Source organism: Anolis carolinensis, chromosome 6 (genome assembly GCF_035594765.1).
Source record: "Anolis carolinensis isolate JA03-04 chromosome 6, rAnoCar3.1.pri, whole genome shotgun sequence".
Taxonomy (NCBI): domain Eukaryota; kingdom Metazoa; phylum Chordata; class Lepidosauria; order Squamata; family Dactyloidae; genus Anolis; species Anolis carolinensis.
The window spans coordinates 13907191-13964032 of record NC_085846.1 but is presented as its reverse complement, the minus strand read 5'-3'; the positions used below and the strand labels follow the sequence as shown (position 1 = coordinate 13964032).

Below are 56842 nucleotides of genomic sequence, written 5' to 3'. Positions count from 1 at the left end.
TAGGATTGCATCTCTGAATTGCTGTGTTTATATGTGTAATACAGTATATTGTACTATAATGTCTTACAAACCATCAGTTATTGACAGGGTCAGCATCTGTAGGGCTCCAAGGTTGAAAAAGTTGCTTTTTCAGAGACAAATCTGAGAATCCTTCAGTCAATAAAGCCAGTAGCCACCTATTACAAAGCAGACCAGATAATTTTTTCATTATTCCATGGAATTATTCCCCCATAACTCTATATCGGGTCTAAATGGTACCCAGCACTGAAGAAGAACATCTTCAAAGGGATTTGTTATCCTGGTATCCACATTTCAGAAGCCCTTTCATACGACACAAATACAGCACCATATTCCGCTCCAGACAATTTCCTATTGAATTCTGAGGTTTGCACTTGGGGATATATTTAGATTTCTCACCCAGAGAACTCTAATGCCTCACCAAGCTACAAACCCCAAGATTCCAAAGAATATGGCCATTAAAGTGGATTTATGCAGCTATAACAGTGCAATGAGAAGGGGCTTAAAACATGAAGGCCAGCCCTGTTTGCTACATTAACTTTTGGTTTGACACCCCTTGAAGTGCCATGGCTGAATGCAATGGAATCCTAGAAGTAATAGTTTCACAAGGTCTGTAGCCTACCTTGCCAAAGGGAGCTAGGGCCCCACCAAACTACAACTCCCAGGTAGATAAAGTTGAGCCAAGGTAGATAAAGTGGTGTCAAACTGCATTCTTTCTACTGCATAGATGCACACTTTAAGACATATATTATGGCATTAGATTGCATCAGACAATAAAATGAAAACTTATGAAATATATGTACAGCAGATAGATATCATACACATATATATGTGTGTGTGTGTGTGTGTGTGTGTGTGTGTGTGTATATATATATATGTATATATCCCCTCCATATACACACACACACACACACACATATACATGCATGCATACAGCGGGTTTAACCATAGAGCTGCTGAACTTGCTGACCAAAAGGTCGGCGGTTCAAATCTGGGGAGCAGGGTGAGCTCCCACTGTTAGCCCCAGCTTCTGCCAACCTAGCAGTTCAAAAACATGCAAATGTGAGTAGATAAATAGTTACTGCTCCGGCGGGAAGGTAACGGCATTCCATGCAGCCATGCCAGCCACATGACCTTGGAGGTGTCTACAGACAACACCGGCTCTTCAGCTTAGAAATGGGAGATGAGCACCAACCCCCAGAGTCAGACGTGACTAGACTTTACCTTTACTACCCACACACACAAACTTTTTATACATATATTTTACCATATATATATATATATATATATATATATATACACACACACACACACACACACACACACACACACACACATATATATATATATATATATATATATATATATCCCCTTATCATGTGATGCAATCTAATTCTATAATGGGTCTATTAGAGTGCATCTGTACTGTATGATTAATGCAGTTTGATATTACTTTATTTATATATATATCACTGATAAAGTAGTATCAGACTGTGTATGTATATAGATATACATATATATACAAACACATACATATACATGCATACTTTCATGTATGTGTAGCTGAAGAGAAATATTACAAAGCTATAAGCAGGACGATTCTGATCTAATGATATCTTGAAAAATAGATAAATAAGTATAAGATTCTTCTTTTTTGTTGTAATCAAACACTTCCAATGAGTCTCCTGTGAAACTTAAAGGTTACAACTGTCCCAAACGAGTCCTCCAGGTTTTCTGGACTTCAATTCCCAGAAGCCTCAGCTGCATCGGCCAATGAATTGGGATTCTGGGAGCTGAAGTCCAAAGACCAAAAAGACTAGAGTTTGGGAAATAGTGGGTTAAAAAATCCAAAAACGGCAGGCTAGTAGTCCTAGAGAGGCTGCAGAAGGGCTCCAGGGAGGTCCCCAACATGCTGCTGCACATTCCCTTTTCCGCCTAGGAAAACTGAATGTGCTTTTTGAGGATTTAATGTCCTTCTCCTCCAGCAAAAGAAGTGAAGCTGCAAAGGGTGAGTCCTGGTGGGATGGGAGGAAGATGATGGGGGTTCAAAACATCAAGGAGGGGGAGTTCTTCCTAATGTTTAGCTGTTCCTAAACATTTGAATCTATTACTCTGTGTCCTAGGATGTATCTACATTGCAGAATTAATGCAGTTCGATACCGCTTTCACTGCCATGGCTCAAAGCTGCGGAATCTTGGGGGTTGTAGTTTGGTGAGGCTGCAGCACTCTTTGGCTGAGGAAACTAAAGCTCTTGTAAAACTCCCAGGATTCCATAGAGCCATGGCAGTTAAAGTTGTATCAAACTGCATTGATTCCACAATGTAGATGCGCCCATAGCCCAGTATTCAAATAAGTACACCATAAAGGTTCTCTGTCATAGTAATAGATAACAACAACTGAGCTTATAGAATAGATCAGGCATGGGCAAACTTGGGTCCTCCAGGTGTTTTGGACTTGTGGGTGTTGAGGTCCAAAACACCTGGAGGGTCCAAGTTTGCCCATGCCTGTTATAGATACTCCAGCTGTCATTTTTAAAATGGTACATGTATAGAGCTAGTTGTTTTAAGTGTTGCATGTAGATAGGTTACAAAGCTCTTCTCTTTTCATAGCATCCTTCCACAAGCTGGGTTGCAAAAATGGCAGGTGTCCAGAGCAGAGGACTGCAGGCTACAAACACTTTGTGTCTGGATCAAGAGACAAAAGAAAAGTGTAAATAATAATAATAATAATAATAATAATAATAATAATAATAATAATAATAGAGTTGCTGTGAGTTTTCTGTGCTGTATGGCCATGTTCCAGAAGCATTTTCTCCTGATGATTTATGGCAGGCACCCTCAGAGGTTGTGAAGTCTGTTGGGAAGTCTGAGGTTTATATATCTGTGGAAAGTCCAGGGTGGGGGAAAGAACTCTTGTCTGCTTAAGGTAAGTGTAAATGTTGCAGATGAAGGGAGGGGCATATTCAGAGGCAAAGTTACATAGGCAAAAATTTACTATTTTCTGGCTTATGGTCCCTTCAATATAAACCTCATTTGCCTAGTTTCCAACAGATCTCACAACCTCTGAGGATGCCTGCCATAGATGTGGGAGAAACGTCAGGAGAGAATGCTTCTGGAACATGGCTGTACAGCCGTACAACCTCACTTGCCTTGCTTAAGCAGACGAGGGGACAAAAGGAAAGGGCCTGAGGCTGTTAGGAATTGTGGAAGTTGAAGTCCAAAACACCTGGAGGGCCCAATTTTGCCCATGCCTGCTCTATACGATAGAATAGTAAACATTAAAATATTTAAATACTGTGTTTCTTCGATTCTAAGACGCACTTTAATACCCATGTAAACATCTCTAAAACAGGGTTGTGTCTTACATGATTGAAGAAATATGACGAATTGAAATAAACTTAGAATTGACTTTTTTAACCACAGGCCCTGAGAAGGTTTCCTTCAGTAAAAGAGCGGTGGTGAACAAGATGGCAGCCCCTTCAAGCGAAATGGCAGACCCTGGCCTTCTGTTGCAGGCTCAAGTGAAAATGGAGTCTCAGTGCCAAGGGGATGGCGCTGCTGTTGAAGAGAATGGAAAATCCCCCTTCATAATCCAGCCAGGAACCGCAGAGGAGCTCTCCAAAGTCAAGCAGGAGCTGCCCGAGGAGCCACTCCAGTGCTGGAATGGTCAGTGGCCGAGGGTGTTGGAGTTGCTGCCGCCTCCCGTGGCCGCCATGGAGTGGGATGGCCTCCAGTTGCCTCCTGTGGCTCAAGGGACCAACACCGAGGCCTACTTGGCCGCCTTCGAGCGGATGGCGGACGCCTCGCAGCGGCCGAGAGAAGAGTGGGTCGCAAGGCTGATGCCCGTCCTCGGCGGTCAAGCCCGGCAGGCCTGTTTCAGCCCGGAGGCCAAGGACAAGGGGGACCATGGGAAGGTCAAGGTGGCCGTTCTGCACCTGGACGGCTCCCTCGCTGCCGAGACGCACCGCCAAGGCTTCCGGCACTTCTCCTACCAGGCGGCCGAGGGGCCGAGGGGGGCGTGCCGGCAGCTGCAGAAGCTTTGCCGGCGGTGGTTGCGGCCGGAGAACCAGACCAAGGAGCAGATCCTGGACCTCCTCATCCTGGAGCAGTTCCTTTTCATCCTCCCGCAGGACATGCAAGACTGGATCCGGGAACATGGCCCCGAGACCTGCGACCAGGCTGTGGCCCTGGCAGAGGAGTTCCTGCAGCGGCAGCAGGAGGTGGAGAGGTGGGCCCAGCAGGTAGGGAACCTCTCTATCACAGGTTTTATCCATATGGATATGGATATTGATATGGGACCGTGGGTTAAACCACTAGCTTTAGGAAATCTGCTGACCGGAGGGTTGGCAGTTTGAAGCTGCGAGTCAGGGTGAGCTCCTGGCTGTCAGACCTAGAAGAGAAAAGATCTATGTTAATTGCTGTAATAGCATGTTTTATGCATATGTCTTTGTTTGATGTTTTTATAGTTTTAATAGTTTTAATCTACAGTTGTATGTATTTTATTTAGATATGTAATATATTTTTATATAAATGTAAGGCATTGAATTTTGCCATTTATTATGTTGTAAACCGCTTTGAGTCCCCCCAGGGGTGAGAAAAGCGGTATAGAAATCCAGTTAATAATAATAATAGCTTATGCCAACCTAGAGTTCTAAAACATGCAATGTGAGTAGATCAATAGGTACCACCTCAGAAGGAAATGTAAAAAGGCGCCCCATGGAGACATGCCAGCCATATGATCGGAGACATCTATGGACAACAGGCTCCTTCGGCATGGAAAAATGGAACAAGAGCACCTCCCCATGGCCAGGGTTGAGCATCACCTCCAGATGCTGGATATGAAGGGGAGGCCTTACTTTTGTTTATGTTAATCGTTGCTGTTCACTGTTCTAAAGGCATTGAATGTTTGCCTTATATGTATACTCTACAATCTGCTCTGAGTCCCTCAGGGGAGATAAAGCAGAATATAAATACAGTGTATTATTATTATTTATATTTATATATTTTTATGTGTGTGTATGATTTTTTTAAAATGTAATTTAAATCCAAACATAATGAAAGAATCCAATACAAAAATAACCCCATATGTGGTTCTTCCATAGAAGCAATTACAGAGGCAGCCAATAAAGTAAAAAAAAAAAAGGCTGTACAGACACTAAAATAGAAAACAAAATAAAAGAATTCAATACAAAAATAACCCTGTGTGTGGTCCTGGCAGAGGAGTTCTTGCTGAGACAGGCAGTAAAGTTTTTTTAAAGTCTACAGACACTAAAATAGAAAGCAAAATAAAAGAATCCAATACAAAAATAACCTCAAATGTGGCCCTAGCAGAGGAGATCTTGCAGAGGCAGCAAGAGATGGAGCGATGGACACAATAGGTAAGGAACGTCTCTGTTCTGGTCTTGCTCTTTTAAAAATAATAATTAAATTTTCAAAAATGTAACTTAAATTCAACAAATTAAAAAAGTAATACAGATGTTAACACAGAAAACAAAACAAAAATAATTTGATACAAAAATAACCCCATATTATTCGCACCCCATTAAATCCCGCCCACCCCCGCCAACTAAAACTAACAAATAAACTCTATTCTTCCCTCTTTTGCAAAAAAAGAATTTTTAAATGCATTAAAAACACAATTGACTGGTGTTTTTGCAAAGCATATGGAGAGCCATTTCAGATATACAGATAAGAAATATGACTTCTTATACAATGTTTGGGAAAGTTTCTTTGGGGGACCCTAGCTTCCAGAATCCCCTAACCATGATGGTTGTGCTTTCTGAGATTGGCAGTTCTTGAAACAATAACTATTCCGAGCTCTGAAATGATAGCAGTTCTTCTACTATGGTTCAACTATCTTGACCATATCTCAACATTTTGTTGTTTCAGGTAATTGTGCCAATTGAGATGGTGATCGTCAATTCCCCTGTAGATCAGGCTCTGTCTGAGGCAGCACAGCAACATCCACGCAGGGAGGCCAAACAAGTTGAAAATGAAGATATCAGTTTGCAAGGTAATTGCAAGGTGTCTATTAAGGGATGTTAGTTTTGTTTAGGTAAGACAAAACAAAAGCACTAAGAGAAATTAACATCTGTGCACATAATCAAAATAGCCCAACATCTTAATTGTTTAATATACTGAATTTATGAACTGATTTAAGAAGGGTCAGAGCTCTCCTGTTCTTGCATGGAGACCACAATACTAGGGATCCTGAAAATAATTTTTCCTGAAATCCTAAAGTTCATTTCAAATATCTCCAAATCCCCTGACCCTCATTTAATAATACTGTCAGCATGATTTTGCCTTAGATGCACATAGAAAGCACACCAAACATGCAGAACACATTCTTCACTCCAGAACTGCCCTATTCCTCTGTTATGGGAGTTGCTTTCAAAATTGCAAGTGGAAGTGATGCAATACCACTTCCAGTTGCCATTTTGAGAGGGATTCAGAAAAAGGGTTTTTCTCCCATGGAGGGGGATTGTTGGATGAATGAATTGCCCTTGCATCATTGCCCACCTCTGCATGCAACACCAGATGCCCTGAACACTTTTTTCCCCTTTTCTCCCAACAAAAGAGAACTTTGTGACCAGAAATGGGGCTAAAGATCTGCTCCAGGGAGAAGCTCAACTGGAAGAGCAAGGAAGACGACTTCATGGAGGATTTGGAGAAGCTGCTTTCCCAAGGGGCGATCCAAAAAGATCGCACGTGCGTGAGCATAGATTGGGAAAACAGCCAAAGGGTTACCTGTCTGTGAGAGTGATCCAGGACAGAGGCCTTGGCGGGGCACTGTCTAACTCGGAAACAAAGCGGCATCTTTGCAAAGAGTGTGGGAAGGGATTCCGGAAGAAGTGGGACTTGATCCGGCACGAAAGGATCCACACGGGCGAGAAGCCGTACCAGTGCCCAGAATGTGGAAACAGCTTCAACCGAAATGCAACCCTCACAAAGCACCTCCTCATTCACTCTGGGGAGAAGCCCCACCAATGCACCTACTGCGGAAAGAGGTTCACACGGCGCTCACATGTCACCAACCATCAGAGGCGTCATTCATGGTAGGAACACTTATTTCCCTCTTATTTATATATCATTTCTTTCCTTGCTAGCTTGGTTTATATTCCACCTCCCCCACTCCCCAAAGGGACTCAAAACAGTTTATGATAAAATAATACACATAATAAATAGGAGAGAACACAGTCTTAAATTACTACAGTAGAGTCTCACTTATCCAACATAAACGGGCCTGCAGAACGTTGGATAAGCGAATATGTTGGATAATAAGGAGAGATCAAGGAAATGTCTATTAAACATCAAATTAGGTTATGATTTTACAAATTAAGTACCAAAACATCATGTTATACAACAAATTTGACAGAAAAAGTAGTTCAATACGTAGTAATGCTATGTAGTAATTACTGTATTTACGAAGTTAGCACCAAAATATCACGATGTATCGAAAACATTGACTACAAAAATGCATTGGATAATCCAGAACATTGGATAAGCGAATGTTGGATAAGTGAGACTCTACTGTATATTCATGCCACACTCTACATTTGGAAATAATTTCCAAGTAAGTAAACATTCTTAAGTTGCTGATTTTAAAAAAAAGATCAAAGCAGTATTTAGACTCAGGCTTTCTGTCTAAAAAGGACTCAGCATCAAAAGAAAAGCAAAGGAGAAAGGAAAAGGAAATGAAGAAACTGAACTGTCATTATTATTATTATTATTATTATTATTATTATTATTATTATTATTATTATTATTAACTTTATTTATGCCCTGCCTTTCTCCCTGAGAGGACTCAAGGCAACTAACAGCTACACAGTTTGATCAAAGCAAAGCAAAGCAAATACAAAAATTAAAAAACAATTAAACAGTACTGTGTGTCAAGTTAAAACTACAGTTAAAATACAATAAATACAATTAAAATGCATTTTAAAACACCCAATTTTCCCCAAAATCCCACCTACAACCACCCCAGCAATGTGTCCCTTATCCTTTTCCAAATGTCTGCTTGCAGAAAACAAGTCTTGATTTGCTTGCGGAAGGCCAACAAGAATGGGGCCATCCTGGTCAAGCTGGAAATATACATTGTTATTGTTATAAATGTATCAGCCCAGTGGAATGGCTGCTGCAGTACAGTTTGTGTGTGAGAAAACGCTTGATAGCTTCCTTGGAGGGCTATTGGTAGCTATGCTTTCCCTCTCACCTAGAGCTTCTTGTTGATTCTGCCCAATTTTGGTTTTAATGTAACACTATGCAGCAAGGCTGGAGAATGCGTTGTTAGATAAATGTGTGCAAAATGGAAAGGAGGCGGGAAGAGATATATTTTAAATTCATTTTGGCTCTCAATCAACAGAAAATTACATCCCAAAGTTCAGTCTGTGAAAGAAGGGAATGAACACGCTGTGAATGCAGGAGGACTTTTGGATTTGCAGAAATCCACTAACTCAGCTCTTGCTAGAATAGCAAAACTTTACTGCTCCTTATTTCGAACTAAGCTTGAAGCTTTATGAGCCATTCCTGGTGTATCTTAAGAAGAGGCGGGAAAAGACTATTTCTTGATCAAGAACCCTGTGCATGTCATCTTAGAAGTAATTTGTACTACGTATATTCAGACTTACTCTCTGGTAAGTCTGCACAACATGCAGTCTTAGGTCTCAGATTCCAATCCTCTGCACACTTCCATAGGATTAATCCTGTTGAACAAAGCAGATCTTGTTTCTGAGCTCAGCAGACATAGGTTGGTTAACTTTTGAGTTCCAAGAAACCAGTTGATTAGCTCCCCATAAAATAAACAGTTCTTCCAACTTGGAGAAAATAAGCCCTGGCTTGCTTTTCTACTTTTTGCCTTTTTCTAATGTATTTTTAAACTTTGTTGCAGCCAAGGAAGATCTTGACAAAGTGCCAATGGCTGCCAATGGATGGAGAGCATGAAAGTCTTGTAGTCGCCTGTTTGTGCTGCAAGGTTTGGAGTAGAAGCTAAGCTGCTGCAGAGTATGATGGCAGCCATGAGAATATGCATTGCTCGTCTGATTGATTCTGGTGAAACATGCCAGAAGACAAGCAACTTTCAGGGAGACCCACCCTGATCAAGTTAGAGATCTCTGCCTGCTTCTATCATTTGGTGAAAGTCAAGGAAACTGACGGAGTATCAGAAACAGGAATGTCACCCAGCTTTGCCTGATGCAGAATGATGGCGAGGAATTCAGCCTCCAAACTGTTAAGTACATTATTATTGACTCTCTTGCTGAAGGAGTTGGCATTTCATAGTGGCCTCTGGCTTGGACTCAGAGCCTACATTAGAGATGCTGCTGGAAGGCAGAACTTGGATAACTGCTATTTTTGATGAGGTAACTGACTTTTTTACCAAGCCAGAATTGCTTTGCTGTATTATTGCCAAAAGCTGACTTCCCATGAAGATGTTTCAAGCATGTAAAAGCAAAATATGATCCAGCAGAAATGTATTTACTAGGAAAAAAACCCACACTTCATTCCATTGTTTGACAGCAATCAATAGACTTTGTTCTGCACCCAACCAAAGGATGTGACCCACTTGAAAAGAGGTGTAGCCTGAATCCAAGTTAAAATAAATGCCAGGTCTTGGTCTGGAGAGAAAATTGATATCTGACCTAAAGAAATACTGGCCTGGTGTGCTTGTATTCCTTTAATATCTATGTATACAAAAATCAACAGGTTTCACAGCATTGACACAAAATTGTCACCTATTCATCTCTGCATATCAAGCTGTTGTTAAAGGCAAAAGTACACAGTAACTGAAGATTTGACAAATCAAGCTGCAAGGAAATCAGACTGAATTTTTTAAAAACAGACACACCTGGCTCCTCTTCAGGGTCTACTGTTGCTAAGGAGGACTTTATAGGGTCCAAGGGAAGTTCCTTTGCAGCGGTCACACAGGACTGCAGTATGATTTTGCTGTTTTAATTAAATGAGGCCAAACTGACATGACTGTTAATCACCTCATTCCTTTTAAAAAAAAAACCAATGCAATGTAATAATATATTTTGCTGTTTTCCTAGACTTTGTGTGAGAAGTTTGACTGAAGAATTCATGCTTATCAAACATTCACAAGTCCAAACATTGGTTTTAGTAAAACCTGTCAATGGTTGTTGTTTCTTAAGCAGGATGCTTATTGCATTTGTATGCACCTGAGGGTTCTTAGCCATGGCGGTTCATTCTGTGGATGTAACCAATCATGGAAGTGTTCTGATGATATTTGACTTCTAACCCCAGAAGCTCTAACGAACTGATGGTGAGGAATGATGGGAAACTTAAAACGACATGATTCCCATCCCTGGTGCAGATGGTTGTGTATTTAAATTAAGGCAAAAGGGAAGATTCGGCTTTTTTATATAGCAGAATCTTCCTCTTGTTTTAAAAGAACATTATAAAGTTCTGAGCCTTTTCAAATCTAAGGGCTTTTACATTTTGTTCCCACAGTGAAGTGTGAGTGTTAAATTATACCAAAAAAGTTAAACATTGTATTTGTAAACTCCCTTTCCGACACGGTCTTAAAATGGCAACACAAAGTGATGTTATGTCATTTCCTGTCACCACATTGAAAGAAAAATATGTATTCAGGCTTGCTGGGGGAAGTGCTACCCATGGGGGTGCCTCCACAGAGGGAACTGGCTCCTATACAGTTGCATACTCATTTCACATCTCTATTCCTACTTCATAATGTCAGTGATCTGATACACTGGAATGCCAGTTCAATGCACTTGCTGCCAAAAAATTAAGGCATATGAGCTGGAGAAAATGTTCAATAATCTAGTTCAATTGAAGGGAACCTGGCACCTTCTAAATATCTTATACTACAGCTGCAGAAGCCACGATGAGCATGATCAAGTCAGAAAATATGGGATTTGCAGTCCAAATGTCTTGGGCAACCCAATGTTACATTTCCTTGATCCAGTCAATGCTTACTCTTTGTTCTTCTTAGAGGCTATGAATCCTGTCCCACACATACCATACTAGTTTCATAGATATGCCCAATTCTTGGTCCATTATTTCATTATTGCACTTCATAAAATTAAGTAGTTCATTTGATGCATGATTCTGGGGCTGGAATTTTGAAAGTCCCAGATCCAGCTGGGAAAAGGGAAGTAGAAGAATACTCCACATGCAGAAGAGTCAAAGGAGCTGTTCCACACTAAATCCTGGTGTTCCTGGTTATTCTGGAGAAGACGAACCTTGATCACCTCTTTAAAAGGCACTTCACAGTTGCAGTTCATTAGCCCAGTGTTCCTGCATAATAAAAGAAAGAAAAGGTGGTTACATGGTAGAAAATCAGTAAAACCTATGCCATGTATGTGTAGGCTTTACAATAAAATGTAACATTGTAGATGTAAGAATTAGCATTGTGCCACAGTTTGAATAGAAGACTAGCATTCTGAAAGATTGGGCTTTCAATCCTTCCTCAGTTGTGTATGCTTACTGTGTGACCTGATGCTAGTCACGTTTCCTCAGCCTGAGAGGAAGGCAATGACAAACGACTTCTGAATAAATATTTCCAAGAAAACCTTGACATAAAGTTGCCATAAGTCAGAATCAGTTTGAAGGCAGCTAACAATATACCTTAAGGGAAGTGAGATAACAAATAAAGGGAAAGGAGTTTACTAATTTTAAGGAAACAAATCATTATTAGTGTCCATGGGGAAAGAGAAGCATAAAGACAAAATATCTCTGCAGTGTAAAAAGAGCATAAATCCCCTGTTGAAACATAACCAATTGGTTTTCCAGTACCAAGAATAACAGAGATTTTTACTTGAGAGGATGTGGGATCAGCCTCTAGGTCACCATAACAGCCTTTATGATGACGGATCAGATCTCCCCAAAGCACAAGATTCTTGCAACTAAGGAAAAAGAGGAAGAAAAGGGGGAATCAGTGCCAATATTTAAATTTGATCCATGTTATGCCACCATTTAATTCTGCCATAGTCCAGAACAACCTACTTACCCTGGGCACGGGCCTTCTATGGGCAGGATGTGATCTGGTTCTTTCTCTAGGAAAAAATTAGCCAGGCACATGATATGTGCAACCATGGTGCACCCTGGGTGAAAACAATGCAGGAGAATGTCATCATCTCCTTCCTGCAAAAGAAAAATTCATAAGTAGAGGCTTCAACTTTCAGCACAACTCCCCTCACACCATCCCCAAAAGAATATATATATGAGACCAAAAATATCATCATACTTTGGCTTTTAAGTTTTTATGCCAGTTCCTATGGCACAAGAATGAATTGTTCACCTTTTAGAATGGGAAGAAATATACAAATTCTGAGAAACCAGCAATCGATGGTACCAGGGAACCCTCTGGTGACGCCTAAAATCCTGAGCACCTTCACTCTCCCACAAACCCAGTGTCCCACTACGATGTACCCTGACTGTTACCTGGAACCTTTTCAGACAGACGCTACAACGTTTCAGAGTCACTCCCTGTCCCTCTGAAGGTGCTGCCTTTGCTCCCTTGGTCTCCTTGACAGCTCTCACTGGCCCAAAGGCCACTGGCATGTGCAGAGGAGGCTCCAAGTCTGGAGGGAAGTCTCGAGCATATTCCTGCTTGAGCCAACGGATGGTGAGGGGCAGGCGGCACCAGGGCGCAGTGCGGAGCATGTGGGCCAAGACACGCAGGTGGAAGTCAAACTGACGCTCCCGGGATGTGCGGCGGGTAACATGGTTGAGGCGGCGGGAGGAATGTGGGTGCTGCCAGGCCCACTCGAACTGTGGGAAGAAATTTAAAAAATGACTCAAATCAAAAGAGTTTACTGAAAAATCTTCAGCACAACAAACATTCTCTAGAAGTCAAAACGACTAAGCTGAGGCTATTGTACTTTGGAATTATTGTGAGATGGCATGATCCCCTGGGAAAAAAGTAATACTTTTAAAAATAAAAGGCAATGGAAAAGAGGAAGATCACAATATGGGAAGAGATGCAAGAAAGACACAGCTCAGAGTTTGTACAATCTGGGCAGGGCTGTTAGTAACCTGCCTTGCTAGTTTCTCATTCAGAGACAAAACTAACTTTCACAACTCACTGGCTTTAAAATAATAATACATGGAAAGTGAAACGCAATGGGAGATGCAACAGAATTAAGCAGGGCTGTTAATAATTTATCCTGTTGAGCTCTCATTTAGAGGTGATTTGATGGCAATTAACAACAGCAACATACAGAAGAAAGGCAGTTGTGAGTACAAACAAAAGCACCATACCCGGAGGGCTGCTACATCTGAAGGAAAACCATGGACAATCAACACCATGTCCCTGCAAGAAAAGAAGAAGCATGTTTAGTCTCCCAATATGCATGGCTCCAATATCACAATTCCCAACAGATCCTAAAAGTCCTTTCAGAACAACAGGGATAAAAACAAAAATAGATAGAAATGGAAAATATGAAAGGCCAAAGTACAGTAACAGAAGCTTTGCTTTATTCTGCAGCATCTCCAGATAGGGCTCCAAACCCTGCCCATCAATGTTGACAACACTGAACTAGATGGACCAATGGTCTGATTCATCATTCAGGCAGCTTTCCGTTATTTTCATAAATTACCAAGGCCCACGGCCGCTTGTCTTCCAGGCTCCACCTCGGCGTTTCCCGGCATTGTGCTGAATGATACGCCGTTCAGGATTGACTGTGAAGCCAATGTAGATGCGTCCATGGTACCGTGGATTGGTGCAGTAGAGCAGATAGACCCCAAAGAAACTGCACACCTCTACCACCATGGCTGCATCCAGATGCTGAAGACATCCGAGAGTTCTATGGGTGAGAAAAGAGTATTATAACCCTAATTTAGTGTCACCACTACATATACAGTATGGCAACTTATATATCATTAAGGAAAACATTTCAATTTTTTATATGTATGTGTATATACATATACACATACACAAACATACACGTTAAGAGAATTTAACATTCCAATAATACAGAATTGTCACAAAATTAAAAGAGAAACTTTCAGTGAGATTTGTAACTCTGAACTTCAACAATGTGAATAGTACATTATTGCACAGAGACTAAATTTTGAACACATTACATAAAACTGCAATTAAATCTGTAACTTTGATTAAAGGTGATTAAATGACTATTCTAACATTTATTCCTCAATCTAAATATATTTACTTAGTCTTCAAAAAATTACCATGGCTATGACTAGCTGTAAAAAAGTATATACATTTTTGAGACATCCTGCATATATGTTAGTGTATATATTGAAAGGGATTTAAATTGTATATATCTATATAGCTATACATCTTGTATGTATATATGTATCAATGATCGTGTGTGTGCGCGCACACATGCACACACACACAGACTATAACCCTGGAAACCAGGGTTCGAATCCCAACTCAGCCATGGAAACTTATCGTGGCGCAATGGGTTAAATCCTTGTGCCGACTGAACTGCTGACCTAAAGGTTGGCAGTTCGAATCCGCGAGATGGGGTGAGCGCCCATCTGTCAGCTCTAGCTTCCCAAATGGGGACATGAGAGAAGCCTCCCAGTAGGATGGTAACTTATCCGGGCGTCCCCTGGGCAACATCTCTGTAGACGGCCGATCCTCTCACACCAGAAGCAATATTCGCTTCTAACACAATTTTAAAAAGTGTGACTTTTGGCATGTCACACTCTCTCAGCCTCAGAAGGCAATAGCAAACTGCTTCTGAGCAAATCTGGCTAAGAAAACCCTGTGACAAGGTCGCCTGAGATAAGAAATGACATGAAGGTGTCACCTGAAGGTGCAGCAAAAATCAGGTGTTTCTTGATCTCAAGAAAGAAGAATTTTATTTATGAAAATAAGTAAAAAAAATTGCAGTTATATTTACCTTGATAGGAAAACAGTACAAAGACAATATTTGGGGCATTACTGTATTGGTGTCCAGCTTAAATTAGTCAAAAACTCTTAAGATGAGATTACATTGTTGCATATACCAAATACTTACACCCTCTGTGTGCCCAGTTTTAATTAATCAACACTTTTTTTGCATGGGCTCATCATTAACTACAAGGTCACTATGGTGGGGAATGGGCAGTCCTTGGTTCCCAGGGTCATCTGTGTCCAGTGGGGTCAGTGGCCATTTGCTCTCAAAGGCAAACAACAACAACAACAACAACAACAAATAGACTTCTTTCTGTCTCAATAAAGTTCTTCTTAAAACACACAGAGGAGTCTAGTCTTTAAGAAACACGGAGTGCATCTACACTGTACAGTTAATGCAGTTTGGCACCACTTTAACTGCCATGGTCCAATGCTATGGGATTATGGAAGTTGTACTTTGGTGAGGCACTAACCCTCTTTGGCAGACAGAGCTTTGTAAAACCACAACTCTCAGGAATGCCATGAGCCATGGCAGTTGGTGTCAAACTGCATTAATTCTACAGTGTAGATGCACAACTTTGTGGCGATTCAAGAGATTCAAGCCCCTGCACTCCCTCCATTGGAACCACTGCTCCGGTGGGATTCCTGCCAACCTAGCATTTCGAAAACATGTAAATGTGAGTAGATCAATAGGTACCGCTCCGGCGGGAAGGTAACGGCGCTCCATGCAGTCATGCCGGCCACATGACCTTGGAGGTGTCTACGGACAACGCCGGCTCTTCGGCTTAGCAATGGAGATGAGCACCAACCTCCAGAGTCGGACACGACTGGACTTAACGTCAGGGGAAAACCTTTACCTTTACCTCTATACAATCCAAAGCAAAGGGGACTTGATACCTTTTGGTCACCAGAAGTCCTCCTCTCCTCTCCTTCCCATCTCTGCCGGAAATCAAAACTCCCCACTTATATTTTTTGAAAGACTACAGTTGGGTTTATTGAACTTCAACTCCCAAAATTCCTGACAGTTGGCCTGGGCGGCTGAGGATTCTGGGAGGTGAAGTCCTGGAGGGTCAAAGATTGGGAACCACTGATTGGCTGTTCCAACCCGAAGCGGATGTAGCCTCAAACTAACCTGATTGGCTGAAGGGAGACAGAGGGGACTAACCAGGGGCGGAAGTGACGCACACCATAGGCGGAAATGGATAGTTCTTGGCAGTCTCTTTTTCATTTTGAGTGGATCTTCGTTGAGGATGGAGCCCTCTGTTGTTCTCAGCGCGGAGTCTCTGCGGGAGCGGCTCCTTCAGGGCCTAGAGGCCGAGCATGTGGTCAGTGGATTTTAATTTTAAAAAATTTCCCTTGAAATACATGGGAAAACCTGGGCTCCAGGTGTTTTGGACTCCCATCATTCCTCACAGCCTCAGGCCCTTTCCTTTCCCCCCTCAGCCGCTTAAGCGGCTGAGGGGGAAAAGGAAAGGGCCTAAGGCTGTGAGGAATGGTGGGAGTTGGGAGTCCAAAACACCAGGAGGACCCTACTTTGCCCATACCTGATCTACACTGTAGAATTAATGCAGTTTGACACCACTTTAGCTGCCATGGCTCAATGCTATGGAATCCTGGGAGCTGTAGTTTGTTGAATCACCAGACCTTTTGGCAGAGAAGGCTAAAGACCTTGTAAAAATACAACTCCTAGGATTCCAAGCATTCTGCCAGCCATGCTAGTTAAAGTGGTGGCAAACTGCACTAACTCTAATTCTAATAATAATAATATACTTTATTTATATTCCGCTGTATCTCCCCAGAGGGACTCAGAGCGTATTACTTAAACATACATGGCAAACATTAGTTGTCGTTACGCAATTAACAACAAAGACAGACAGTACATACGCAGAGGCAAGGCTTCCCACTTTTTTTTTCATCTCCAGCATCTGGAGGCTGTGCTCGACTCGGCCATGGGGAGGTGCTGTTGTTCCATTTTCCACACCAAGGAGCCTGTTGTCCATGTATGCCTTCCTGATCGAACTGCCGGCATGTTTTTCAGGGGTGCATTTTTCCTCCCCGTTGAAGCAGTATCTATCTACTCACATTGCTGTTTTGGAACTGCTGGGTAAACAGAAGCTAGGGCTGATGGCAGGAGCTGCATCTTGAACTGACGACCTTCTGGTCGGCAAGATTTTCAGTTGCTGGTGGTTTAAACCGCTGTGCTAGCTGCGGCTCCTTAAAGATGGCAGGAGGGCCTCTCAGCAGCTGTTGGTAGACTGGCTCCCTCCCACTCTACAATGAGGATACACTCTTAGGCTGCTGTCTCTAGACATAGCTTACTCTTAGGAGAATATACATAGAATTGCAACCTCAAAATCTTGGCATTCATTGGCTCATGAGGGTGGAGTACTTTTTCCAAGCTTCCTACAACAATGCAATTATAAATACCGTCTTGAGGCAACCTTGAAGGAAAGGTTTTAAAAAAACATGTTCTTGAAACATTAGGATCCCAAGACACAAATGTCACTGAAGAGATAATAATAATAATAATTTTATTTTTATACCCCGCCACCATCACCCCAGAGGGACCTGGGGCGGCTCACAGATATAAAACAAGCATACAGTGGTATCAAATACAAAAAAAACACACACATAAAATTACAAGGCAGAAAATAAAATCAGTGGACAAAGTGCACTGAGTAAAACTTGTAAACATGAAGGAAGTTAAGGTGCTATAGGTAAAGGTTTTCCCCTGACGTTAAGTCCAGTCGTGACCGACTCTGGGGGTTGGTGCTCATCTCCATTTCTAAGCCGAAGAGCCGGCGTTGTCTGTAGACACCTCCAAGGTCATGTGGCCGGCATGACTGCATGGAGCGCAGTTACCTTTCCGCCGGAGCAGTACCTATTGATCTACTCACATTTGCATGTTTTCGAACTGCTAGGTTGGCAGGAGCTGGGGCTAACAGCGGGCGCTCATTCCGCTCCCTGGATTTGAACCTGGGACCATAAGATGCGAAAATTGCCATACATGCTAGGTGTCCTCTACAATTAGGTCAAACCAGAACATTCTTCCTCTGCCTGCAGCTTTTCTTAAGTGTGATTATTTAGAGAGAAATTCCATTGTATTCCATATGATTTCCTCCCTCCCTCAAGGATAATCTGTAATGAAGCAGGTACATATATGTGAAGATTCTCACTTGGATCATGATGCTGTTGATCCAGTTTCTCAGGTTTTGTTCTTGAATTTGCTAAGCAATATATACTGTAAATGGTTTTCCTCACTCCTTCTCCCTTCTTTCAACTGCACAAGGAGGTGGAAGATACAACCCCTGGACGCTGTGCCACAAGTTTCAAAGTCCTGGTAGTGTCTCCATGTTTTCGAGGGAAGGCACTGCTACAGCGACACCGGTAAGTGGGACAAAGAGAGAATTTGTTGGTTTGCCTTACTGGTTTGAACAGTCTTGGAAGAATTTTCCAGTGATGACAGAATCTAAACGAGGGTTAAAAGACTCCAAAATTAGGGCTTGTCTCTCTCTCTCTGTTGATGTACCTTCAGTTTTTGTTCTTTGGCTCATCTGTTGTTCTTTGCCATCACTATCTCTTACATTTACCTACATTTTTATTTTGTATTTTATCCAAGGAGCTCAGAGCAACGCATACATATTCTTCCAGTTTTGGAGAGCAAAACTGCTGTTCATGGTGGTAGTATCTCACTTCTAGTATCAGTGGCAGTCTGCTTCTGAATACTCTTTGATATGGAAGGGGAGCAGAGCTTGGAAATTATTTTGTCTGTCACTACCAGAATTCTATTTGTTCCATTAAAATTGTACACACATATACCTTAAACTCATCAGTGCCACTATTATAATCTCTTTCCTTGGATCAACCTGTATTTTCTGCTTTTCTAGGCCTCCACCAAGAGGGCTAGAAATTAAACCACATGTAAACATTGGGATTTTTTTAAAGGCCAGAATCCTGTATCAATTACTTAGTTAAGTGTAGCTTATGTGTTATTTTGGGTTAAGCATATAACCAAGTATACTTAACTTAATTAAGTATACCTAAATACCTGTCCTGATCCCATTTCCCTCTCCCTCCACCGTCATTGAATTATTATTGTGGCAATGCTGTAATGTCAAAATCGTAGATTTCACCTCTCTTCTGTACCAGTGATAATTGGATTTTGAGAAAATTGGCTTGTGGAAACAAGGATTGGTGATAAAGTTTCAGTGGAGATATCTTTTCCCCATGATAACTCAGGAGTGAATTTCCCTTCTGAGGGGAAGATTTCTTTCACTCCTTGTTGTCTCACTCCTGTTCTTAACTATTGTTAGTCAGATGTTTGTAACTCAGGGACTTCCTGTAATCTTGACTGGTGCTACTGAAAAACAACAAATTTTAAAAAAACTTTCAGATGTTCTAAATAGATTGGAGTATCATTTATCATACTAATGTTACGTGTTAAGTATTCAACACTAAAACCATGTCAAATTAATGTTACATTATGTACAAGTTCTCCCCCCCCCCAATATTCAATGCCAATGAGATCGGCATTGCATACACAATTTGTTTTTCTTTTGGCATTCAAACATATTCAAAACCTTATATGGAAATTCTGTTTATTGGCATACTTGCAAACGTTTTAACATGTGACAAGTCAGTATCACTCCCTTACACTTTTTTAAGAGGGGGGAAAAAGAAGGCACTGAAAAGTAACATATTATAGCTTAAATAACTCCATATATTTTATATATTTCCAATGAAAGACAGTTGATTTCAACTTCTCTCCCCTGGAGGAGCACTACTTCCACCATCCTGTATTTCTAACATCTTTTAGACGGCCCTCGGCAAAACCAGGATTTGCTTCCAAATACATGAACCAATTATTATTTGAAATCCCACTTCTTTCCAACCTACATAGTGGCAGCATATTTCCACCCCATTTAGCTTGGCGCACATAACCTCTTTAACACCCATCTGTTATGTTTATTAATTATTGTTGCTGCTAGATAAAAGTAATGAGTTAGGAACTTGGAAAACATGATTGAGAGAATGGTCTTCAACAGTCAAAGTTACCAGAAAGTATTTTTGCATTTTTCTTGTTTGTCATCCTTTCATTTCTTCGTCATCTCATCTTCCCTAGTCTGGTCAATGAACTTTTATCTGAGGAGCTGAAACATATCCACGCCTTTGAACAGAGAACATTGACGCCAGAACAGTGGGCCAAAGAACAAGAAGCTAAGTGACAGGTGCACCTCTATCCCTTTGCCTTGGACGGAAAAGCAGCAGGCCAGAGACACGACCAAAACAAGTACCACCATCAGATGGAAGTAGAATGAACTGGATGCTATGGAGGTGGGACCTATTTATGACTCCTGTGAGAGTACTAAGTATATTTGAAAGAGCATGAACCAGAAAATTAAAAATAATGAAACATTTCTGGGTGTATATATGTCAAGCCAACCTTTCTCCCTTCCACTCTAAAGTTTGATTCTCTTAACTTATTAGGCAATGGCCAAACCTCTACATGTTTGTGAGCTGCAGCTTGTAGCATTCCTTATCACAGGAAAGGGATCATGGGAGTCACATTTAAAAGACCACTTAGCACCACATTTTCTTTTTCCACTTTGATTGGCTCCTGGCTTTTTTTGTTCAGCTTACTTAATGGCATAGGATCCCTGAAAATTGCAGCCTAACAGAATCTTGAAGCCACAGATAAGACATCTTTGCCCTAACACAAGAAAAGGGAAACTGTAATCAGCCTCTAAGCCCACAATACTCCTATATGCACTGAAAACCCCTCTGTTCTCTTTTGGGGGTCTGAACTGCTCACAAGTGCAGAAATTTGCCATTTTACATATATAAAAGTGGAAACCAGAAGTTGTCACATTATTTCCATTGTGCCACCCGCAGAGAGCACAAAAATTAGCCTCCACGCTCTAATACAGGAAGGCTGGAACTGAATAGTGGAACATTAAAGACTAAACAGACAACATATGGTTATGGTTATATAGGATTTGTCTTACACATTTTAAAGGGAATTGGGCAAATTTATAGAATTGGAAGAAACAAGAGCTATCTAGTTCAATCCCCTTCTGCCATGCAGGAATACATAATCAACACACTCCCATTAGATGGCCATACTGCCGCTGCTTAAAAACCTCAAGAAAAGGAGACTCCTTCACATATTCCACTATCGAACAGTTCTGTCAAGGAGTTCTTCCTAATGTTTAGGTGAAATCTCTTTTCCTGCAGTTTGAATCCATTGCAACAAAAATAAGCTTTCTCCCTCTGCAATATGACATTTATGAAAAGGATGGCTACTCATAGCGAATAATCATCTTCAATATCAGAGCTGGGATACCTCTGAATCCAAGTTGCTTGCATATCTGAGAGGAGCTTGGGTAGTAGTTTTGAGAGTTCTGGCCCAGAAAAATAACTTTTCCAGGCTTTGCTATCTGATCAAAAGGATGTGTTCTTGCTTGTGGGTTTTGTTTTGTTTTGTTTTTTTAAATAGACAACAGGCTAGCTGTGTATAGATACTGTCTAAGAAGACTGAAAAATGATAGCAGTAGGCATCTTGGGAGTGAGAGGGAAGCCTGCTGCCCTCTAGTGGTTGTTGGTTGGCAGGGCTGAAAGCATCCTTTCATGGTGGAATGAATGATAAGACTTTTTTGTTCTCACCACTAGTTTGGCAGCAAGTGAGTCTGCCTCATTTGATTGCATGTAATACAAGGTGGGGGGGGGGGGAATTAATTGTTTAATATATTCTGCCTAGAATGAATGCATGAGTAAATAACAAAACCGAGACAAACTTGAGTACCACACCATTTAAGAAATCTTGATTGACTGAATTTGATTAAAACTTCCATAAAATTTGAATTATATTTACATAAAGCTATTGTACATGACAATAGTTCTAAAGCAACAAGTGTACTTTATTAGGCAACACAGATGGATCGCAGCACATGTCTCAAGAAATAGCTTCCATTTTTTGCACAAGAGATGACTCTTTAAGATAGTCCTGGCTACCTGTAGTTTTGAGAAATAGTTGTAATTTTTAAAAAGTTACTAAAATTAAATGTATCTTGGATGAACAAAACATTGCCATTTTCATGAAATTTTAAGATGCAACCTAGTCCAAAGCTTAGAAAAGTTTGTCTTTTGGCCATAGCTCCAATAATCCTGAATAGGAGATACTAGGAGCTTTAGTTGAAAATGACCTTTGCAAATTTTGCCCCTGCCCTCAAAAGACTTTTTCCAGCACTTCCCAAAAAAAATGGAACGAGCAGGCCAGTGGGCAAATAATGTAGAAAAAGACATGCATGTAATCAAGCCCCCCGAGAGATGGGTGTCTGCCTCTCCCTGGGGACCTTAGAAGAGATTATGTATCATTAATTTTTCCCAAGCAGGACCCAGACTCTATTGAACCAGGCAAGCAAATAGGGAGGGCCTGTCTGGAATTGGCAAGCTTAGCTTCTGTCCTGAGTTTGGGGTGGAACTTAATAATGCCCTGAGGATCCACCCACAAATAAACCAAGGATTTCTTTTTGTTTTGTATTTCAAAGCCTAGTGAAACAAAGTCCAATGTATCTGGTGGCAAGCAGGATTGGTTGGGTGGAAGAGATGGGGATGTTACTTCTTCACAATCCTCTCTAGCTCTGAGATGCGTTCCTCCTGTTGTGAGATGGTGGCCTGCAGCCGCTTCAGGTCCTCAGAGAGCTGATCTAAAGTTGAATTCTGTGGGAGATCAGAAAAACACCTTCAGTCTTGATCCACAACTTTACCACCAAAGAAGGAAGGGACTTCATTGAAGTTGCTCTCCCCTCCCTCTCGTTCTGATAGGCAGGAAAAAGGCCTTTTGGTGTCCACAACATCTGCTGTCCTAGCATTTGGGTTCTGAGTACTATTTTTGCTAATGTTGCTTAGCCTAGATCTGTATCTTCCCCTACCTTGCTTTCCCAATCACCAATGATCTTGAATAGCCTTCCCTAAGTTTCTGTTGGAACTCAACCACATCTCGCACAAGTTTATAGTCCTCCACAAGGAGAGAGATAGACAGCTGAATTAGCTGACAATAAAAGCCCTTCTGCCATTGCCCTCTTTGTCTGCCTCTCTCACTTTCTCTCCTGTTTGTTAGACGGATACTTTTCAGGGACACACCTCTTTTTATTCAGTTTCCAGACCACATAGTAAGCCCCTGAATCCTCTATTTCATTCTTCTTCTGTGAGCATGGGGATGGACAAAGTGTCTCCAGAGAGCTAGATAGGCTCTAACTTCCTATATAGAAATTTAGTTCTTTCAGTAAAGTCTTATAACTTTTCAAGCTTGACTCTTCTTCTGTAATTACTAAAGCTCATTCACTCCACTGCTATGTTCAAGAAACTTCTGATCTGCTAAAACTTCTGTTGTTGCTGCTTTACCCTTTTAGATGCTTTTTCCAATGACCCAACAATTTCCCCAATTCCCATCATCCCCAGCCAGATGGCCCAGGGAATCCACTGCTTACCCCATGTGGTGTCCCTTCATGGCATCTTTTTGGTCCTTGTAGCAAGGTCTGGTTAACCTTAAACTCTCGGGTCTTCTGAGGAGTGTAGCCATCCTTGAGGGAGATGAGAATGGGACTGCCATTCTTCCCTGACAGCCACTCCTCAGATGTCAGTGCAGGATCGGGGCCAGGTGTGTCCGGATAAAGGTCTTCCTGGAACAGATCTGACTGCAAAAGGCACATAAAAAGAGAGGCTGATCCAAGGACAGGGAAGAAGAAAACTCAGACTTTCAGGGGAGAGAGGAAAGAAATTCTTCACCCCTTTGGACCTAAGTCCACATAGGTAAATTCTCTATTGAAGCTGCTCTCATCTTTTGGTCCCTCAGATTCTATGACCAATATTCAGGGATTCTGAGAGCAGAACTCCAAAACATCTAGAGAACCACCAATACTGGACTCCATAAACCATGTAGTACCATATAAGACTATCTAAGTGTGAGTGATCAGATTTCTAACAGAGCAAAACAAAAGTCTAGTCAAAAGCAACTGAATGGTATTCTTGTTTTACAGTGAAGTTAAAGGGAGCTCTGAAATCCTGGCTATCATCACCCCATTTTAGCCCAGGCTACAGAACACAAGAATCTTTTACCTTTCGAGGTACGGTCATACCAATAGGTTCACATTTCCTTTCATGGAGTTTGTAAAACCTGGAAGAGACACAAAAGAGTTTGAACAAAAATAGATCTTCAGAAGCAAGAAGAACAAAGGTCCTCGATCTGGGAGGAAAAAATCTTAGTCCTTCCCTGAACCAGGGACAAAGTGTGATCTAGAGGTTAGAGGAGTGTCTTACAACTTGGTGCCCACCAGATGAGCAAGACTACAACCCCCATCACTGCCAACATAGTGGGAGATGTAAAAAAAATCTGCTAGGTACCAGGTTAGAGAAATTTGGCAAGAACAGGAATCAAATTACACATGGTTAACTGGAAGGATAAAATTATTGAGAGGATGGGGAAGGAGGTATATAATTTAGTTCCATAGCAGAAGAATGAGGGGAAACAGGCATATCATACCTGGCAATTTCACATTTGCTGACATCCAGGCCTCTCTTTGGCATCCAGCCGCCTCCTCGTTGAGACTCCTTGGAGCTGAACATGGACAAATAGTGCACAAAAGGAGCCTCTCCCGTGAGCTCAAAATAGCGAATGCTGCTGTCACCCTATAGTTGAGAAGTTACATATGAAGGTTCAGTCTCTTCTTGTCAAGAGTTTTGCCCCTCATAAATCTTCCAATATGGTCTAATATGTCCTTAAAACAATTTCTGTTCCTCCTAACATTTCTGTCAGTTACACACTCCCCTGATATCTCTAGTAAACCCCTCTTCCTGGCACACATTGCTTATAGGAATTTTGACCAGTAATTCCCAAATGCTGATTTCCAGGCTAGGCAACCCCACTCTCACTCTTTCTGGACCTCACCTTGCCAGTCAGATAAACCACATTGGTGTCTGGGTCATAGTAAGGAAGGAGGACTCCGCTACTCGTATCCAGTTCTTGGAGGGTCAGTGGCTCCTCAGGATTCCTCTAGGGCACAAAGAGAAAGTGGGTTAAATGTAAATATGTAGAGGCAAGAATTTAAGGAGTGACTTGAAACAAGAAAAATAAATGATGCTCATTTCTGTTTTTGTGGGAAATGGAAGGTGAGATACTGTATCATGCAGGTGGACCACATGTCTCTGTCCATGGGCTAATGTGTTCCAGCAGCAGATCATGCCCTTATGGACATTTAATGATTGGAGGAGGGTGTGGCATAATTGAGTAACATCCAGCTATACTTCTTCACCCTGGAAAAAAATGTAGCCGTCTCTTTCCTCAATCTCCACTGAGTAGTCTGGGAATTGAGAAGGACAACAGCTGCTTTTTTCCTTTTGGCTACAGCCGGATGTAGCTCAAGAACCCTGTGCCTCCCTCAGCCACTAGATGCCTAAAGGAGCACCTTCCTGCCCTTTGAAACTGCCTTACATAGGACTGGATGCTTCCGGGCACATGTAAACTCAGGTTATGTGTACATAAGATTCCAGGCACAGTTGTGCCCATTGTTGGATGAAGTTATTCAAGGAGTGCTCAGACTACACATCATGCTGCAGGCTCCTGCAGAATAGATCATACTTCCCCCAAATTCATGGATAACATCTATCAACCCTAGGCAGCATAGCTAATGTTCACATTATCACAGGTCATGGTAAGATATAGCCTGACATATGGGGAAAAGCCATCAGGTTAAAAATGGTGGTGAGGGCAATAACCAAAAGAATAAAGGTGTTGACTGTGGAAATGTAATCTTTTCTTGTCCAATGAAACTAAGCAGCTCTAGGTAAGTTGTATTGCAGCCTTGGCCTCCAGTTTTCCCCATCAGACACTCCTTTTCTCTTTGACATGTGAGACTTTCACCACACCAACAAAAGGGCTTTCAGGTTATGCAGAAAGGGGCAGAACTTGGAGATATGCATACCTCAAAGCAGGGACATGTGTGGCCAAGCAATGTCACAGTATGGTTAAGATAGCAGGAACGAAGAACACATACGCTCTTCCTTTTGTTTGAGCTTACTGGGAAAGGCAAGATCCCACTTCTCCTTCACTTCACTACTGAATTAATTTTGCACTTTGAACTCAGTTTGAGCAATTAAAGTAGGACAGAGGGGGAAAGTGGGAGGGTAAGAAAGAAACGAACATTTTTAAAGACGAGACAACAGAGGCTTAATTGGGACCTTCTGGAAAATCGACAGTATTGAAGGGGATGGAAATGACTTCTTTCGAATTGCAACTCCCAGAACCCCCACCCAGCATGATCACTGGCAAGAACACATTTTTCTCCTCACCATGTCCCATAGAGCCACCTGCCGCTCGCTCATGCGACTGAAGCCTGTCGTGAGCAATTTCCCATCATTCACGGTAAGGGCCCGGACTGGGCGCAATCCCTCATGTGGGCGTGGAAGTTCCTGTTGTCAAGACAGAGGGCATCAGAAAAAGATACTTAAATAGCATCCACATGAAAGCCTGCCAGGCATAGATACTCCCTTGAAGCCCTGCACTTTCAGAGGCAGGCAACTTCCATGTTTTCCCCTTGCTTGGGCCCAATTTCCCCGTACTGCAAAATATCTCCTTAGCTCTCTTGATCTTGGGGTTGCACAATTACGTTGTTTGGCAATAGGGACAGGATGAACAAAAGGAAGTGCTTCTCTGTGGCCAGTCAACAGGGAAGGCCACTAGCAGAAGTAGGGTTGTTGTTTTTTTTTATACCGCATGAGTCAATATGGTGGATAGATGCACTCTGTCCTCAGATATTAACTGCAGCAAAAGCGACCTGCATCAAAATGTTGTAAAGAATAAATTGTACCAAAACCATGCTGAAATCATATATTTATTTATTTGGGGCATTGGGGTGGTATCTCATGGACCACAGCATGACAGTATTTTCACCATGCTGTGTGGGATGGCAGCCCATAGGACACTCAGTAGGAGGGGAATTGGCCCTCGCAGTTGTTGCCAGGTCAGTGATTGGGAATAATGGGTGCAGCCTGTTTACCACAGGTTTTCCGCCCCTGGAAAAATATAGGCCTTTAGTCTGACACAGTGACACAATTTGTGGAAATCTGTTTCCAGGCAAAATTCAAATGCCTAGCTATAATCTTTAAAACCCTAGATAGCTTGGTTTGGGTCCAGAATATTTAGGGAGGGAGAACCTACAAGAAGACCCTTGTATCTTCTGAGGAAATGTCAAATTCTGTTTCTTCCAGTACCGTTCACCCTGCTTGCAGATTGCACTTACATTGGCAACAGTGCCCCCTGCGCGTGGGTCAAACAATCGGAGATGCTTATCACGGCAGGTCGTGCAGAGGAGGGACCCATCCTGGTTCCAAGATGCACTATAGATGGCATCTGGATGCAGCTCGTCTAATGAGAGAGGTGCCTGTCCCACACCCACATCCCAGACTTTCACCACATTGTCACATCCTGCAAAAGAAGGACAGAAAATCCAAGTCCATAAGTCAGAAGGCAGGACAAACTCTGAGAATGGGTGGGTGGGAGATAGGTTGGCAAGACTGTGACCATAACCATCTGCCTAAGCCCACTGCCATCCTTCCTTACCTGCACTCAGCAGGAGATTCTGTGCAGTCGGGTGCCAGGTGACAATCCCCACCCGCTTACAGTGGCCTTCAAGAGTCACCAGGGGTTCGTTCAAGGATCGTATGAGGCCAGTTTCAGGCACTGCCCAGACCTGTTAGCAGGACAGTGAGAATGGAAGATGGATGAACTGAGGGAAAAGAGACCGTGTCTCAGCAATATTTGGCTTGCCTATAGCCCCTTCATCTATCCCCTTTAGCTCATCTTCCTATAGGGCCAATCCAACTCCATATGCAACTGGGATATATCCTTGCCATAGTGATGCATGAGGCATAAACTTACAAAACATTTTTAATAATAATAATTCCGTTTTATCAAGACCACCCAAAACAGTCTTCTCTGTCTGCTACAAGCACAAGAGAAACTGAGCAGTTTTAACATCTTTTGGGAGAGAGCACCCTGGCCAAGATGTCATCACAGAGAAAACTCTGTACTCTCCAATCCAGGATCTGTTGAGATGACACATGCAACAAGGCTTTTGCCAAGGATCTCATTTTCTGGGCAGGCTTATACAGGAGGAGGCATACTTTCAGATATCCTGATCTCAAGTTATTCAGGGCCCCAAATGTCAAAATGTGGAAGCAGGACAGGTGATATGTAGTATCTACAGAACACACCTAATAACAGTCTTCCCCTTGTAAGAAAAGGGCCTGAGTCCAGTTTCTGCCATCTTTTTTGACCCCACCCCCCAAAATCCACCCACCTCTTACCATAACAGAGCAGTCCTCGGACCCACTTGCAATAACATTGTCATTGTGGGGGCACCATTCCACGTCCAGGACAGGACCCGTGTGCCCTGAGACCAGCGGGTAGGATTTATCTAGGCGGCCAGTCTGCAAATGGAAAAGGAAAGAAGAAATGAGCCTATCATTCACTCATCAAAGATAAAATGTAATGGCTTTTTGGTTACACAGAACTCTCAGCTGGTCCAAATGCCACCGCTGTCATTTCCACCATTGTTATCCCCTACTTCTCTGTAAAATCCCTTTCCTGAATCAAATAATTCACTTCCATTTGTGGGAAGCTGTATTATGCCACCTACCTGGGCAAACTCTTATGGCACCATGATAGAAGTGTGAGAGATTTTAGAGGTGACAAGCAAATTGTTACCCCTGATTTAGAGGGCCAAAAATATCTCATCCCCTTCATCACCATACTTCACACTAGTATCTGTTGCTACAAGGAAGAATGTAAGGTTCTAAGCCTCAAGCCTCTCTCAAGTATGACGTGTCACCACTTCCTCCCCTTGGCAGGTTCCACCACCATCAGTTATAATATAATTTGTAGGAAATGATTTCCAGAGTTGGTGGATAGCACCAGATCACTTTTCAAACACAATATACTCCTGGACAAGACACCCAGCTCTACAGCAAACCATACTAGTTGTGCATTCCATATTTTTTAAAAAATCCAGTATGATGTTCCTCAACATTTATAAAGATATCCCAACCCATTCCACCTAAATAAGTTACTAGTTTGAACTATAAGTCCTGGAATCCCTAAGCCTTCTGCTACAATTAGCATGCATTTTCCAAGCTCTGGTAAAAAATAGTTAGGATCCTTTCACATCTGGCAATTATAGTGCTATGGTTCCCCTTAAATTGCCATGACAACATCCTATGGAATCCTGAGCTCTCCAGTTTATGGAGCTATTTTTAGAATTTTAGAGTTAGTGTCTCACCAAACTACAAACACCAGGCAGGATTCCATAGGATGTAGCCATGTTAGTTAAAACTGGATCTAAGCTCTTCTGCACACAGCTCCATAATTTGCAGGACACTTGAGCAAAAAGTCCTTATGCTCATCTTCTCTTCGCTCTGTCACCACTTGACCCATCATTAGCCCTCTTCCTATAGACCTTGGACTCTTTCATACAACTCAATGATTGCTCTGTAATTCCACATCAACTGCCATGACTGCTTCCCATAAAATCTTAAGATTTATAATTTGGTAAGGCAATACAACTCTCTAGTTGAGAATTCTAGATACCTCCCCCTAAACTGCAAATCATATGATCCCATAGGGTGTTGCCATGGCAGTTAAAGTGGAATTGGCAGTTAACATCCCCCACATTAACACACACGATGTTGCGAGTCCTGGCCAATCCCTGGCCATTCTCTCATGCTGGCCTTACCCTAAAATCTTATTATATCCTTTTTGCAATCTCCAGTGGATCCAAAAGCCCCATTAAGACACCAGATGAGAAGGGAAACCAATCCAGCCCATTGCCAAGCTCGCTTTAGGCACTGGTAGTTCCTGAGTGTCTGGATTTTTGCATCCCTCCTCCTCAAGTTATTTCTGCCAAGTTCCCTACATCCTTTTTCTATTTCTTTCCCGCCCACCCCATTATCACCACTCTCCTTCCCCAATTAGTTCCTTTGCAGGCACAGGCTGGCATACATCACTTCTTTCCCCAGCTCCTACACAACCTCATTCCAACAATCCCAGCCTGAAATGCAGGGTTGCCATATTTCCATCCGGTTTCTGCTCCTGAGCCTTCAACACACAGTTCTATCTGTTGACATGATTACAACCAGGCACTATTTTTATCAGTTCACTTTACCCATCATTTCTTAGCAATCTGAATCATGCATTCTGATGGCGTAGATCTCCGTGCTGTGAAAACCCTTCAGTGGCTGACATCAAGCGGTTGTTAAGGAACAAGAGCAGTCTGCCCTGGTGTAGGGAGGAAGCTGATTTTTTTCTGACAAGTTATTAAAATGATTAAATTATTTGGTGGGAAGGAGACAGTCACTAATATGGCAAATGTTTGCTACTCTTTCAGCAATCCCAGTGACACTATGACCCATGTTTGGGACACACTGACATATCACTATTTACATAGTCCCAACATTTCAAGAAGAAAACATGTAGCAGGAACAATATGAGAACATATTCAAGATGGCAAAAGTTATTAATGATGAAGAAAAGACAAGCTAGGAGGGGCTACAGCAGTTTGCTTTTTCCTGTGCCAACTGGCAAGGACCAGGTTCCATCTCCTCCTCTCCTCTTCTAATGAATTAATGGAGCATCAACGATTTTTTTCACTTTGACATCACAGTAGTTGTAGTAAGCAAGAGACAAGAGAAGAAAGTTGGAGGAGAGAGGAACAGAGACATTTTGAAAGCAACTGAAAAATTGGGTTTACAGAAAACTAGTTTGGATAGTCCCTACCAAACCAAGGCACATGTAGGTATGTTTTTATGCACCTTCCTAAGATGTCTAGGTATATTTTGCCATTAACACTGGACCAGTATCACAGGTCTGAGTCGCCACTCTGGATCTCCACTCCCAAACTGCCCAGTATAATTCATAGAAACTCTGAAAATCGTCTCCCATCCAAGCCACATTTCTGGTGATCAAGGATGTTCATTTCTTGTCTCTACTTATGTTGTTTTGCCATCCACCCAATGAAGGAGCCAGAACCACAACCTGGGCAAAGGCCCAGTAAGAAAATAAAGATAGAAGGTCAAAAACAAGGGCCATTTGCCTAGCTGGGAAAAAGCACTTGGGGCTGTTTCCCAGCAAGAGCTCTAGAGACAAAACTCATGTGGTTTTTCCCTCTGACTCCCCCCCCCCCCCCCCCCACTGCTGCAGCTCTGCTCTGTGTTAGGCTTTCTCTGAAGAGCATGAATGTGTCCCCACATCACGCTGGAATCATGAGACATATCCTAGGGGCAAGCACAAGATCTTCATGGAGGAAATTGGGTGAAACAGGCCCAGCTTTAATGCAAATCTCTAAACTTAGTAGCCATAGAAAGAAATAATGGACTCATAGTACATCATGCCCTATGTAACCAGATTCTTTTTAAAATCTTTGCAAAGTATAATTGTACTGTGGACCAAACCATGGACCTGTCAAGGCCTCAATTAGACAAAGGGCCCTGAAACAACTCAGCAAAAGTGGGAAGAAAATCAAGCCTAGGAATTAATCATAAAAGTAGGGGAAGCAAGGACAGGGTTCTGCTGTACAATGGAAACACAACCCAGAGCATTTTGATGAAAGACCTGTATAAGAATTCAAAGCTTGGAAAATGAACCTCTTGAGCTGCAGTACCCAGAATCTCCCAGTCCTGACTGGGAAAATCCATGCATTTCAGGTTAACAAGCTATTTCTCCAACCCCTGAACAGGATATGAAACCTGGAGAAATATGGAATTCACAAATTAATTATTTCTGGAATTTTTTTTTTCTTGATGGGTGAGGGCATAAATGAGGCATCTGAGAGCCAAGGTTCGTGGGTTCTTTGGCATCTCAATCGTGGGGTCAAATAAACTTAGGTGAACATGAAACTGGAGCCAACAAACAAAGCAAGCAAGAGCTTGAGTTACCAACCCCTCTCCTCGTTTCCTTCCCGCTCTGCCTGCACCAAACCCACTAACCCACTTCCTCTTTCTCAAGGCCCCATTTCCGCAGCAGGTTCACACTTCGGGCCATTTAAGGCAAAAAAGAACCTGCTAAAAAAGATCTGTCGTTTCGGCAGTTTCACAAGTCTTTGGTTCCTCCTCCCTGTCATCATCTTCCGTTCCCCGGAAACACAGTTTAGGGGGGTTGGAGAGGGCTAATACATGTAATTATGATTTGGAGTTGGATAGGCAAAATGACATTGAGGAAATGAAGAATTAGTTAATTAGTGGATGGTTGGAAAATATACGGGTATCTTTATTTTTAGAGATTCTCAGGTACCTTGGCTAACGGCAGGACCAAGAAGGCTCCTCCGCCACTGGCCTCCACAACAATGGCCAGGAATTTGGGGTTGACGGAGCAGAAATTCCCATCCCAGGTCATCTGAGAGACACGGATGTCATCGTAACACTGATCAGCCTTGGCCGGCTGTCCGTAGACATGGCGAAACTTGCTGGACCTCACAACTTTACGGCTCATGGTTCCTGCAAAAGAGTTAATGTGCAGAGGCTCACAGAGTTGCCATTGGGAGTTTTTGATCACAGCGACAGGCCAGTCCTTAGTCCCAACTCACTATCTCAACCACAATCCTGTCTCTGCATGTCAACAGAACTTTTCTATGGAAATCTGGCTGGGAACTCTGGCTTTAGCTTTTCTTAGCTACAGTCATGCTAGCAGCTTTCTCAGCTATACCATATTTCTTGAGCTCCATAGCTATCCAGGCTAAGAAATTATCTTACAACCATTGAGGGAAAAGAATGAAGAGAGTGTCATATGAGCTTAGCAGGCAACCCATGCCAAAGATGCCTCCAAGTCTGCAATGAACTACATGGTGCCCCATCTTGTGCTGTCTGATTCTGATATAGGCTCCATAAGGTTCAACAGGGTTTCATCCTTGTTAGTATGCCTCAACCTATCAAAATAGTTAAGATGGCTCTACAAGAGAGTCAAGCCACATATTGGAACAGAATGGAAAAATGTATCCACTAAACCCTCAGGCCAGGAGCTCCGAATGGCATGGATAGAGTTATATTTTATCCTTATAAATCGTATGAGGTGAAATAAAATCCAGAGGTAAATTGCCCATAGCCATTTTCTTCACTTCATGATTTGATGAGTTGTTTTATCAGTCCCAAATTCAACACTCTCCATATTGGCAAGGCAATTAAGAGACATGCATCCAAAAGGGCTTCTAGTCACTTTGACCTGAGAAGACATGAATCCCTAATTCTCAATTCAGCAGAACCATGCAATCTTCAAAAATGAAATGAACCACAGGATTTTTTTTTTGGGGGGGGGGGGGGGGGGTTCAGTTTCCCAGGGTCTCAAATGATCATATAAGTTGCACAATCCACCTTTCTGGAGTCTGCATAACATAAGCATGCAAAGCTTTGCACATTAAAAGGACAAAAATGACCCACACTCTCACCCCTCAGCTACGCGCTAGCATTGCCCTATCTCCCAGCCCAAAGCCCCTCTCCCTTTAGCCCCCAACCCTAAGCTCTCACCTGCAGCCTCTGTAGAGGATGTGGGCACACAATGAATTGAAGATGCAGCGGCTCAGAGCTTTTTAACAGAGCCATCGCCCTGGGAACTGTCAGAGCTGGGAGGGCTGGTCTCTTAAAGGGCCAGCATGCCGGGAGCTCACAGCCCCTGCTTGCCTCTCCATCTCTCTGCACCTATCTCTAGGACTTTCTCTCTAGCTCTCTTCTCTTGTTTCTTCCCTGTACACCTTCTCTGTCCTTAGGGAAAACTGCTGTCGCATCTGTGCAAAAGACAGTCATACAAGGCATCCCCACACAATATTTTGAGAGAGAAAAAAGGACCCATGTTTGGCAAAGGTGCAAGCTTCCAATACACAGAGATCTCTTCACTTCTGCCTAAAGAAGAGACCTCAGTAACCTTTTTGCTTTTTAACCACTTAGCCAGTTAGCGCTGATAAAGATGAGCATCCCTCAAGATTCTAGGGTGAGTATCCTTTATCTGAAATGCATAGGATCAGAAGTGTTTTTGAATTTGTATTGTTGAAGGCTTTCACTGGGTTGCTGTGAGTCTTTTGGGCTGTATGGCCATTTTCCAGAAGCTTTCTCTCCTGACGTTTCGCCCACTTCTGTGGCAGGCATACCTCACAACCTCTGAGGATGCCTGCCACAGATGTGGGAAAAATGTCAGGAGAGAAAGCTGGAACATGGCCATACAGTCCAAAAGACTCATAGCAACCCTGTTTTTGAATTTTTAAAAATGTGAATACCTGTACTCATATACATGTACCTAATGAGATATCTTGGAGATGAAATCCAAGTTATACACAAAATTAATGTATGTTCATATACACCTTATACATTCCTGATGGTAAGAACTGTTCAGCAGTGGAATATGCTGCCTTGGGGTGTGATGGAGTCTCCTTCTCTAGGCCTTTTTAAAGCAGAGGCTGGATAGTCACCTGTCAAAAATGCTTTGTGTATTCCTGCGTAGCAGGAGGTTGGACTGGATAGCCCTTGTGGCAACTTCCAACTTTATGAATCTATTTTATATAGCTTGTAGGGGATGGTATGAAATATTTTTAAGAATTTTGTACTTGAGACAAAGAGTGTGTGCATTGAACCATCAGAAAGATATCACTATTTCAACTGCTTATGTGGGCAATTTTGGAATTTGGAATATTTTGGATTTTGGAATTCCGAATAACGAATATTCATCCCATATCATCTATTTTATCTTTCTACAACTCTAACTGCAGGCACTGTTTCATATTATTTCCTTTCCTTCCTATATCCATCCTGTCCCAATAAAAAGGGATCTGCCAAGGGATTCACAGAAGTCCATTAAAAGTGCTGCTAAGTACAGAACCAACCTCCCAAGCAGCATTGGCAATGCAAGGAGGGAACAGACATCTCGCCACCCAAATGTCTAGTTCTTGTGAATGTGTGCAGATAGTTTTGGACTTTATTGCCTGAGTCAGGTGATTTTGCTTGTGAAATATAACCTATGGCTCACCCAGACTACATAAATAAAGCCCTATGATTCCACTTTGGAATGATGGGGCTTGTAGTCTGCGGAGGCACTAGCGCTGTCTGGTTGATGAATTTTAAATAGTGTTCCCTAAACTACAACTTCTAGGATTCCATAGAATCACTAGCTACACAGTTACATAATGTGAAAGAGCACCTATTAGATAATTCGACTAAAAAATGTGTGTCCCTTTAAGGACCCCTTGGAAGATGGATGCGGTGCAATTAAGTTTGCTTATTTACTTGGGAGTAAACTGGAACGAACACAGCCAAATTTGCTTTTAAGTGCAAACTCAGGATTTGTTCTGGGTGTGAAAATGAGCCAGTTTTACAGTGACAAATGGAATTAGGGATGCAGCTTTATTTATTTATTTATTGTGTCAGGAGCAAATTAAGAATACTGTATAGTTATAGTATATAAAAAACCACAAACAAAGTTAAAAACTTGGCATTATGCTAAATTTCCCTTGATCAGAAACTGACCACTTCAAGTGCCTCTGGTGTTGCTGTAAGAAGGTCCTCCATTGTGCATGTGGCAGGGCTCAAACCGCATTGTAGTAAGTGGCCTGTAGTTTGCTCTTCTCCGCATTCACATGTCATGGACTCCACTTTGTAGCCCCATTTCTTCTCAAAGTGCCAGAGCACAGTCTGTTCAGCTCCTTCCAAGTTGCCCAGTCTTCTGTGTGCCCAAGGGGGAGTTTCTCATCTGGTATCAGCCACTGATTAAGGTTCTGGGTTTTAGCCTGCCACTTTTGGACTCTCGCTTGCTGAGGTGTTTCTGCGAGTATCTCTGTAGATCTTAGGAAGCGGTTTCTTGAATACAGCTGAAAACACTTTTTTTACTGAGTTGCAAAGTTTTTTCTTCTTCTTTATAGAAGTGTCTGCTTATATATTTACTAGCTGTGCCTGGCCACGCGTTGCTGTGGCGAAGTATGGTGGTATGGGAAATAAAGTATTGAGGAATTGGTGGTAGTTAAGGTCAAGGGTAAAGGTTTTCCCCAGACATTAAGTCCAGTCGTGTCTTACTCTGGAGGTTGGTGCTCATCTCCATTTCTAAGCCGAAGAGCCGGCGTTGTCCGTAGACTCCTCCAAGGTCATGTGGGATGACTACCTTCCCGCCGGAGCAGTACCTATTGATGCACTCACATTTGCATGTTTTCGAACATCTGGGTTGGCAGAAGCTGGAGCTAACAGTGGGGGCTCTCTCCGCTCCCCCAATTCAAACCTGTGGCCTTTCAGTCCAGAAGTTCAGCAGCTCAGCGCTTTAACACGCTGCGCCATCAGGGGATATTATTTCCTAAAGGTTGTGAATATACAATATTTCTGATTGGTTTTTTTTGTTTGTTGGAGGCAAGTATGAATGCTGCAATTAGGAAAAATGATTAGGATGTAATGGCCTTGCAGCTTTAAAGCCTGGCTGTTTCCTCCCTGAGTGAATTTTTTGTTGGGAGGTGTTAGCTGGCCCTAATTGTTTCCTGTCTGGAATTCCCTTGTTTTCAGAGTGGTGTTGTTTGCGATATTTTTTGTGCTTCTACTGTCTGTGGCCCTGAGAAAACAGAGGATTTTCCAGACTTTGATGATGGGAATACTTTGTTGGGAGGTGTTAGCTGGCCCTTATTGTTTCCTGTGTGGAATTCCCCTGTTTATTTACTGTCCTGGTTTTAGAGATTATATTGTTCTGCATTATTCTATCCCAGTAATTATTTCATATTAAAGAAGAATCTCACTTATCCAACATTCGCTTATACAATGTTCTGGATTATCCAACGCAGTCTGCCTTTTCATAATCAATGTTTTTGTAGTCAGTGTTTTAAATTCATTGTGATATTTTAGTGGTAAATTTGTAAATACAGTACAGTAGAGTCTCACTTATCCAACATAAACGGGCCGGCAGAACGTTGGATAAGCGAATATGTTGGATAATGAGGAATTAAGGATAACCCTATTAAACATCAAATTAAGTTATGATTTTACAAATTAAGCACCAAAACATCATGTTAGACAACAAATTTGTCAGAAAAAGTAGTTCAGTACACAGTAATGCTATATAGTAATTACTGTATTTATGAATTTAGCACCAAAATATCACGATATATTGAAAGCATTGACTACAAAAATGCGTTGGATAATCCAGAACGTTGGATAAGTGAGTGTTGGATAAGTGAGACTCTACTGTAAATACTACATAGCATTACTGCGCATGGAACTACTTTTTCTGTCAAATTTGTTGTATAATATGATGTTTTGGTGCTTAATTTGTATAACGATTACCTAATTTGATGTTTAATTGGCTTTTCCTTAATCCCTTCTTATTATCCAACATATTCACTTATCCTGCCGGCCTGTTTACGTTGGATAAGTGAGACTCTACTGTATATTTCTAATCTTATATTATCTGCTCAGAACTGGATTATCTGAGGCCCCTTCTTCACAGCTGTATAAAATGCACACTGAAGTGGATTATATGGCAGTGTGGAGTCAAGATAATTCAGTGCAAAGCAGATAATATAAGATTATAAATGGGTTATATAGCTGTGTTGAAGGGCCTTGAGTCTACACTGCCATATAATCCAGTGCAAATTAGATAATCTGTGGAAGAAGTCTAAGTGAGGCCTAAATCTGCCTGTCCCCTAACTGAAACCTGGCTGTGCCTTGGTTGCTAGGCAACCAAGTGGGCAGAGATTAGCCCTCTAAACTGGCAGCAATTGGATAAAAAAATTATTGCTCTCCCTCTAATTAGGACTTTATTTTTCTTTTCTTTTTGTTGTATCAACCTTGAGGCGTGGATGATGGGTTGTGTTGTCAAATTTTGAGGTTGGGGGGCCTGTACTTTTGTTGTTTTGTGAATTGCCGTGATGCCATCACTCTTTTATATATATAGATTAATCATATGGCTGCAACTGGGATAGGAAGAGTCTACAGGTGCATCTACACCACAAGCATCAAACACAAGGCATTCCGGCCTTTCATGTCATTTTATGTGACCCTTCAGATGCTGGATTACAACTCCTGTATTCCTCTTCATTAGACATAATGACTACAGTTGATGGAAGTTGGAATGCAGTACCATCTGGGAAGCTACAGCTTGCTCTGTTTAGTTAGGATAGTGGGGTTTGGCTTAAGATACAAGGCTTGTAGATATGATGCCTGACTTTAAAATGCCCTTTAACCATTCCCATCCTCAGAGCCACAAGTGCTGTTGGGTTGTAATGCCCATTATCCCCAGTCTTTATGGCAGATAATCAAAAGCAATGGGAGCTGTCGTTGCATAACATCTGGGCATCTAAATTGGGTAAAAGCTAAAGAGCACCGACACCTATGTAAAACATTATAATTGAACCTCTGTATCCATGGATTTGGAGCCTCAGGTGGCATAGTGGGTTAAACCGAGCAGCTGCTGCATTTGCTGACCTTAAAGGTCAGCGGTTTGAATCTGGAGAGCGGGGTGAGCTCCCACTATTAGCTCCAGCTTCTGCCAACCTACCGGTTCAAAAACATGCAAATGTGAGTAGATCAATAGGTACTGCTCTGGTGGGAAGGTTACAGCGCTCCATACCATCATGCCGGCCACATGACCTTGGAGGTGTCTACGGACAACACTGGCTCTTCGGCTTAGAAATGGAGATGAGTACCAACCCCCAGAGTCGGACACGACTAGACTTCATGTCGGGGGAAACCTCTGTCTTTACCTTATCCATGGATTCTCCAGCCAATGGCCCTTTGAGGCAACCCTAAGGCTGACGTGGCCCTCAATGAAAATGAGCTTTACATGCCTGATGTACACTATAGAATTAATGCAGTTTGATATACCACTTTAAGTGCCATGGCTCAGTGCTTTTGTAACTCCCCAAAATCTACTGCTACTCTTCGGTAGAGATGGCAAAAGACCTTGTAAAACTGCAAATCCCATAATTCCATCGCACTGAGCCATTGTAGTTAAAGTGGTGTCAAACTGCATTGATTCTACAGTGTAGATCGGGCATGGTAAACTTGGGCCCTCGAGGTGTTTTGGACTCCAACTCCCCCAATTCCTAACAGCCTCAGGCCCCTTCCTTTTCCCCCTCAGCCGCTTAAGCGGCTGAGGGGGAAAAGGAAGGGGCCTGAGGCTGTTAGGAATTGGGGGAGTTGGAGTCCAAAACACCTCGAGGGCCCAAATTTGCCCATGCCAGTGTAGATGCACTCTCAGAAGCCTAATATAGAATACAACAGGCAGGTTTTGGATCTTACATCTAGGCTTTTTCATTTGAAGGACTGTGATGTTCATATTATGCATATTTTGGACTTGATTCATTGCCTGAGAAAGACAAAAAAACCCCTTAACATTCCTACAAAGATGGTCCCAATTTTACAAGTCACCTTGCTCTGATAGTGTTTGGTCACGTGTATCCCAGTTTTAATTGGTGAAAGACTGGAGGGGATGATATCGCCATGGCAGCTAAAGTGGAATCGGAGTGTTATAAGTGCTTAGCGCCGAGGAGCCCCAGGGAACGGTGTGGAAGGTTGTTTCCATGGCTGAGTTCAGCCTCAGAACAAGATGAGGCCTAGACCAGGCCTGTCACTCCTCGCAACTACCATGCTGGTTCCCATGGCAACCTGGCACAGCTTCCTCAGAGAAAGGTTGTTTTCATCTGCGAAATGTTTGAGGACGTGATATGGCCTCAAGTGGAAATTTTTTATTCATTAGACTCCTCATTCTGGTAGAATCTCTTTCCCTGCAGTTCGAATCCATTGCTCCGTGTCCGGACTCTAGAGCAGCAAAAAACAAGCCTGCTTCCTCTTTCTTATGACAGCCTTTCAAATGTGCAAACATGGCTATCATGTCTCCTCTCAGCTTTCTGTTCTCCAGGCTAAACATTCCCTGCATCCTAAGCCGCTCTTCATAGGGCTTCATTTCCAAATCTTTGATCATTTTCGTCACCCTTCTCTGGATAAGTTGCAGCTCGTCCATCTTTCTTGAATTGTTGTGCCCAGAACTGGACATAATATAATCCCAGGTGAGGTCTGACCTTACTCAGTATAGACATTATACTCCTATTGACACAGCCTAGAATCACATTGGCCTTTTTAGCTGCTGCATGACACTGTTGACTCATTTGATGTAAAACTGACTTCTTCTAATGGTGAACCAACATCTGTGTTTTAATTCTTAGAATCAAAGAGTTGGAAGAAACCTCACAGGCTATCCAGTCCAACCCCATTCTGCCAAGAAGCAGGAAAATCACATTCAAAGCACCCCCAACAGATGGCCATCCAATCTCTGCTTAAAAGCCTCCAAAGAAGGAGCCTCCACAACACTCCGGGGCAGAGAGTTCCACTGTCGAACAGCTCTCACAGTCAGGAAGTTCTTCCTAATGTTCAGGAAATTGCCTTTCCTGTAGTTTGAAGCCATTGTTCCGTGTCCTAGTCTCCAGGGCAGAAGAAAACAAGCTCCCTCCCTCCTCCCTATAACTTCCACTCACATATTTATACATGGCCCTCATCATGTCTCCTCTCAGCCTTCTCTTCTGAAGGCTAAACACGACCAGCTCTTTAAGCCGTTCCTCATAGGGCTTGTTCTCCAGACCCTTGATCATCTTAGTCGCCCTCCTCTGGACACATTCCAGCTTGTCAATATCTCCTTTCAATTGCGGTGCCCAGAACTGGACACAGTATTCCAGGTGTGGTCTGACCAAGGCAGAATAGAGGGGTAGCATTACTTCCCTGGATCTAGGCACTATACTCCTATGTATGCAGGCCAAAATCCCATTGGCTTTTTTTGCCGCCGCATCACATTGTTGGCACATATTTAACTAGTTGTCCACGAGGACTCCAAGATCTTTTTCACACGTACTGCTGTCGAGCCAGGCGTCCCCCATTCTGTATCTTTGCATTCCATCTTTTCTGCCTAAGTGGAGTCTCTTGCATTTGTCCATGTTGAACTTCATTTTGTTAGAGGGTTGTTGTATGTATTCCGGGCTGTATGGCCATGTTCCAAAAGTATTCTCTCCTGACATTTCGCCCACATCTATGGCAGGCATCCTCAGAGGTTGTGAGGTATGGAGAAACTAAGCAAAGAAAGTTAATATATATCTGGTTAGTTTCGCCCCTTCTCTCTAATCTGTTAAGATCGTTTTGAATTCTGCTCCTGTCTTCTGTCTTCTTGGTGTTGTCTGCAAACTTGATGATTATGCCTTCTAGCCTTTCATCTAAGTCATTAATAAAGATGTTAAGAAGCAATTGGAAAAGGAGATTCACCCTATTAGTTCTCATTTTATTTATATTTCACTTGTATCTCTCGATTGAGACACAAAGCCACCTACATAACTTGAACTAATAATAATAATAATAATAATAATAATAATAATAATAATAATAATAATAATAAGTACATCCCACCACCATCTCCCAAAAAGGAACCAGGGCGGTTTACATGGTAACAAAAATGCAATACAGAAACATATAAAACATAAAAAATTGCCCACAACAATGAGTAACACCAAATAACATAAAATAACAACTGACAATAATTAACAGAGTACAATTTAAATTCAAATACACATAACTGGCGAAAACACAACAATAAATTAAATTAAAAAATGAGATATACAAACCAATAACATCCCAGCCACAATCCAGATTTTTTTTAAAAAAACCATTAAAATGACAGGAGTAAAACTTTGTTCTATTTAGGTTCCCCAATGTATATGATGCATAGCCATTTTTAAAGACCTGTTGGAATAGCCATGTCTTCAGCTCCCTCCGAAAGGATTTAATAGTGAGGGTTCGTCTGATTTCCCTGATTCCAAAGCCAGGGAGCCACAAATGAGAAGGCCCTCTTCTTCATCCCCAACCAACCATGCTTAAGACTGAGGTGGGACTGAGAGTAGGGCCTTCCCAGCAGATCTTAGGGCCCACACAAGTTCATAAGGATTGGGGGGGGGGGGGTTGCAGTTATGTAGATAGGCTGCACACAAACTGTATAGGGCTTCATATGTGATAATCTGCACTTTGAATTAGGGCTGGTAACTTATGGACAGCCAATGGAGCTGCTTTAGTAGAGGCGTGGTATGCTCCCTCCCTATAGCTAGTCTCAGTCAATAGCCTGGCTGCCGATCTTTGCACTAGTTGTAATTTTTGGACAGCCCCACATAGAGTGCATTGCAGTAACAGCCGCCTTGAGTCCCCTCTGGTGAGAAAGGCAGGGTAGAAATGTTGTAAATAGATAAATAAATAAATAATCCATTCTAGATGTAACTAAGACCTTTCAAGGTATACTGTAGTTGCAGCTGGCGCACAAGTTTTAACTGTGTGAAGGCCCTCCTGGCCACTACTGACACTTGAGCTTCAAGCGTCAGTGCTGAATCCATGAAGACCCCCAGACTGCGGACCTGTGTCTTCAGGGAAAGTGTAACCCCGTCGAGCACAGATTGCCACCCTCTACCCCAATCGGCCTTACGACTGACCAGGAGGAACTCTTTCTTGTTTGGATTTAATTTCAGCTTATTAGTTCTCATTCAGTCCATTACAGCCATCAGGCACTGGTTCAGAATTCGGGGAGCTTCCTTGGATTACGGTGGAAATGAGTAATAGAGCTGTGTGTCATCTGCGTACAACTCCAGATAACCTCACCCAGCGGTTTCATGTAGATGTTGAAAAGAATGGGAGAAAGAATGGAACATTGCGGGACCCCACAGGTCAATTGCCAGGGGTCTGAGCAGGTATCCCCCTGTATCACCATCTGGGTACGATCCTCTAGGAAGGAGCAGAGCCACAGCAAAGGAATGGTCCCAAGACCCATTCCGGAGAGCCGGCCCAGAAGGATACCATGGTTGATGGTACTGAAAGCTGCTAGAAGCCATCCTAGAAGCATGTGTCATATCATAATGATTTCTGCTGCTGTCTTTATTATTCTGATCCTGTTGCATTAATTCTATTTTTTGTTTATCTATTTCCCATACTTGTATCCCACCCTTCTAACCCTGAAGGGGACTCAGGGTGACCTCACAACCGGCAGCAATTCGATGCCCGACATACAAATTCCAAAAATACAATTACAATTAAAATAAAAAATTAAAACATAAATTATTAAAACAACAATTAAAATCACGCAAGTTCAAAATCGTAGTCCAGAATCAGTCCATTAGTCAATACTTTAAAAAGTTCTCAATTATTGCACTGCTATAATAATTATTATTAACTGCATTTCTATACCGCTTTTCTCACCCCTGGGGAGACTCAAAGCGGTTTACAACATAATAAATGGCAAAATTAAATGTTCAAATGTTTAGTCCCATAACCATGTCTTAATTTTTCCCCTAAAAGACAGGATGGAGGGGGCTGTTCTGATTTCATTAGGGAGGGAGTTCTGAGCCGTGTAGCCACCACTGAGAAGGTCCTGTCTAGCGTCCCCACCAGTTGCGCTTGCAAGGTGGGTCATAGAGGGAGATACGTTCAGATAGGTAAGCTGTGCCAGAACTGTTTGGGGCTTCATAGGCTAAAGTCAGCACTTTGAATTGTGCTCGGTAGCAGACTGGCAGCTAGTGGAGCTGACGTAGCAGGGGGGTGGTATGCTCCCTGTATGTCACTCCGGTGAGCAATATGGCTGCTGCCCATAGGACTATTTGGAGCTTCCAAACAGTCTTCAAAGGCAACCCCACATAGGATGCATTGCAGTAATCTATTCGGGAAGTAAGCAGAGGGCAGACCACCGTGGCCAAATCAGACATCTGAAGATATGGGCGCAACTGGCGCTCAAGTCTTAATTGTGCAAAAGCTCCCCTAGTCACCACCGAGACCTGGGATTCCTGACTCAACTATGAGTCTAGAATTACTCCAGCAGCTGGTATTTCTTTCTCTGGGTTGCCTATTCGTTTATAGCTTTATTTTTAGACTTTTGAGTCCAAACGTTTACCTTAGGGCCCGTATGACTAACAGGCAACCCACACATGTGTTGCTGTGAGTTTTCTTGGCTGTATGGCCATGTTCCAGAAGCATTTCCTCCTGACCTTTTGCTTGCATCTGTGGCCGGCATCCTCAGAGGCTGTGAGGTATGTTGGAAACTATGCAAGTGGGGTTTATATAGCTGTTCAGGGTGGCAGAAAGAATTCTTGTCCGTTTGAGGTAGGTGTGAATGTTTCCATTGGCCACCTTGATTAGCATTGAATAGCTTTTCAGTTTCAAGGTCTGGCGGTTTACTGCCTGGGGGAATAAAGCCCACACATGCTTTACAGTAAATTAAAATCAGGTAAAGAAAAACTCGTCTCGTTGCACATTATAACCAGAAATCCCACAGGTGTGACTTTGGCTAGCTCCACTAAGACTGCGATGAGTCAAGGAAACTAATCAATTAATAACTGCATAAACATTTTCTATTAGCACACTCGGGGTTCGAACACGTGATTACGGGGGGGGGGAAGGAGGATGAAGGGGCGGGGCCTGAGAGAAGAACAAGAGCGGGGCCTCGAGCAGGGGATTGGCGGCGCGCTGAGCCAAGGGGCGGGCCCGAGGGGGCGGGGCCTCGCTGGAGTGGAATGTTTTGGGTGCGGCGCTTCCGGGTTGAGTCCCTGACGTCCCAATCCCACCCAGGCGAGCTGCGGTGTGTATATCGCTATAGCAGGCAAACCCTGCGCATGCGCTCTGGGGGGAGAGAACTTCCCAGCCGCAGCTTCTGAGGAGCGCATGCGCAGTGACCATCCCTTCAGCTTCCCAGGCCAGCGCCTGCGCAGTGCCGTCGGGCGGTGTCGGTTCCGGGTAAAGCAGCAGCAGCACTAAGGAGCGGCTGCAGGGGATTCTCCAGCGGATCGGCCATGTCGGCAGCGACAGCAGCAGCGCCTGGTGGGGCAGGAGCCGTGCCGGTGCCCGGGGCGCCGAGGCTGGGCGTGGAGACGGTGAAAGGGCAGGTCTTCGACGTGGGCCCGCGCTACACGGACCTGCAGTACATCGGCGAGGGCGCCTACGGAATGGTGTGGTGAGTGAACGAGCGAGCAAGCGCGGAATGGCCCATCCCAGCCGCCGTACCCAGCGTTCTAAAATTGGCCCCGCGCGGCTGCCGTAGCCTCTGAACCAGGCCTCCGCCATATTGTTTTTTATTTTTAATTTAAGTTCCTGAACCTCCCCATAAAAGAGGGTGTCGTTCTCCATAATGTGCGCCTCTCGACCCTCCAAAGAACCCGTAGACCCAGCGGAGGCTTCTGGGAGTTGAAGTCCTACACCTCTGGAAAACGCTGCACTGTAAGCCCATCGGGCACATAAAACACACCCCAAGCCTGCAAAGTTATTGTTGCCGCCTACTAAGCTCCTCCCAGGGATTGGCCCGCTATCTCTCTGGGCCAATATTTGCCAGGCTTCTTGGCTAAAGCTCTGCCTTGGTAGAGTGCCAGCACCAGGCCCTTTTGTGAGTTTAACGCTGAGGGCTGCATACAACTGTAGAACAGGCAGGGGCAAACTTGGACCCTCCAGGTGTTTTGGACTTCAACTCCCACCATTCCTAACAGCCTCAGGCCCCTTCCTTTTCCCCCTCAGCCGCCTAAGCGGCTGAGGGGGGAAAGGAAAGGGCCTGAGGCTGTTAGGAATGGTGGGAGTTGAAGTCCAAAACACCTGGAGGGACAAATTTAAGTAGTTCTACACTGTAGAATTAGTGCAATTTGATGCCACTTGAAACAGCCATGGCTCAAGACTGTTGAACCCCCGGGATTTGTAGTTTGGTAAGGCACCAGCAGTCTTTGGCAGAGAAGGCTAGAAACATTGTAAAAACAACAACTCCATAGCATTGGACCATGGCGTTTAAAAGCAGTGTCAGACTGCATTCATTGTCCAGTGTAGATGCACCCCACGATATCAGGGAGCCTGAGGCGGCTGACATTGTTGCAGCAATCCATGAAGAAATTGTCCTTGATAGCAATCTTTCAGATAATTGCACTGCAAGAACCCAGTCGTTAGCTAAGCTTTTACCTTCCAAGTCTTTCATTGCCGTGTAGTCGTTAAGCCACACCACCAGATGTCAATCCCACTCAGTACCTGGTCTGTTTGACCACTTTAGATCTGTTTGACAAATGGTTTCACTAACGCTAAGGGTGCATCTACACTATAGCACTATAGAATTAATGCAGTTTCACACCCTTTTAACCACATAATTCAATGCTGTGGAATCCTGTGAGATGTTATTTTACAAAGCCTGTAGCCTTCTAAGCCAAAGAGTATTGGTACCTCACCAAAGTACAACTCCCGTAAATTCCATAGCATTGAAATATGGCAGTTAAAGTGGTGTGAAATTGCATTATTTGTTCAGTGTAGATGCAGCCCAAGTATGGCATATTGGTCCTACACTAACACATGACTTGTAGTGTTTATGTTAATATTAGCCTGTAGGTGTCTGGACTGCAGTAGATGTTAGTTATGTCTAGAAGGGTTCTCTAATCCAGAATACTTTTAATAATATTTTAGAATACCACACACAACCACCATATTATTGAATTGACTACATTGAATGGATGCCTAAGTTTCTACTTGAACTCCAATACTTGTAGCTTTTTTAGGCTGATTTATTCATGGCCATCTTTCTAAACATCATGTCTATGTGAGTGAAAAAGCCCAGATACATGATGCTTAGAATGATGGTCCTGACTTGCCTTAGAATTATTTCTCCATATTATTAAGAGTTATCACCTTTCAGGTCTCAATTGTGTCAACACTGGTAAGCTTGCCATTTGAATGCACAGTGCTGAACAGCTGAACTCTTATCTACTATTGCATTTCATTATCTATATTGTGAAAACTTGATGTTTCCTGTGCTTCTGTTCTTGAATCAATCCCATTGACTTAAGGTGCAAATCTAGGGCCTGTACCTGGCTATTTGCCAGTTTCTCTTGTAAAACATCACATTTCTTTCTTCCACTGGAATGATACTGGATAATTTCCACTATGAAAGTGTGCAGAAATAACATACTAAGAAGACAGCACAGATCTCGTGATCCTTATCTGCCCATGTCTTCCTTTCTCCACAGTTCTTCTTATGACCACGTGAACAAGATTCGAGCTGCCATCAAAAAGATCAGTCCCTTCGAGCATCAAACTTATTGCCAACGCACACTGCGCGAAATAAAAATACTACTCCGCTTTAAACATGAGAACGTCATCGGCATCAATGACATTCTGCGTGCCCCTACTATTGATCAGATGCGTGATGTGTATCCTTGCAGATCCTTGTTATCCCTTCCATGTGGTGGAAGGGTACCTTCATGAATGGAGGGTTATATGTACAGGGAATGTATACACTAAGTGACAATTTGTGTCCATCATCCCTACTTCTATCTTTGAACCAAATATGCACATTGGAAGCTTCAGCTGATCAAAAATAATAGTTTTCACTAGGACTGCTGGGAATTAATTATACTAGGAAGCCGCTTTGTGTTGCTTTATTGTTGCCTTCTGGCAATAGCTTCAGGTATTCTGTGACTACTTTGGGTCTAAAAACTTAAAATGCCTACTCAGTATCATCTTTGTGCATACCTGTACATTATGGAATTGAAAAGTGATTATAGTCCTAGCTGCCTTATGATGATGCGCTTTTTGATGAGACTCGTCAAAGTGAGTTTAGCTCCTGGTTTAGCTCCAACAGATGAAAGTCACCCGTTTGGAGGATGGCCATGTTGTTGCTTGTGTCATGGCTTCATTTGATTATGCATGTGTTTTATGTTTTGCCCTAAATAATATTCATTGTTACTTCCCTTGACTATCTTCTTTGCCTCCCCTTTCTTGGAGGAGGCACATTTCCTCTCTTTACAGATACATAGTTCAGGATTTAATGGAGACAGATCTGTACAAGTTGCTAAAGACCCAGCAACTCAGCAACGACCACATCTGTTACTTCCTCTACCAGATTCTCCGAGGGCTGAAATACATTCATTCTGCCAATGTGCTGCATCGGGATCTAAAGCCCAGCAATCTTCTCATCAATACCACATGTGACCTGAAGGTGGCATTCAGCAACTGTTGCTTCAGCCTCTTGTTGCTTTTCCCATTTGAAACCAACCTCTCTCCTACTGCATTGTGATTAAATCTTTGCTCATTCTGGGTTTGTCACTCTTGCCTATCACATTATTCTCTCTCTGCTTACAGATCTGTGATTTTGGCTTGGCCCGAATTGCTGATCCAGACCATGACCACACAGGGTTCTTGACAGAATATGTTGCCACCCGCTGGTACCGAGCCCCTGAAATCATGCTCAATTCCAAGGTAAGTGGCTCGAGATAGAGGGGGCTTGGAAGCCAGGGTTCCTTAAATAATTGTGCATGTGGTTTCCTGACTCCCTTGAAAAGAAAAATAAGATCTAGTTTGGTCTTAAATGAAAATAGCTTCTAAGCTATGAAACAGATAAACTAAAGCATTCCCTTTACATTTGAGAAGGCTTTTATCATGTTGTTTCTGTAGCTTACTGCAGCAAAAAGCCACAATACAGCAAATGACAGCAAAAAGCCACAATACAATTACCAGATTTTTTTCTATTTCCTGTCCCTTATCAGTTAAGTTTCATGTGACAGGATATCCACACTTACGCTTGTCCCTGCCTTCAAGCGCCATCCTTCCCATTGTCTGTTTTCTTCCTCATCTCTACATTACTTAAACTGCCACCTTATTTTTCTTATTGGGATATTGAGTTCTAAGATTTTTGCACATCACCTCCATTGTAGGTCTAGGTTTGGCTAAAAGAAAGAAGGTATTCCTGCATACTGCTCACTTACTCAACAGTTGAAGATGCTTTTCTCTATAAGGGATTGAAAATTTGAGTTTTTGTTCTGGTTAAAAGCTGCTGTAATGCAAGGGGCAAGAAGTGACATTCACAGATCAGTTGCTATATATGACTTTATGTGAACAAGAATGGACTAAGGATTCTCTTTCCATGTCTTTCCTCTCTTCTTAGGGCTACACCAAGTCCATTGATATATGGTCTGTGGGCTGCATCCTGGCAGAGATGCTGTCGAACCGACCCATCTTTCCTGGCAAGCACTACCTGGACCAGCTCAACCATATCCTGGGTAAGTGGAGAAAGTGGGGAGGGCAAAATATTTGGCAAGATTGTTTGAAAGAGATTTTCCTAGTTTGCTGTTAAATGGTGGGCTTTCCCTCATTTGATCTCTGGTTACACTCCTTTTAATGCCTGAAATCAACCTTGTTACAGATTTGATACCTGTTTCTTCTCTAAGCCTTGTCTCATCCTAGATCCCAAACAATGTTCTGCTTATCCATCTCTCCAGGTATTCTAGGTTCCCCATCTCAGGATGACCTGAACTGCATCATCAATATGAAGGCTCGCAACTATCTCCAGTCGCTGCCCCAAAAGCCCAAGGTTCCGTGGAACAAACTGTTTCCTAAGGCAGATCCCAAAGGTGAGGAAAAGAATGCAGAATATGCACATTTTATAGACTATGTGACTCATAGTGTGGATCCCAGAACATATATATTTGTCTAATGCCAGTTACCTGTGCTAGAAGTATTCAGTGTTTTATAGCCTGGAGCCAATCCTGAATTAAAAATTGACCCAGGACATCTGCTCTTTTTCTACTTTTGCTAGCAACTGCTTAGCTTCCTTCCTTCCATTATACTGGATTAGATTCTAAGGGGCTTGACAAGCTAATGCAGGGTAATTGCTAACTGGGTCCTCTACATTGGAGGTAGAATATTTATGAAAATATTAGATAAACTTTATGAGAATGTTAAAATATTATTTTGTGAGTGATCTGGCCAACCATTGTTGGAAGCTCATTGTCTGTGGGGTGCACGCAGATCTAGTTGGTCTCATGCTTTATGGAGATTTCACTTGACACAGTTGTAAGTCTGGCACATAGCCAACTCTAGGAGTTCTGACCTATTGCCTTAAAAACCAGCAGTTGCCATCCTAAACTGCACTCTGCTGCCACCTCTGGCTACGTTCCATCCCTACAACCATCTGTTTATCAACATGTAAGAAGAAATAGCATTGTTGCTTCTATTGCCATCTGCTGTTTGGTTGTTCATAGTACATTCTCTTATGTATCTTCTCAGCTCTAGACCTGTTGGACAAAATGTTGACCTTTAACCCCAACAAACGCATCACAGTGGAGGAGTCCTTGGCCCATCCTTACCTAGAGCAGTACTACGACCCCTCAGATGAGGTACTTGGTTCTTGGGGTTTGACAGGATTGGGGGGCAGAATGAGGAAAGAGAAAGTCCAGAACTCAAAAAAATTAAGCTTCTTGAACTGCAGCTCCCAGCATAGCTAGCAGGTCTGGGAGGAAGACATTTAAGAACCAGGATAACTGGATTTTATCTATCTGGCTTTGGCTCCCTCTAGCCCGTTGCTGAAGAGCCATTCACTTTTGACATGGAGCTGGATGACCTTCCCAAAGAGAAGCTGAAAGAACTGATATTTGAGGAGACAGCACGCTTCCAGCCTGGCTATCAAGGTCCCTGAAGGGTTGTTTGGACCATTGGTGAATATATCTTCATTTTTTAAAATGGACTACTAGACTTCAATGTATGTTAGATGTACTTTTGGCCTAGGGTTACTCTTTTGATTTAGAGATGTGGATATAACCTATGTTCAGATTATCAGAGATTTAAATGGCTTCATATTTCTGTAGTAGTTTTTTCCTAAGAAAAAGAAAAATAATCCTACAACTGATTAGTTGGGGATAGTTAAAATATGATTCAAACAAGTGAGTGAAACATCCCTTCACATTGCCAAAAGAGCCGTGGAAATGTTGCCATACTGAGGTAGTCCTACATAATGGGACTAATTCAAGTGGCAATCACTTAAAGCAAATTATGAAATAGATACAAAACACCAACCATGCTTCCTGTGTTTGCCTCACACACAGAAAGGCCTTTTAACTGAACTGCTGAGATATGTGTGATGCAAAGAAGTATTGCTAAATTCCCTTCAAATACATGTTGAATCTATCCCCACTTGTTGCTATAATTTTGCAACAGTTCTTGGTGTTCCAAGGAACTCTTGAAGCTTTGCTAACACAAAATTAAGGTCTGTTTGCATGTATAGAATTTGTGGATTCACTGTAGCAAGCTTGGTAAATTGCAACATGCATGGGTCCTATTTGAAGCTGGTAAAGTGTGGCAGCTCACTTATGCCAATAATCCTGTAGGGCAAAGGAGAGCAAAGGAGAGCAAAACTGTCCATTTGGCTTGGCCTGGACACCATCCAGCAGCTGTTCTACAGGCTATAAAAATTATTGCACCAGGAAGTACCAAATATTTCCTTACACAACACAGGAAGTGATAGTTGTGCTTGTATAAACTCTTCCTCCAGTTATGCCATCATAAATTACTCAAAAGATTCTGGTTTAAGCAATAGCCAACTGGTTTGTAGTCCAGACTGTTTGTCTGGAGGCGTAATGTTCACTTGATTTCTTGTTCTTACAGGTCTCTGCTTCAACAGGAGGTGATTTGGGACTGTACCCGGCTCCCCTATCAGATTTTTTGAGGGGAGCACAGGATTCAGGGAGTACCAATTTGGGGGTGCCCCTGTTGACTTGCTGTACAACTGCGCTTTGCTACGTGGCTGTGAACCCTGGTAACCCATCTCTGGTCCCCCTTAATGTGATGTGTTGGGGTGAGACCCTGGTGCCCAGGTTGGGGAAGGGGAGGGGCTGCTCCTCCTCTGCAGGAGGGAAGGGAAATCGGTTGCCCCTACCCTTTACACCCCCTTCGGAGAAATTGAAGGGGGAGTGTCATCTCCTCTTTTTTGGCATTTTATTGTCTTTGTTAATTAGTTAATAAACTAATGCTAAGTTTAGCAGGGCCATTTTTGATCCCTTGGGCATTATTAACAAGGGGAGTTGAACGTAAAATTCCGGCTCCTGGAGTCTCCTTCCAGTAATCCACTTGAACCTCACTACCCTTTGAAAGCTGGAGACAGAACCCAAAGATTCTGGCTCAGTTTTGCACAAAACTCTTCAAGAACACAGAGGTCCCAGTTCCTCCATGCACAAATGGAGCACGTCTATGCTGGCTTTTGTCCTTGGGTTAGTGCCATTTTGAAATGTCTGCAGTTGCACATCTGACCATATTCATCGCTGTGGGTCCCATCTGGTATACAGTGCAAGCTAAGATTCATCAGATGCTGAAAAGTGTGCTTGGTTTGAAGAAGGGCAGATGTCTGCCCCTCCTGCTTTAAATGTGTTGTTTTGAAAAGCTGTGCAGCTGGCAAAGAGGGCTTTCAATGTCTTCTGCTTCCTCCAATTGGGGAGGACAGAGTTCGTAGATGTCTCCCTCGCTTCCTCCCCTACCTGCATCTATCTGAGAAATTGGACAGCTGAGTATGCAAACTCTTACAATGCCTTGATAAATAAATTGGCCCTGCAACAACATGGCACTTTTGTCGTCTTGCTGCTATGAACTAACATGGCTGCCACCTAATTCTCCACTCCTTTATGATATTTTTAAACAACTATGTGTATTTTTAACGCCCAGTCTCTACCATGCAGAACAAATTCAAAAAACGGTTGAGCCTGCAGTGATCAGGAAACATTAATTTAAAAGGGAGGGAAAGACTGGGAAGATGAAGGATGATCATCTCTGTGTGTCCTGAGGGGACAGCCCAGTTATCCCATTACAACTGGCCAGCTTGTGGGCGGAGGAGGCACTTTAGATATGTGAGCAGTGAAAGGAGCAAGTTATTTGTTTTTGGCATCCACTGAAAGTGGGAATGAAGCCACTTCATTTCAAAGTGAGCCTTAAAGAAGTGCCACTTCTCAGATGGATTAACCTTTTAGGCCCTTCCATATGTGCATCACTTTGGATAAATTAAGACTGCTGGAACCTTTTGGTTCCCAAAGGAAAATTCTGTAAGCAAAAAGTGCAAAAAGTCTTTTGTTTCTTTAGCTTTCTGGCTGAGGAGGAAGCTTCTGTTCAAACAGCATTGCCTGGACTCTTCTCCTTCAGCCAAGTGTCCTCCAATGTGTTGGGTTACTCCTCCCACCATCCCTAGCCCTTATGTCAGTGATGGCAGGAATTGTAATACAACACATCTGGATGGGTCCAGTTGGAGAAGCCTGATCTTGAACATGTGGTGACATAGGATGGACTTCCTTTTTTGATGTTATATTTTGAAAGAATCTGGATTGAAGGGATTTAATGCCTCCCCATCCTCTCCTGCTTTGAATTGTATAAAGACCCTGAAATAAATCATTCCTTTATTCCTTCCATGTGTAATGTCATGTCTTGCTTTTGAGTTGATGGGGAGGGAAAACAGAATTGTCAATTTAGAAGAGGTGTTGAAGGTTATCCAGTACAGCACCCTGCCACTGCAGGACATCTTCCACTACGATGCTCCTGACAAGTGATGCAGTCTCTGCTTAGAAACATTAGCAAAGAGGAGTACACTGTTGCTCTGCCAGTTGGTTTGGCATCCACATTTTTCTTAATGTTTAGCAGTAATCCTCCTCCTTGTAGTATAAACCTATCAGTACAAATCCTGTAGTCTGGAGTGACAGAAAACATTTGTTCCATTATACATGTGATGGTTGTCCAAATATATGAAGGCTACTATCATGTTGCCTGGTAGTTTCTTGTACAAGTTAAATGTAGCCAACTCCTTCAGGTTTTCCACATAGGAGAGAGATGGGCAAAGCTGGACACTCCAAATGTTGCTGAATGGTCATCCACTGGGAATTACAGTCAAGTAACATCTGGAATCCATACCTGGATATGGACTTTATCCATATCTGACATAGGCTTTGGTTTCTAAATATTTCCTTGAGATGTATTTCATGTGGTGTTATGGTTCAACACTGAAATATCACACTGGTTGGCCAGAAACCGATAGCACTGAAGAATATATATATATATAGAGAGAGAGAGGCAGAGGCAGAGGCAGATGATGAGAAAAAATTTTCTCTGGTCTGACTTCAAAGATGGTAGATTCTCATCTGTGTCATGTAGCTAGAATATGTACATATAAAAATTGATTGTGACATCAATTGTCATTCCATATTTGACTACTCAGAATTAATGCCGTATTACAAAATGAAAAGAAATGCAATACACACCCTTTGTTCCAACTAAAACCCTCTACAACTCACTACATTGCAGTCTGGCATAAATTACTTTTATCAGAGAGTCACTATTTCCTTGATGAGCTTGTCAAGCGGGATTCAGAGATCTTAATCTGTACAGGCCACAAGGAAATAGACAATCCTAGGGAACTTTCCTTGTCTGTTCTTTGTGTTGACGTCTCTTATCAATCAAACTTAATACAAGTAAAACTAGAGGAGCGAAAGGGATGATATCTAGGGGGGCATGTGGCTTGATAGTTTTTCACAGTTGTCTCTACTAAGGCACAGTTTGAACAGATTTTAGAAGTTCATAAGTAAGAAAACTTCAAACTGGGTAGATTCCTAGAATGGGGACTGTTTTGTGAAATAGATTATTAATACAAATGTATAAAGAAGCTGCCAAATGTACTGAAAACACAATTGGATACCATTTTATGGGTAAGAGCAAAAACCAAAAGCTTTCTTTGACTTGGTTTAATAAAACATTCAAAATCCTATGTCTTGGCTCTTCAGTGGAGACTTCAAGATAATACACACAGGCAAAAAGTTAAACTATTAAAATTAAATGGTAGCTATCACAACTGATAAAAAGAACAGACATGTTACTAAGCCACAGTTACCTTTTTACCATTCTCAGGTTGTCTGCTATAGTTTTTTTTTTAATCTGAGTGTCAAGATATTTTGGATTTCAAAAGAGTGCCCCCAGACTTGTCTTATAATCTGTTTGGGCCTTCTGGGTTCAAAATGGCTTCTGATATGAAGAATGGCTAAAATGAAATGTATACTTGGTACCTAAGTCAGACTGAATTACCCATTTTTTTTCCTCACCAAATGTTCTCGAGTTGGACAACATTACAGAGAAAGTCCTGTCTTCTTTCTGTGACATGGTTGGGAGGAGATGTGACCTATACCCAAGCTTCTCTGAGGACCGAAGTGTGTGGGCAGGTTTGTATGGTTACAGGCCTCCCATCTCGCAACCATATGATCCAACTGGTTGTGACGCTGGAGGCCTCTATCCCTCTGAGACAACCTGCATGATTTAAGTCTGAGCTGGAAGATGTTCAAGGATTGTTTCCTCCATTGTCTTCATAGCATCTCTGAAATGCCATGCACAGGAAGTACTTCTGCTTAAAGAAGACTATCCACCATGCTGTGAAAGTTGGAATTAATTTGTGATCATCCGTTAGCAGGACTCTCACTCCAACTTGATCATTAGGGCCCCTTTCTGTTTCTCCAAACCATCTTTGACATCTCTACCTACTGATCCACAATTATCAATTCTTTCATGTGTTGATACCGCATACAAAAACACAGTATGACTTCCAGGGATGCGTTCCAAGCCCCTTCTCATAACGAATACTGAAATCAAGGATAAAAGCAAAGCCTATATTTTTGCCACACATGGACCAGACATATACCTTAGGATTGCATAGGAGGACCTAGAGACTTCCACAAATACTTCCAGGGGGGAAATTTTTTGGATCGTGGATAAGTTAAAACCGGATATTTAGACTGTGGATAAGGGAGCCATATATAACTCATGGGTTTCTGGTTTAGCTGACAACCTCTTTCACACAAAGTAACCATCTGACCCAGTGGCCTTTTAGGGGAATTTCCTTTTGAATACTTCATTTCCAGCTTGCTCACTTGAGGACAGACAATGAAGACTTACATATATGAATGCCACATAGGGAAATGGGATTCATAATTCTACACTGAGTGTTTGAAAGGGTGAATCACCAAGTTTAATGTACATGAAAACCCCTACACTTCCTTACTCACAAGACCTTCTTGAATCTGGTGTAAACTTGAGTGAGAATGAGGTGTAACTTTGGAATCTGCCAATTTAGACAACAGATGGAAGAGATGCCCTTTTTGAGTGCTCCATATATTTAACAACAACAAAACCCTATAAGAAAAACATATAACAGCTAAAGAGATTCTGGCTCAGCCTACTCCCCATGTGCTAGTTTCTTAACTGTAGGAAAGTTGGTATATTTATATTGGGGGTTTTAAATTGGTACCCTAACCAGCAGTCTGAAATAATCAAGCTCATATTACCACCTCAAAATGCTTCTACAGACCACCTCTTAGTCATATAAACAACTTCTTGGTCAGAATGCTTTTTTCTGTTGGCATCTAAGCCAAACCTTCAGTAGGGGAGGCAAGGATGGACAAAACATGTTCATAGCCATCCTATTATGCATGCAACATAATGACCTAATAGTTCTTTACAACAAGAATGCCTCATAACCCTTGGAGAGAACAACGGCGCAACTGTTTATAGGGCATCTGAAATTAGACTTTGAGATTTTCATCACTCCTTTTTACAAAAAGTGTATGTGTGTATGCATGAATGTTACACACACCAAGAGTGAAGTTTCATGAAATGTGTCCAAAAGAAACATTAAGAGTAGTTTTGTAAATAAACTCACAAAAATTAGTGACATGAAAAAAGATACTAGCCAACTGAGGCTGGCAAAGGAGAGGTAGAGATTTCCACCTCTCCATCATTGCATTTTATTATCTGCATGCTAAAGAACCCCCAGTGTCACAGCGGGTTAAACCGCTGAACTTGCTGACCGAAAGGTCGGCAGTTTGAATCTGGGGAGCAGGATGAGCTCCTACTATTAGCCCCAGCTTCTGCCAACCTAGCAGTTCAAAAACATGCAAATGTGAGTAGATCAATAGGTACCACTCTGGCAGGAAGGTAATAGCGCTCCATGCCGTGATGCCAGCCACATGATCTTGGAGGTGTCTATGAGCAACGCTGGCTCTTTGGTTTAGAAATGGAGGTGAGCACCAACCCCCAGAGTCGGACACGACTAGACTTGATGTCAGGGGAAAACCTTTACCTACCTAAGGAGATAGATTTATCAGTGGATGCAGGC

General features: G+C 42.5%; 5 protein-coding genes across 7 annotated transcripts; 3 read left to right on the top strand and 2 right to left on the bottom strand.

The window, feature by feature from the left end:
• Positions 1 to 1868: 1868 nt before the first annotated feature.
• LOC103279909 (zinc finger protein 24) lies at positions 1869 to 10061 on the top strand. Its single transcript, XM_008117152.3, has 5 exons — positions 1869 to 2026; positions 3441 to 4258; positions 5907 to 6030; positions 6595 to 7072; positions 8905 to 10061. The coding sequence occupies exons 1-5, from the start codon at positions 1987 to 1989 to the stop codon at positions 8918 to 8920; spliced, it is 1476 nt and encodes a 491-aa protein (XP_008115359.2). The 5' UTR covers positions 1869 to 1986; the 3' UTR covers positions 8921 to 10061.
• Positions 9673 to 15912, bottom strand: slx1a (SLX1 homolog A, structure-specific endonuclease subunit). 2 transcript variants are annotated; one of them, XM_008117153.3, is made up of 7 exons: positions 15757 to 15912; positions 13592 to 13798; positions 13254 to 13305; positions 12435 to 12764; positions 12001 to 12134; positions 11809 to 11896; positions 9673 to 11288 (listed from the first exon to the last, which is right to left on the bottom strand). In XM_008117153.3, exons 2-7 carry the CDS (start codon positions 13762 to 13764, stop codon positions 11259 to 11261), a joined length of 807 nt encoding a protein of 268 aa, XP_008115360.1. In that variant the 5' UTR covers positions 13765 to 13798; positions 15757 to 15912; the 3' UTR covers positions 9673 to 11258. The 2 variants fall into 2 exon arrangements, with proteins under 2 accessions (XP_008115360.1, XP_062814038.1); XM_062957968.1 differs by lacking the exon at positions 15757 to 15912 and adding an exon at positions 15557 to 15716.
• Positions 15913 to 16031: 119 nt separating this feature from the next.
• bola2b (bolA family member 2B) lies at positions 16032 to 20276 on the top strand. The gene is made up of 3 exons (XM_062957967.1): positions 16032 to 16184; positions 18149 to 18246; positions 19982 to 20276. The coding sequence occupies exons 1-3, from the start codon at positions 16110 to 16112 to the stop codon at positions 20082 to 20084; spliced, it is 276 nt and encodes a 91-aa protein (XP_062814037.1). The 5' UTR covers positions 16032 to 16109; the 3' UTR covers positions 20085 to 20276.
• Positions 20277 to 21653: 1377 nt separating this feature from the next.
• coro1a (coronin 1A) lies at positions 21654 to 39429 on the bottom strand. 2 transcript variants are annotated; one of them, XM_062957958.1, is made up of 11 exons: positions 39283 to 39429; positions 32198 to 32400; positions 28222 to 28344; positions 27476 to 27605; positions 27156 to 27340; positions 26206 to 26325; positions 24806 to 24910; positions 24401 to 24546; positions 23977 to 24034; positions 23349 to 23555; positions 21654 to 22578 (listed from the first exon to the last, which is right to left on the bottom strand). In XM_062957958.1, exons 2-11 carry the CDS (start codon positions 32393 to 32395, stop codon positions 22474 to 22476), a joined length of 1377 nt encoding a protein of 458 aa, XP_062814028.1. In that variant the 5' UTR covers positions 32396 to 32400; positions 39283 to 39429; the 3' UTR covers positions 21654 to 22473. The 2 variants fall into 2 exon arrangements, with proteins under 2 accessions (XP_062814028.1, XP_008115358.1); XM_008117151.3 differs by lacking the exon at positions 39283 to 39429 and adding an exon at positions 33424 to 33580.
• On the top strand, positions 33845 to 53102 carry mapk3 (mitogen-activated protein kinase 3). The gene is made up of 10 exons (XM_016996054.2): positions 33845 to 33883; positions 44607 to 44872; positions 46908 to 47090; positions 47689 to 47878; positions 48022 to 48138; positions 48824 to 48938; positions 49158 to 49289; positions 49945 to 50054; positions 50234 to 50372; positions 51319 to 53102. The coding sequence occupies exons 1-9, from the start codon at positions 33860 to 33862 to the stop codon at positions 50351 to 50353; spliced, it is 1257 nt and encodes a 418-aa protein (XP_016851543.2). The 5' UTR covers positions 33845 to 33859; the 3' UTR covers positions 50354 to 50372; positions 51319 to 53102.
• The last annotated feature ends 3740 nt before the right edge of the window (positions 53103 to 56842 follow it).

Excerpts from the sequence above, each read along its gene's own strand:
- bola2b (XM_062957967.1), top strand. The coding sequence starts at position 16,110 with ATGGAGCCCTCTGTTGTTCTCAGCGCGGAGTCTCTGCGGGAGCGGCTC. Across the intron at positions 16,185-18,148 it reads GCCTAGAGGCCGAGCATGTG|GAGGTGGAAGATACAACCCC; the intron begins GTCAGTGGATTT and ends CAACTGCACAAG. Across the intron at positions 18,247-19,981 it reads GCACTGCTACAGCGACACCG|TCTGGTCAATGAACTTTTAT; the intron begins GTAAGTGGGACA and ends CATCTTCCCTAG.
- coro1a (XM_062957958.1), bottom strand. The coding sequence starts at position 32,395 with ATGAGCCGTAAAGTTGTGAGGTCCAGCAAGTTTCGCCATGTCTACGGA. Across the intron at positions 24,911-26,205 it reads AGGTGGCTCTATGGGACATG|AGGAATCCTGAGGAGCCACT; the intron begins GTGAGGAGAAAA and ends TTTGTGCCCTAG. Across the intron at positions 22,579-23,348 it reads ATGAAGGGACACCACATGGG|AATTCAACTTTAGATCAGCT; the intron begins GTAAGCAGTGGA and ends GATCTCCCACAG.
- slx1a (XM_062957968.1), bottom strand. The coding sequence starts at position 15,594 with ATGACTGCATGGAGCGCCGTTACCTTCCCGCCGGAGCG. Across the intron at positions 13,306-13,591 it reads ACAAGCGGCCGTGGGCCTTG|GGACATGGTGTTGATTGTCC; the intron begins GTAATTTATGAA and ends CTTTTCTTGCAG. Across the intron at positions 11,897-12,000 it reads ATAGAAGGCCCGTGCCCAGG|TTGCAAGAATCTTGTGCTTT; the intron begins GTAAGTAGGTTG and ends CTTTTTCCTTAG.
- LOC103279909 (XM_008117152.3), top strand. The coding sequence starts at position 1,987 with ATGTCCTTCTCCTCCAGCAAAAGAAGTGAAGCTGCAAAGG. Across the intron at positions 2,027-3,440 it reads AAGAAGTGAAGCTGCAAAGG|GCCCTGAGAAGGTTTCCTTC; the intron begins GTGAGTCCTGGT and ends TTTTAACCACAG. Across the intron at positions 6,031-6,594 it reads TGAAGATATCAGTTTGCAAG|AGAACTTTGTGACCAGAAAT; the intron begins GTAATTGCAAGG and ends TCCCAACAAAAG.
- mapk3 (XM_016996054.2), top strand. The coding sequence starts at position 33,860 with ATGAGCATCCCTCAAGATTCTAGG. Across the intron at positions 47,879-48,021 it reads ATACCACATGTGACCTGAAG|ATCTGTGATTTTGGCTTGGC; the intron begins GTGGCATTCAGC and ends CTCTGCTTACAG. Across the intron at positions 49,290-49,944 it reads TCCTAAGGCAGATCCCAAAG|CTCTAGACCTGTTGGACAAA; the intron begins GTGAGGAAAAGA and ends GTATCTTCTCAG.